Source organism: Girardinichthys multiradiatus, chromosome 19, assembly GCF_021462225.1.
Source record: "Girardinichthys multiradiatus isolate DD_20200921_A chromosome 19, DD_fGirMul_XY1, whole genome shotgun sequence".
In the NCBI taxonomy this organism is placed as follows: domain Eukaryota; kingdom Metazoa; phylum Chordata; class Actinopteri; order Cyprinodontiformes; family Goodeidae; genus Girardinichthys; species Girardinichthys multiradiatus.
Genome location: NC_061811.1, coordinates 4,289,735 through 4,361,823, shown reverse-complemented (window position 1 = coordinate 4,361,823; position 72,089 = coordinate 4,289,735). Strand labels below are relative to the sequence as shown.

Here is a 72,089-nt window from a genome sequence, read left to right as displayed (position 1 = left end):
CATATGCATGACTCCTCTTGCTGTGCCGCTTCATGTGGCTGCCAAGTGAGGTTTCACTGAGGCTTTTGCCAAGGGAATCAGACTACAATTCAAACCCCCCACCAACTGAATGCACATTAAAAAGACCCTGTACTTCCTCCGCACCCTCCCTTCACCTCCCTCCAAACCTGTACCAACCCTGAGCCCTTCCACTCTTCTCCCACCCCCCACGCCTTAACTCTCTACACTACACTCATTATTCATGATCTAAGGGACAGCTTTCATTTGATCTATTAGTCAGGACGGGACAACGGCTGCTGTGCTGCTGCATCCCCGCTGGATCTTTAATTATTTCATGGAGGGCTTTCCTCCTCACCGCCGCTCTTTCTCTGTTGTGCAGATGAAATATTGAAGTTGAGGAGTGTAGTGCAAAGTGGCATCATACAGGGTGAGTTTTTTTGTATGTGTACATGCACTTGCCTGCCCCTCTTGGTCCCCTACTTCTCTACTGTACACTGTATTTGCACATATACAGTAGAGAAAACAAAGGTTTGTTTGGCACTAAAACAAAAAATACCATAACCCCGGTGAAAAATAGTGGTGACAGCATGATGCTTTTCTCAGCTGGGAATGTTCTTTTTTTTACACAAAGTATGAAATTATTAACAGTGCCAAAATCTAGTCTGTTTTGGCCCAAAACCTTTAGGTATCTGCTAGAAAGCTTTTCATTTTTAAGCACCAAAGTTGAAGAATATGTCAAAATCAGTGAAAGCATGGCCTTACGAGTAAAAATTTGAGTTGTGGAAACATCTGTTGAGAGTTCTGATCTAAGTCTAACAGAAATCCCGTTGGGTCACATGAGGAGGGCTTTGGATAAGAGCTGCCCTTGTAGTCTTAAAGGTTTGGAGAATGTTTGGAAGGCAGAGTGGGAAAATATTACCCAATGAAGTTGTGGGATGTCAACAAACTTCAACCAAAGAAGAATAATTGCTGAAATGAATCAAAGTGCTTTAACAAACTATTTATGGGTGTGCACAGAATGTTTTTGTTGAATTGTACATGATATATGTCACCTAAATATTAGTAAAGTTTTGTAATAATTTATTTTGGCACTGTGTTTTACATCATTTTAACACAGGTGTGTACACATTTGAGATTCACTGCCTGCGGACATTTAGTGAATCTCATACATCTGTGCTTTTAGGATGTATCTCAGTTTTTTACCACATCTGGCTTGGACTTTTATCTTGCAACTTCAGTAGTGAAGTAACAGATTGGAAACAGATCTGTTAGTTATTAACTTTTCCCTTAAACCACAGCTCCACTTTAAAACAAACAGACTGTAGCATGCTTTGTGGTTCCTACAACCTCTGTGTTTATGTTGGCAATGCAAGAAAAGCTCCTCGAAAATATTCCCAACAAGAAAACTATTTTGAGAAACGTGAATTATTTCACTGTGTCTGATTATGGGTCATTTAGTGTCATATTACTGTTGTTTTAAGGCAGTCGTGGCACCGTTTCACCACTCACTGTTTGTTGCATAGAAAATCAGTGTTTAAGAACATCTGACAGGAAAATATAGCTGACACCACCGACGAACACAGGTTTGCAATAAAGTATGATCTCTGGCTCAAGGTGTAATTTCTTTTCTTATACACTCTAGGCGGCTGCAACATTATAAATACATTAAACTGTATTTAGATACCTTAAATAAAAAGATCCATACTCCATCAACATAATTACACTTAACTTTATGCGGCGACATGTGGTGGTAAGACGTTCACCCATAGCATTTAGAAAAAGATTGCTTTGCAGTAATGGGTGATACGAGAAGCCCTACACTCATGTGCAGGACCATAGGAATGACATTGATATACAGTGCTCCATTAATTGCCATATGAACGGGGTCTGCATTGGCTGGCCCGCCGCTGATGCATCGCCGTATAAGAGATGGGTCACTCCGTCTTCTCCGGCCCGCAGCTTTGCCAAGCTCATAATTACCAAAACCTCCAATTAATCTTCCCCTCACAAAGGCCAAATATATGCTTCCTGGTTGTATAAAAGAGTTACAACATATACTCTTAGCAAATGTGCATACTTGTGTGTATTTAGTGCCTACGTTTAAGAAGACATCAAGTATAAACAGTAATAATTATCCTTAGGGGGCGTAATACTTGCTATGAACCACGTTAGTTATCAAACATGTAGCATCAGTTAAGTCAATCTGTTCAGGATCTGGGGTTCCATGGGTGGTACCTGGGCTGCCTTTAGTGGTTCTCAGGGGAGATAATGGTGTCAGTTGTTTACAACGTGAATGTGACGCTTCCATCCATCCTAGGTCTTCTGCTTATCCAGGACCAGGTTGCCAGCATTAGCAGATCCAGGAGGGAAACCCGGATCTCCTCTCCCCAGTGATGCTCTCCAGCGCATTCAGAGGGACCCAACAGCGTTCCCAGGCCGAAAAAACCCTCCAATGTGTTCTGGGTCTGCCCTGGAGTTTCCAAACAGAGTGTCTATGAGGCATACCACTCAGAAGCCCACACCACCTCAGCGAACTGCTTTCCATACGAAGGAGCAGCGGCTACACTGCCAACAGATAATGGAGCTCCATTCCGACCACTAAAGCTGAGCCCTGCCACCTTACAATGGAAGTTCTTTTCAGCCACTTGCCTGGTATCTCATTCTTTTGGTCACAATTCATATCTCATGAATGTAAGTGACGGTTGAAATGCAAACTTTGATTTTTGACTCTGCTCAAAAAAAATGTGCAGACATGAATACATTTCACAACTAACTAGTGGTTGTACATGTATTTATGTATGGGAAAGATTTATTGAGATGTAAACTACCAGTAAACCGTTTGTTACCATATCAACCACCATGTTTAATAAAACAGAGCAACACACAGCAACAAGATTGGATTTTGAGGTCAAGGCTTCTGAGAAACCTATTTCTTTCCCTTTAGAAATTCTGTTTACTTTTCCAACCTGGAATTTGTCTGTTTTTTCCCAACCCCCAGTGGGAATAAATAAGCATCTTTATACTGTTTCTTTTTTGTGACAAATCTCAAACACAAAAAGTCCAACTCATATCTTTGTTAAAATGCCCAGACAGTATGGTGGTACTTGGAAAACCTGGTACTAAATGAGGTGGTCCTTGCTATAAAACATTTGATAAATGCTGGTCTAGGACCTGCAACATATAATACTCGTATTTAACTAGCAAAACAGTGAAAATGGTTCAGCTAACATCTTGTTGAAGCTCACTGTTGAGACGGGTTGAGAAAGTCTGCCGAACATAGAGTTGGAATTGAGTTTCTTTGACAGATAAGACTGACTGCTGGCATCATGCAGCTGTTAAAACTTTAATCCTCATTATTAAAACTCCATGTACAAAGTCAATGAAATGACATAATCGTTCTGCGTACATGTGATTTCACCATTCCAGCTGAGACCCTCAAGGTGCATTTCTTTATTTTTGTCTAATCAGAAAAAAAGACAACTTTGCCACAGATTTGTTTGGGAATGTAGGTGGAATTTTAACTTTATGTATTGTACAAAGTGTGCACATAGGTATTTACAAATATACAAAATCTGTAATGAAGCAATGGTTAAATGTTTTATTAGACTTGTTGCATGTGTTTCATGTTACGGCAAAGTTCTGCATTAAATAAAGTGAGATTAACTATCCATCCAAAGTTAGCAATGCACATTGTGAGTCTTTCTTTTTTAAACAAGATTTGTTCAAATTTGGAGTTTATTTTTCAAAACTTAAAAATATTTAACAAATTAATTTAGATAGCTGCATATATTATTAGAGCTTAAGTGTAATTATGAGGGCTGCACAACAGCCTATTTTAAAAAAGTGAAATACAGACTTGTTTGTAACAATCCTCCTGTGAGAGGATGTTTGTGTTCCACATTAATATGTATTTTTTGTCTGCAGTATGCCATTCTGGCTCCTGGCCACTCGACCTTTACTCATTGTGAGCAGAATCTCTTTTCCATACTCCAATCTGGCCACCTGCCCTCCTGCCGCCTTATTGACAACACCTTACTGGCACCCAGTGGCGACAGGAGGTACTGCATCAGTTGGCTTATCGGCTGTCAGCAGGGAGTGAGAGGGAGAACTGTTTACAAGTGGCATTTGGCCCTAATTAAAAGCAGCACTTGTTGGAGCACTAGGTCTGCAGAGGGGCTTGCATCCACGGTGATGCAGAGTGGGCCGATGATCCTCCGATAAGCTTCCTCAACTCTGCACAGGAAAACACAAACACATTGGCCAACAAGTGAGCAGTGTGAGAATATAAACAGAAAACGCACAGGATGGTTCTTTCTCTCGGTTTTGCTGCTAAATTTATTTCAAGCAAAAGAAACAACCCAGATGGCTCAGAATGCAGCTTTTTTTCTTTACTCGAATAAAAATCGTGCTTGTGTTAGCAAGTGGCAGTCTGCTGAATCTCCCCGTCTTCCTAACTCCTTCTGTTTTCTAATTCCGCTGGCCCAACATCTGGCCGTCCCATGTGGACAGGCCATTACGTCAGTGCAGAAGATGAATGAAAGTAGCTATCGACCTGTCTCAGTAGTGACTAACTCGGACGGCAACGGCTGCAAGTTTTGACCAGCTTAATGAAGCACAGCAGCTCGGCAACTAATCACCTGTTTTTTTCTCATCAGCTTCTTATCCCATGGGACAGTAATTGATTGTTAAGTGTTTCATGGATAAGACTAAGACTGAGCTGGTCTCACTGTGAAAGTGTGCAATTTGCACCCATCTGTGACTTCACTGTCAAACACAGCCTTTCACCAAAAGTAAGAAAAAACATTTATTCACATGTGACACAGGCCTGATGTGAGATTTTTATCCCTCTTTATCTAATATTTAAAACTTTGGGTACAGCATAGAACTCTCAGAAATTTTGTGCAGCATTTGTTTGTTGGTACAATTTCATTTGATTAAAAAACCTTTTCAATTAGGTTATTTGCAATAAATGTCTAGCAGACCTGTCAATTAAATCTGTATTAGAGCTAAAAATATGAACTATGCCTTGTAAGTATTCTTACTGCTTAAGCTTTCTTACCAGCTTTAAATCCCATATTCCACCAGGAATAACACGAAGTAGTGCACAATTGTGAAGTGGGTGGAAACTTATGTTTTTTTCTTATAAAATACAAATTAAAAGTAAGTGTTCCATAAATTCAGTCCCTGAATAAAATGCAGTCCAGTCAATTGCAATCAGCTGTGGCTGAATTAGTGAAGAGAGTCCACATGTGTGTAATTTAATCTTAGTATAAAGGCAGCTATTTTGTTTCTGGGATCAGAGATTTGTTAGAGAGCATCAGTGAACAAACAGCATCCTGAAGACCAAAGAACACAGCAAAAAAGAATCTCATGGTAGCTCTCACAGACGCTCTTCATCCAGTCTGACTGACGTTGAGCTTTTCTGCATGAATAAACAGGCAGCAACTTAACTAGACATGCAAAGCTGGTAGAATAATTACCCAAAAGACCTGCAGCTGTAACTGCAGTGAAAGGTGGTTCTACAAAAGGAATACGTACCTATCCCACACTTTTCAGATTTTTGTGTGTAAAAAATCTTGAAAATCATGCATTATTTCTGCTCTACTTCATAATTATGCAGTACTTTGTTTTGACTTTTGGCATAAAATCCCAAAAAATTATTATATTTATTACATTATTATAATACATTATATTTTAAACAAGAGCTTCTATTTACATGAATGTGTAATTCAAAGATTTATTGACTTGAAAACATTGATTCAACTGAGAGCTTTTCTGATGTTTTAGATGCCTTTCCCAAATATATGTGTATGTACAGTACCAAACATTCTTGACAAGTACTTCTAACCTGTCTCTGAAACGTTTGTTGTGATCCAGCTCCTGCTCCTCATCAGTCTTCATTAGACCTCTGTTCCTCAGCCTCCTCGTTCTCTCCTCTGGGTCCAGAGTGAGTAAGACCACCAGGCTGGGCTGGAGGAGGTCACCGGGCCAACAGTACACCTCGGAGCCGTCATATGGAAGGTTACTCACTGGGCCGGTTACTGCAGTGGCGATGGCGTAAGCGGCTGTACTATGCCAGAATCTGGGGACAGATAAAAGATGGCTGACTGAAGGCGAATGACAACTTCCTGTACCATGTGACAACTAGGCTGAAATATTAAGAGATCAGCAGGATCCACATCTTTTGGCAGGACAGTACTTCACCCACAACATCTTTTAGTTTTATACCTGTCAACAATAACAGGTGACTTGGCACTCTCTTGACATATTTGCTCAGCAGTGATGTAGTTGCCGACTGCATAGAAGGCCCTCCGAATTATAGGTGGTTCTCGATCAAAGCGGGCTCTCCAGGTGGACAAGCACTGGGGAGGAGACCGCAGAAGTGTGGCCCCCAGAGTGTCCCGTAGAGACTCTGTAAGAGTAGTCTTTCCTTTGTTGGCAATAAAATTACAGTAAAACAAAAACATAAGACACTGAAGCAAGGAGTGATTACGTTTTCTTAATTAAACAGAGTATTCCTAACATTCCCATATTATCTGCAAGGCAGTGTCTTAATGAGGTTTCAAAAGAGTATTAGATGAGCGGGTGATTCAATAAACCATTTTTCAAGTGATGTAACGTTTCTGAGGTCATGATACATGATATTCCATTAGGCAAAGCCCACTGACAGATAATGTTTTTAGCAGAGAACAGTCACCCATCATGTTACAAACATCTATGCATCAAGCTAAACCAATATTTATTAATGAGGTAATGGCATTAACCTGTGGCATCCAGGCCCTCTATGACAATAACAGGGAAGTCTGGTTTTCTTCTGGCATCCACTCTGCTGGGAAGCATCCTCAGAACAGACTGGGTCTCTGGGATGATGTCACCACACTGCAGAAGAAGTAAAACATCTCTTTGCTGTTGTTTGTGAAGGAGTTATAAAGGGTGCCCCACATTAACTGACCTGGTCCTGTTTGACTTACAGTGCCTTGCAAAAGTAGTCATATAAAGTTCTTTACAAGTAGTAATCTGGAAGGCATGGTGCGTATTTATATTCAGCCCCCTTATTTATCCCTTTGTAGAACCAACATTAACTGCAGATACAGCTGCAAATCTAGTGAGGTATGTCGCCACTAGCTTTTGACCATTCTTTTCAAAATATCCCAAACCCAGTCAGATTGGATGGAGAGCATCTGTGAACATCAATTTTAAAGTCTTGCAAAATATTCTCAATTGGATTCCGGTCTGGAATTTGACTGGGCCATTTTAGCTCTGCCATATGTTTAGGGTCATTGTCCTGCTGGAAGGTTAACCTCCATTCCAGTCTCAAGTCTTCTGCAGCCTCTAACAGGTTTTTTTTTTTCCAGGATTGTCCTGGATTTAGCTCCATCCATCTTCCCATCACCTCTGACCAGCTTCCCTTTCTCTGCATCTTCACAGCATGATACTGCCACCAGCATAGTGTGTTCAGGTCTCAGTGATCCTCCTCATGCAGTTTTTTTGTATATTAGACAAAAAGTTACACTTTGTTCTCTGACCAAAACCAAATGTTCAAACAGGACTTCTTATAGTTTTCATTCAACAATGTCTTTCTTCTAGCCCCTCCTCCAAAAGGGACACATTTGTGGAGTGCACAGCTAATGGTTGTCCTGTCAACAACTTTCCCCACATGAGCGGTGGATCTACACAGCTTCTCCAGAGTTACCACCGGTCTCTTGCCTGCTTCTATGATTAAAGCTCTTCCTACTCATTTTGTCAGTTTAGGTGGATGTCCATGTCTTCATAGGTTGGTCCATCCTCTATCCATGTACAGATTATGGACTGAAAAGAGCTCTGTGGTATGTTCAAAACTTGGGGTATTGTTTTAGAACCTAACCCTGCTTTTAACTTCTCCTAAAACTTTCTTCCTGACCTATCTGCTTTGTCACTTGGTCTTCATGATGTTGTTTGTTCTTTAATGTTCTCTACCAAACCTCTGAGGCCAGAAACAGAACAGCTGCCATTAGAACTGAGGGAGACTCTATACTCTAATCGTTGCTGGAGGCAATTGGTTTCTCTAGTTACCAATCAGAGGGCATTTAAAACTAGTGTGTCGCACTGAGTTTTATTTAATGGTATAAAAGTAAAGATGGCTAAATGCACTTTTAAGATTTGTATTTGTAAAAGAAATAGACCATGCATGTTTTTCCTCCCAGTTTACAATTATGCACTACTTTGTGTTGGTCAATCACATAAAACCCCAACAGAATACGTCCAACTTTGTGCTTGTACCGTAGGAAAAATATGAAAAAACACCAAAGGGTAGGGGTATTTTTGCAACGCAACATGAACTTCTAGAAGAAGCTGCAAAAATTGCAATACCCTTTTCCTCCACATGAGTGCGCCCTTTTGCCAATGTAGCAAATGAACTATTAAACTGTGTTAACGATAAAAAAAACAAAAAAAAACTTTCTTTCTAAACTGAGTCTGTACAAACCTTTTTCAACACGTCACAGGCCTCATCCGAGCTATAGAAAACATCAGAGTTGATCATGTTGAGTGCAGACGGGTGATGTTTTGGTGCTTCTGAAGGCACCACATAGAACTTCATCTGTTTTTTCTCTGCATGGGACCACAGACTCTGAGTCCACTGCTGACCATCTTCACTTTGAGAGTATGAACACACTAACACCGAATCAGTGTGCTCTAAATCGCTTAAAATTCCCTCTATCAGGGGGGAATTGTCAGCCCTGCTTTTGAAAAAGTAGCCTTTGACCAGAGAGCCCTTCTCGTCTGGGAGAAAGGAGGACATGGTGGCTACATCAGAGCTCGGAGGCAAGTCCTTCAGCAGTTTGTCTCTGAGCTCCCAGTGAAACCTGTCTCCTCTGATTCGGTCCCTGCTGCAGACAAGCAGAGAGTAGCACCTGTCCTCCTTCTGGAGCCTAGAGAAAACCGCAGGTAGGACGGTTGCTCCTCGGAGCTTTTCCCTGATTCCAAAATACAGCGGCGCTCCATCTAGCTCCACAGAAAAAACACGGGAGGACCACCGCTGAACGAGGGGCTTCAGGTGCCTGGCCATGTTTTGGTATCAGTACGTTTCTGGTCCGCTGCGCTGCTTCGATCAGCTGGAAGGAAAACGAAACTAACCGAGCAGAGGGCAAAAACGAAACTTACAGCCAGCGCCTTTAGGGTGCAGCAAAGATTCGATTTCCATGAACCGGAAAGTTAAACTTGAGTTTTGGAAATGTTTGTGGACCTTTGACACTGCAAAATATCACTGATCGAGTATCTTAAAGACAGCAAGGGCAAGTTGTGGTAAAAGAAAACCAAGACACAATATGTGTATAAACGTCAGTGTCAAACAATTAGATGCGTTTTAGGAAAGACTTCATAGAAATCTAAAATAAAAATGCAGCAGCATAAAATCCATACAACGTTTCAATAGATCATTCCATTCAAAAACACTGTAGACCATCTGTTTCATTTCAATCCAAGAAATGCATATATTAAATTGCACATGCCCTAATTCATGCAACGTCTGTTATGTTCATTATGCCAGAAACTGAGAAATATCTAAAGAAAAGTGAAAAACGCGAGAACAAGGCAGCTATCAAAACATTTTTTGGGGACACTGTCAAACCATTCAAACATAAATCCTTTCAGATCGTAGTTTCACAATGAACACACAACCACAAACCCCCTTTACTGATCACTTTCTCCTAAAACAGCTGCACCATATTAGGATTTGTGTTATTATGGCTTCCAGTTCTCTGTGATTTTTAGCATCTGGGCATAATCAAATGGGTTCAGGTGTGGCCATGTGATCCAGTCAGACTCCATCCAAAAGGGAGAACTTCTTATTAGCATGAATAGTGAGAATTCATAACAGCTGTAAATAAAAGCTAACAAATAGCATTCCAAACAGTCATCTCTTATAATACTCATCTGCACAATGATATTTACATGATTATATGTATAGTGTGCTGACCCTTTTTGGCAGTACACAAATTAATTATTACAGGATGTCTTAAGTGGCAGATGCAGCTTATCTGTGTGTCTGTAAACACCTGAATCCAAACACCTGTGGTTCTATGTGTGAGCATGCTTGTATATATATGTCATTGCTATAGACCAGGAGACTCTAGTGCAGGCAACAGCCAAAGAGGCAAAACTTAGGTTTAATGGCTTTATTGAGTCACAAGAGGTAAGAGTGTGGTCGTCTTGGGTTCGGGCTCGGGCAGGGCAGCTTATTTTCTGTAGGTCTGATGTTTCCAGGGGAACAAGTAAGTCACACCATGATGATGGAGTTTGACAGGAAAGGTTGTTGTTGTGTGGTGATTGGGGTTCTCTCTCTTGCTTTTCAGCCAACTGGATGGGATGTTGGAGGGTGGACAGGTGGGTGAAAGGCTGGTTCCAGACTTGACAATGAGGTGAGTAGTCTCCAGAAGCGCTTCTTTTCTGGAGGAGGAAGAGGTTCTTGGTCCGGCAAACACTGCAGGGTGCCTTGGGCAGAACCAGGATTTGGACCGGAATCCAGCCTAAGACAGGGAACAAAGGCTCAGGTAAGTAACCAAGACTTGACAACACAGAAAGACAGATTAGTGTCTGTTGGTCAGATTACCATTCTGGGCAGAATAACAATCTGACGCCCCAGTCTGCTTGATTACCTCTGATGGTTCTCAGCTGTGTGGAAACACCTGCCTATCACCCCCTAGAGGAGAGGTAAGAGAGAACAAAAAACTGCACACACACACAAACCAACCAGTGCTCAGGTCTAGTGGTATGACAATATAAGATTTCTTCATAATAACATTCAGTAGTGGACATGAAGAAACACACACCTGCCCTCCAGGCCCCAAAATGGACACAGAGGAGATTGGAGCCACAGACATCCCAAGGCCCCCAAGAGCCAGAGAGAACCACCGACGTGATAGGGGAGAAACGGGCCCCACATTTGATCCCAAATTGTAGCCCAAAATCCAAGCTGACTAAAAAACAGGCACACAGTCACAATCACACGTTCCCAGTGTCATGCAGATACATGCATTCACCCACACACGCAACAAAAAGACACACGAGAATGGACGCTTTACACTCACTTGCACTCCACATACAACAATATACTCCCAAGTCCAAGTACCGACACCCCCGAGAGGCAACCAGACCCAGGAGGTCATCCCCTTCATTCTGGGGTGGAGACAAGCAGAGTGCCCGAACCACCAGTCCAGACTAGAACAGCACAGCCCTAACCCGAATGACCCCGGCCCAGAGACCGAGCCCCCCACACTGACGGCTTCCCCCAGTGAACCCCATCCAGAGAGGGGGGACACAAAAATAACAACAAAGGAGAGGTCCAAACGAGCCAGCCAACCAAAGCCACACCCCCACAAGATGGCTCTGAAGACACATCTACACAGCGTGAGCTCTGCACACAGCTCCTGACACAGTGCCCTGCGACAGGAAGGCAGCAGCCCAGCACGACGGCACCTCAGCCACCACATGCGAGCGGAGCAGCACATGCCGAGCTCAACCAACACCAGCAGCCCCAGCCCACCCATCCATGAGAAACAAAAAAATAAAGTAAACATGCGCCTATACCAGCCAGGTATCAGCACTCGGGCCAACCAACTGCCCCCACCCAAACACCAACCACCAGCCGCCCCAGCACAGGCACAAGACGCACTCCACTGCGACCGCAGCCCAGTGCCAGGCCGGGGGCTACAGCTGCAGGAGGAAGCAGTGGAAAAAAGCCACCATAGCAAGCCAGTCACCTGCTCAAATGTGGTGTTGATGCATGTTGTTGTAGAGTGCACAACAGAATTTCAGGAAATTTGTATGGGTATGTTGTTATAATGAACAACATACTTGAAATTCAGATCCAATTATTTGTTTTTGGGGTTTTTTTGCATGTGTTTTTACAAAAATAAAAGGCCAAAGAGTCTTTATGTTCATGAAGCATGTTTTTTTTATGCTGATAGAGAGAGCTCCACCTCTAAAGATACATCCACAGTGGTCTTATCTGCATAATGTGTTTATGCAGGTAAGAATAAGGACCAGAATGGCTTCCAATAAACTGGGGTGGCCATTGCTTCCCCTACTCCCCTTAGTGGTGCCACTGGTTGTTATTCTAATAGTTCAGAACATTAATAACATCAAAAAAGAAACTGCTTAGTCAATCACTTAACCTGGATGGCATTAAATTGACCTCCGGTAATAATGTAAAAAACCTTGGTGTTATTTTTGACCAGGACATGTTATTTAAATCCTATATTAAACAGGTTTCTAGGATTTCCTTCTTTCATCTCCAGAACCTTGCCAAAATTAGAAATATCCTATCTAGGAGTGACGCTGAAAAACTAGTCCATGCATTTGTTACTTCAAAGCTGGACTATTGTAATTCATTACTATCAGGATGTCCTCAAAATGCAGTTAAAATCCTTCAGCTGATTCAAAATGCTGCAGCAAGAGTTCTGATGAAAATTAAAAAGAGAGATCATATTTCTCCTATTTTAGCTTCCCTTCATTGGCTCCCTGTTAAATCCAGAATATAATTTAAAATTCTCCTCCTCACATATAAAGCCCTTAATGATCTAGCTCCATCATACATCAGAGATCTGATTGTTCCATATGTTCCTAACAGAGCACTTCGTTCTCAGACTGCAGGTTTACTGGTGGTTCCTAGAGTCTCTAGAAGTAGAATGGGAGGCAGATCCTTTAGTTATCAGGCTCCTCTCCTGTGGAACCAGCTCCCAGATTTAGTCCGTGAGGCAGACACCCTGTCTACTTTTAAGGCTAGGCTTAAAACTTTCCTTTTTGATAAAGCTTATAGTTAGACTGGCTTAGGCTATGTTCCTTATTTTTTACCTCTGCCTTCCTCCCTCCCTGTTGGCTGGAGTAAGGGGGAGTCAGGTTTAGCCTAAACCGGCTCAGTTATGGTTGAGGTGCAAACACACCCTCCATTTCTGCTACCTGTATGACCCCTTCTCTTTTCCAATGGTTATAATCAGTCTGACAGAGAGAGGTATCGCAATCCTTGTGGTTTTTAGTATAACAATGACCATCAGTGGTCTCTAGATGGACAAACTTTATCAGTTTATTATTTTACTTAGTGCCCAAACATGTGGCCCGTTCTGGGGTGGCCGAGCTCTGGCACTCGGTGGTTTGGTCGCCATGGAGTGCCTTGAGACGACATCGTTGTAAATAAGCGCTATATAAATAAATAAACTGAAACTATCTGTGTAGTTATGCTGCTATAGGCTTAGGCTGCTGGAGGACATAATGACCACTTTCACCCACTTCGCTACATTCTCACACTACTCTCCAATTTTGCATTATTTGCTGTTATTTCAGTTTTTAACTTTATGTTCTCTCTATTCTCTTCCTAGAAGCTACACCTGGCCTGGCTCTGTGTCTACCTGTGACACCTTTCTGGAGAGGGGCATCGTCCGAGCTTCTGCTGGCAACAACTTAATGTTCACCCTCTACCAATGATCCACATAGCTCTGTCTTTCAGTGTTTAACCCTTTCTCTCTCCTAGACATGGCGATTGACTGAGCTTTTACTGTAACTAACTCTATATGCTCTCTTTCAGACTCTAACCTTGAAAACTGGCTCAGAGTTTATCTGTTCTTTCTTTCTAGATGAAACGACTAAAGGAGCTACATCCATTAACATCTACTTTTCCTTCCCATAGAAAGTACTCCTGGATCAGTGCTTCTTTGTTCTCTTTGTGTCTCTGCTCTGTTCTCTCTAACCTCCAGTCGGTCGTGGCAGATGGCCGCTCACACTGAGCCTGGTTCTGGTTCTGCTGGAGGTTTCTTCCTGTTAAAAGGGAGTTTTTCCTCTCCACTGTCGCTACATGCATGCTCAGTATGAGGGATTGCTGCAAAGTCAACGCCAGTGACTGTCCACTGTCTCTACATGCTCATCCAGGAGGAGTGAATGCTGCAAGTCACTGACTGGATGCAATCTGCTGGGTTTCCTTAGATAGAAAAACTTTTGTCCAATTTGAATAAATAACTGAATCTGACTGAACTGTTCAATGGTTAGTATTAATTGGAATGTATGAACCTGACTGTTGTGAAGAACCTTGAGACGACATGTGTTGTGAATTGGCGCTATATAGATAAACTGAATTGAATTTCTTCACAAGCCACTAAATATAAAATGTAACACATAAGCATGGACACATGCATATGTGTTAAAGTCTTTTGCTGTTGCTAGAATCATATTTATTGCCAAGTTCGTACATACAAACAAGGAATTTGACTCCGGTACACTTTCCTCTCTGGGTTTTTAAAAAAATGCGTTATGAGATATATTTATGCATATATCTTTATGTTCTTAAATATACATATATACAATGTATATTATTATCATTATTTGTATACAAATAATGGCTCCCAGTTCGTCCCCAGTTTACTCCACGGTTGTAAAACGACATAATTTGACGCTGTAAAACTCTGAACTGAACCTGCGCAATGGTTCATAATCTGGTTTCGTTTTCAATGTTTGTAAACTGAAACTTTGCAGCCGCTCAGCTGATCGCCTCTATTTGTCAGCCTATATAAAGTGACGCCCTGCAGGACCAGGCAGTCTGCATTCTGAGGTTAAACGATTCGATGACAACGTCTGATTTGAAGATGCTTCTCTCTTCTCTGATCGTCTCTCCCAGGTTCATCCTGGAGCTCTGCATTAGCACCATAAACTGCATTTTTTCGAGCGTATTTTCAAAAGTTTGCTCCTGGTCCAAAGGAGCCTGCAGGGCAACAAAGTCACTCGTTTCCGACGCGAACAGCCAGTCGGAGCAACGCACAGACGAGAATGTGACGACCCCAACCAGCGTCAACTATCATTTTACTCGCAAATGCAATTATAAATGCGGATTTTGTTTTCATACCGCAAAAACGTCCTTCGTTCTTCCTTTGGAGGAAGCCAAGAGAGGGCTCAAACTTCTTAAAGAAGCAGGTAACATTTACAAATTAGAAGCATAAAATACTGTTGTTTTTTTTTTTTTTTATTAATATTAAAATTCACTTAGAAGCATAAAATACTGTTTTGTTATGTTTTTGTTTTTTTTTACTGAAAGTTGGATTTATGTTTTTAAGGCATGGAAAAGATCAACTTTTCTGGAGGGGAGCCGTTTTTGCACGAAAAGGGAGATTTCCTGGGAAAAATGGTTCAGTACTGCAAAATTGACCTGCAGCTTCCCAGTGTCAGCATTGTCAGCAATGGAAGCATGATCAAAGAAACGTGGTTCCAGAAATATGGTAAGATCCAGGTTAGCAACAGTATATCAGAACATCATCGAACAGCTGATTTATTTCAGTGATTCAGTTTAAAAGGTGAAACTCATATGACACAGAGTGATGTATTTTCAGTGTTCTAGGCTTAGAGCTAATGAAGAAACAATTAACTACATAACAATTGTGTCAATGTTAGGGCTTAATTAATCGTGGGGGGAGCTGCTGACTTAATAGTTGTCCAGCAGACAGTTACCGATCCCCACAATATTGGTACAGGTGGTTGACAGAGAGCTCTATCAAAGTGTTCTGATGAAAAGTTTAGTGGAAGGAAAGAGTATCTTGGTCCAGCCCTTGCGCCAAAAGACCGGCCTATGGCCCATTCAGGTATGTGGACCCGCCCAAGACATTACAAACCCTGTGTAAATTGCAACTATGCAATGTATTCACCCTAGACAACCAGCAGAGGGCGCTGTATCCTTCGAAAGGTGCATTTTAGGACGATGACGTCATAGCGAGCTGCAACGCATGAGCTAAAGTTTATGCAAACCTGAGAATAATTACTTTTTTTGTGCTGACTGATGCACTCTTACGTGTCGCTGTTTAAGTCATTATTCTTTATTTTGTATTAATAAACAACATGGTTATTTCATTTAAATGGCTACATAAATAATTATTTAGATATTTATATTTAATAAAAATACTGTTTACTGAGCCCCCCCACCCCCAGGTGAATGCCTCTGGAGCCGTGTTTGCCTTGGTCCACTTTGTTTTACCAAGTCCAAACTCTGTGAAGCCAACTTACCAGCAGATTCTAGAGCACTCTGTAATTGTCTGTGCTGAAAAGCTTAATGGGGATTCTGATTTCAGTTTTCTGCAGAACATGGTACCAATACCTGCCATGGTATCACCAGCGAACTGGTATGACCTGAAGTCCTTTGGGAAACTATGGGCTGTTGTAAAGAGGAAGATGAGAGAAACTAGAAAGATGCAAATGATGCAGATGAGCTGAAGCGCTCTATTAAAGCTACCCAGGCTTCCTGAACACCTTAGCAGAACCACAGGCTGATCTCCTTCATGCCACACTGCATTGCTGCAGTAATTCATGCAAAAGGAGGCCTAACCAAGCACTGAGTCCAGAAACTGTACATGTAGACACTATTCAGTAGGACCATATACAGGTCCTTCTCAAAAAATTAGCATATTGTGATAAAGTTCATTATTTTCCATAATGTCATGATGAAAATTTAATATTCATATATTTTAGATTCATTGCACACTAACTGAAATATTTCAAGTCTTTTATTGTCTTAATACGGATGATTTTGGCATACAGCTCATGAAAACCCAAAATTCCTATCTCACAAAATTAGCATATCATTAAAAGGGTCTCTAAACGAGCTATGAACCTAATCATCTGAATCAACGAGTTAACTCTAAACACCTGCAAAAGATTCCTGAGGCCTTTAAAACTCCCAGCCTGGTTCATCACTCAAAACCCCAATCATGGGTAAGACTGCCGACCTGACTGCTGTCCAGAAGGCCACTATTGACACCCTCAAGCAAGAGGGTAAGACACACAAAGAAATTTCTGAACGAATAGGCTGTTCCCAGAGTGCTGTATCAAGGCACCTCAGTGGGAAGTCTGTGGGAAGGAAAAAGTGTGGCAGAAAACGCTGCACAACGAGAAGAGGTGACCGGACCCTGAGGAAGATTGTGGAGAAGGGCCGATTCCAGACCTTGGGGGACCTGCAGAAGCAGTGGACTGAGTCTGGAGTAGAAACATCCAGAGCCACCGTGCACAGGCGTGTGCAGAAAATGGGCTACAGGTGCCGCATTCCCCAGACCTGGGCTACAGAGAAGCAGCACTGGACTGTTGCTCAGTGGTCCAAAGTACTTTTTTCGGATGAAAGCAAATTCTGCATGTCATTCAGAAATCAAGGTGCCAGAGTCTGGAGGAAGACTGGGGAGAAGGAAATGCCAAAATGCCAGAAGTCCAGTGTCAAGTACCCACAGTCAGTGATGGTCTGGGGTGCCGTGTCAGCTGCTGGTGTTGGTCCACTGTGTTTTATCAAGGGCAGGGTCAATGCAGCTAGCTATCAGGAGATTTTGGAGCACTTCATGCTTCCATCTGCTGAAAAGCTTTATGGAGATGAAGATTTCATTTTTCAGCACAACCTGGCACCTGCTCACAGTGCCAAAACCACTGGTAAATGGTTTACTGACCATGGTATCACTGTGCTCAATTTGCCTGCCAACTCTCCTGACCTGAACCCCATAGAGAATCTGTGAGATATTGTGAAGAGAACGTTGAGAGACTCAAGACCCAACACTCTGGATGAGCTAAAGTCCGCTATCGAAGCATCCTGGGCCTCCATAAGACCTCAGCAGTGCCACAGGCTGATTGCCTCCATGCCACGCCGCATTGAAGCAGTCATTTCTGCAAAAGGATTCCCGACCAAGTATTGAGTGCATAACTGTACATGATTATTTGAAGGTTGACGTTTTTTGTATTAAAAACACTTTTCTTTTATTGGTCGGATGAAATATGCTAATTTTGTGAGATAGGAATTTTGGGTTTTCATGAGCTGTATGCCAAAATCATCCGTATTAAGACAATAACAGACCTGAAATATTTCAGTTAGTGTGCAATGAATCTAAAATATATGAATGTTAAATTTTAATCATGACATTATGGAAAATAATGAACTTCATCACAATATGCTAATTTTTTGAGAAGGACCTGTATCTGTATTACAAACCTGTTATAAACCTGAACTTGTGGTCTTTATTAGCTGTAATCCAAAATAATCAAAATTAACAGAAATATATTAAATATATCACCTTTGGTGAAATGAATCTACATATTATTTCACATTTATTTTCTGAACTTAATTATTGAAATTAATCAAGTTGTTATTGACATTCTACCTTACTGTATAGTGTCAATGCAGCATTCATTGTTTCTGTTTGAACTATTTTCAGGTTTTCTATATATCATGCAATGAATTTAAGGAGCTTACCTGGCTTGAAAATCACTCTCATCTTTTGTCTTGTGTAGGAGACTTTTTGGACATCCTGGCTATCTCTTGTGACAGTTTTGATGAAGAAACCAACCAGACGATTGGCAGATCTCAGGGCAGAAAAAGTCACATTGAGAACCTCTACAAGATTTGCAGCTGGTGCCAGCAATATAAAGTGGCCTTCAAAATCAATTCCGTTATCAACAGCTTCAATGTTCATGAAGACCTAACCGAACAGATCAACCAGCTCAATCCTGTGCGCTGGAAGGTAATAATAGACGTTGGAAATGTATATGTTTTATAATGCATCTGCAGCTAAAAAAAAAGATTCTGAATTTCTGATATTTCTTTTTGCTCAGGTTTTCCAGTGTCTGCTGATTGATGGAGAGAATGCTGGAGAGACAGCCCTGAGAGAGGCTGAGAAGTTTGTCATCAGTGACCTGCAGTTTCAGGAGTTTCTGGACAGGCACAGTGCCGTCTCCTGTCTTGTTCCAGAGTCTAACGAGAAGGTATGACACTGAAGCAGTGGTACATCATAGCCATGTTCTCTGAGATGCTTTAGGTCTAAGCTTGGATTTTCACAAACCTCTTGTAGTTGGCATTAAATGAGGAAACTAGCACTGTGACAGTTGTTTATCATGTTTATAGGGAAGTACCAGAATGGATCAGTTAATTCTACACTAAACAATAGAAAGCAAAAAACATTTTCTACTCATACATAAAATCCCACTTTTGTCAAGTATATTATGAGAGTTTCACAATTTGCTGGAAGATTATTTAATGGACCAACACAAATGAGTGCATTACTCTAAAGAGGAAAGCAATATATATATATATATATATATATATATATATATATATATATATATAGCAATGTGTATATATATATACGCACACACGTATATATATGTATATATATAAATGTGTGTGTGTGTGTATATATGTATATATATACACACACACATATATATATATATATACCTTCACACATTTTAAACATTACATGAAATGTGGTGCCTTTATTGGCAATATTCAGCCATAATTATCACAATGTGTGGCATACCTTTAACTATATTTACATTTCAATCAGTTTACAAAGTTTAATTTTCTGTGTATTGTAGTTTTGATTTTTTCACACCAGCATCAAAATAATGTGACATTTAATTTGATTATCTTTGTTTTAACAGATGAGGAACTCTTACCTGATCCTGGATGAGTATGTAAGTACTTTGCATTATAATAGCTGTTCATGTAATCAGACCGTGATGTTTGCTGCAGCTAACGTCATAGGTTTAGGTTCAAGCATTTCTACAAACTTACTCCATCCCTCCTGACTTTGCAGATGCGTTTCCTGGACTGTCGAGAGGGAAGAAAGGACCCATCCAGATCCATCCTTGATGTTGGCGTGAAGGACGCCATCAGCTTCAGTGGCTTTGATGAGAAGATGTTTCTGAAGAGAGGAGGGAAATATGTGTGGAGCAAAGCTGATATGAAGCTGGAGTGGTGAAATTCTGTGCTGACAATTATTTCTATGTAAGCTTTTTTCTGTTTGCTTTTTTTGACTTTGCTGATTGTGACTTTTAAAAGTGTTACAATGTTCAAATATGATTATTGTAATTATTTTAGTGTTAAAATAAGCTTTGTATATATTGCAATTTTATTTTATTGTATATTATAAAGTTTTTACCAAAATACAAATTTTATTTTTTCCAACTGGATCCCATCATTCTGCTTTTTCTATGACATTTAAGAATATTGTTCTGTATTATTCTAGATTTTATTATTATGTTTACTATCTAGGGTCCCAACTTTAGCGATTTTATAAAATTCATTTCTTTTATCCTTCTCCATATACAATATACATATAAATCCAGTGTTTCCTACCTAATCTGCACAATTGAGTTTCACAGTTTCTCATTCTTTATAATTTATTGATTTCTCTCCCTTTTAAGTCCTCATTTTTTTATTACCAATAATTATTGGTTTTATCTGTTTGTGTGGTTTAATGTCTGTCTTTCTGTTTTTAACTTCTAAAAAGAACTTTGTATTACACTTTACCATGCAAGTGTTCTGTAAATATAGGTTGATTGATGAAGTTCAGTTCAATTTATTTATGTGGCACCAATTACTACAGATGTCATCTTAAGGTACTTCACACGTTAGAACAAATGTGGTTAGACTGATTCTAACGTCCAGATTCACTTCATATTAATTCAGTTATAAGAAATCCAAGCCAATGAAAAAGTCATTTAGATCAAAATAGATAAAAGACAGTTCAGCTCTACATATAAAGCATTACAGTCCAAGTCAGCTGATATCATAATGCAAGTTGGTAAAACGTTTTGTATTAAAGGAAGGTCAGCAGCAATCCCTCCTCGTGAGCAAAGCTAACTCTGATTGGTTCATCATCCCTTTAGTTCACGATGCTGATGTTTTGGAAGTCATTTTCTTTTTAGAGTTTAATTAATGCTCGAAGTTATGGTGTAAGATGTCTTTGTGAAATATTGTTCTGTGCAAACATCCAGATTCATCCCTCATGTCTTTGTATTTTGCTTCCTAAGAGCCAGACATTCTTGTAATCTTTAGCTGTCTTGAGCAACATTTCCCCAGAGTTGCTGAAGATTTTGCTTGAACACAAAGGGTTATGTTTAGGATCAGCAACATGAACTTGGAGAGAACATGAGAGAAAAATCTTTGGAACTTGTTCAGAAATCCCTGAGAACTGTTATCAAGATAAGTGTAAATATTAACATAATGTTTCAGTTTTTGGAAGAGTTTAAAGAAAGTAGAACAACTTGCATTACTTTTCCAGCTGCAGGCAATCATGCAGTAGTATGATGTAATCCATCTGCTCTTACAAGCTGTACACTCAGAGATAACAAGTTCTGCACATCTTACTATGAGGTGAATATGCTAATGCATTAATACAGACTATGTTATTAAGACTGGCTTCCTATTACAAATAATGCTCATAATCAGAACTGAAAATGTATTATTGGATTTTTTTTTAGTACTTTGTGACTTTGTTCTATATTTAATTTATGATGAACATAGAACTGAAAAACGTCTGCCATACTGTTGCAACAGGTAGTTTCTGTGCAGTAACTTTAATTGCACAGTTTCAAGTATAATTACATATATGAGCAGGTATTAATCCATTACCCTGAGGGTTAGGTTTAGGGTAGGTTGGGTCCAATGGATCAGATATTCACTTACAATGTTTTACACAACTCAGTCTCATATACTGGACATGAAAACAAGCAGAAAATGTAGCAAAACTGCAATTTTTTTGTAGGGGAGCATGGATGCCACCCCATTACTGGGGTGTTCTGGGTAAAAAGCCAAACTGCCCATATGGGGAAAGGATGCTCCTTGCAAATCAACTGGATACTGTCTCTACAGTTCAACGCTGAACTCATCTCCTAGGGTTTACCACTCCTCGTAGCTCTCCCTTATGCTTAACCCTTGGCACTTAATTCAGCTAATGGTTAAAATAAATCACTCCTTTTAGAAGCTGATTCATCATCGGTTCTTCCTGATTCCTTGCAAGTCAACATGTGACCTAATTCACCCAAATGTCATTGTTATTAATCCTGCTGCAGATATCATTATAAATTATGTTTTATGCGTATTGACGAACCAAACCAGTGCCAAATGTACATCACTTTTACTTTATTTAAAATGTGATTTGATTTTTGATAATAAAATGTGTTTTGCTAACATATAATAATGTATTTGCCTTTATGGTGGATAGTATTTCCACAATAGGTACCTTTAAGTACACAAATCTTTAAACATAGATTAAGTTCACTGATGATTATTCTGACCACATGTATACTTAAGTGTGTAAAGATTTTCTAAACTTACATTACTGTACAGTTATTTTTCATTATATCAACATTCATCACTGCTTTTATTCGTGTAATTATATATTTTAACAGATTAATGTAAGCCACTTTTTCCTTTTTTGACTTATCAAGGAAACTGAACGACATGTCAGATGAAATAATTAGCATAAATAAACCACACAAAAAATATTTAAAAAAATTTTTTTTTATTGCCTTGCTTCTTAACAATAATCAACATCAGCACCAAATGTGATATGCATGTAATATACATTTCAAACTAAATATTACACTATTAGGAATATGTTAACTGAGGAAAAGAGTAAAGAAAAAAGAGCAACAGTTGCTGGATTTGCAAGCAGAGGTCCGGGGCCGTTGTTTCCTGGTGTGCCTCTGAAAAACCTCAGGCATAGGTTAAAATGATAAAATTCATATATGTAAAACTCAGAATTTAAATAAATGTTTCCCAGCAGTCCGTACAGTTACAGTCCATCGTGAATTAATTTTAACTGTCAATATTGTTCATCAAACATTCACCAGACCAGTAGACCAATAGAGATAATACTACACCCTTTAATCAAAACGTTTTATGTTTTGTGAGACCTCCCAAAAGGTCTCACAATAAGGTCAAAGTTAACATCCATCAGTTTCATCATTTCTTGTCTAACATCTTTTTTCCTAAACAACAAGTCAACAACACTTTTATACTAACTTCCTTTAGAGTTGATGACACCACATATTGTTTATGTCCATCAGTTGTTTCCTGTATTAGGATGAAAAGGTGGTTAAATAGTTTAGGTGAAAGGTTGATTTAGTAGATTAATTATTTGTAAAAGTGAAAGGCATGACTTTTGTTAAATTCAACCTGTTAATAACCACAGAAAACTCTCTAATTCTAAAACTTAAATCTTAAAGTTTGCTTAGGTGCAATAAAACATGTTTTATTAGACCTACAACCAAAGATGTACTTACAACCAAATCCTACCCACTTTTTGGAACTTAACCTGTGAAGAAAAACACAAATGTTTCCCTACCTGCAACCTGAACTTGTATGATACCTTATAAATCCAAAGGATGCCATTAAGAAAGTTTCTGTTAAAGACAAGAGTTCAGCAGAGACAAAGTCTTATCTCCGTTGCTTTTTTCATATACTAGTACTATAACTGAAAAGCTACATTTTAAAATAGCTCCCATTCTTTGTTACTAATTTAGTTTGGGAAACCCATATTTCTAGTCTTTTACAGACATCTACATTTATTCTCCAGTCGTCTTTCATTCCAAAGACTCACAAAAGTTTTTCCTTAGATAAAAGCGGTTCTCAGTAGGACAGTACTATTACAAATCTAACAGTTTACCAGAGAAATAAAGTCATCCAAGGGAATGAATAAGGTGGGTTTTAACAACATCGGTTTACCATGTAGATAAGGTAGCCATTATAATAAACATTTTTTACCAATCACTTTTTAAAAGCAGTACAGATTTCATTTTCTGCATGAGACATTTTGTGATAAAAGTACAGAATGATATAGTCAAGACAAACATGTTGTGCTCAGTGTGTAAAAAGAAAAAAAAAATGAAGGATAACATAAGTTTCAAATTTGACTCAGGAAGTTCAGGTTGTGAATCAGTAATCTAACTTTCAATCAGTCTATGATATTTTTGTTGCTTTATTAATCTTAAGAATTTTGTCAAATGCATTCTTGTTTTGAGTTTTTTTTTTTCCTGGGTGGTCATTTCCCTTCAACCCACAGGACAGTTTGTTTTGGGGGTGCTTAGTAATACATATAAATTATGTTCTTTATAGACCAAAGGCCGTGTTACAATTATTCAATTTGACGTGACTCAGAGCCCACACGATTTTTTAGAAGTTCTTGGATCACGACCAATCTTAACTTGTCTGACCAGGACTCGGACCTTTACAAATATTTCCACCCACCCCCATCACAGAATTTTCTCCCTGCTGCCTTCTGGTAAAACGTTCAGCAGCAACACATGCAGAACAACCAGATTCAGCAATAGCTTCATCCCAGACATCATAAGACTGATAAATTCCCAATAATCCCTCCTCCCATTCATACATCAGTCACTTTACGTGGTCACTGTGAACTCTGTTACAACTCATCCAGCTGCTACAGATACTTGCAGTATTCATGTTGTCCTACATATACTTTTCTCTCAGTGACTTAATTTTCTAATATATTTCATTATCTGCTACATCCCTTCCTGTTGTTGCATATGCTCATATTTATACAGCTGTTGTCAAAATAAGGTGAGATCTTTCCATGTAATCCATGCAACATTCATTAACTGCTCACAGTTAAATCCATAAAAATTACAATAAATATCCTTATGTGTAATCCATGCAACAATTATTACAACACACAGTTGAAGCAGTAGAGAGTGAAACAAGGATATTCTCATATTCTGGGACTGAGAGACTGGAGAGGCCTGTGTGGAGCCACATATTATCTGTCTTATCTTTTACAGAAGTATAAACTACAAGTGTATCCAAAGAAATGATGTATGATGATTTTCCATTTTCTACAAGTATTAAATGAAATGAGTAATCTTTGATTATCAAGTTAAAAGATGTATGATTGAAATATGGTTAAGAACTGATCATTCAAATTAATTAAAAACATTAAAATTTAGAAATTCTCAATCAGCTATATACGAAAGAGATATAATGTTGATCATTTGTGATGTATGAATAAAAATAAGGAAGTGGTGGTTTTATAACTGTGTCTAAAAGTAAATGCAGAAAGCTGAGAGTGGAATGTGTAATACTGTGTAATGTTTAAGACTGAGCAGATTAGGGAGAGAACTGGAGGATGACTAGGAGTGACGAGAGCCGGCTAGGGGCTGACAGCGAACCTTTTGAAGACCAACAAACAACACAAAGAAGGGAGGACCAGAGACACAGCCCAGCTGATCGACTGCATTAAAAAAAAAAAGGATCAAACCGTGGGCCCTGGAAGGACTGTGGCTCAAAATTAAGAATCTGATTTCATCTACGGCCTTTTTATCCATACAACAGAAGTGAACTTGATCAGTGAACAGCTGATTGCTCTAAGGGTCAGGCCTCTGGAAGTCCTGAATCAACCTCATTTATATCTGAAATGCAGAAGAGGCCCAATTACCGAATTACATGTTCATTTAGGTGTTTTCTTGCGGATTGTCCAAGATTCCTAAAGGATTGCACTGAAGGTGTACATAACTCACTTAGCTCTGACATAGGAAGCTGTCTGTATAACATTCCCTATATCCCAAAACAACAATTTCATTTTAGAAGCATGTAATACTGGTGAGAAACCAGTGACCTTTGACATACACCAGACCCTCACACACACACACGCACACACATACACATACACACACACACACACACACACACACACACACACACACACACACACACACACACACACACACACACACACACACACACACACACACACACACACACACACACACACACAGAAGGATGAGGTTGAATGTTGAGGTTTGTTTTTGTTTTTTTCTCTAAAACCCTTGATAACTTTTGCTCTAAGTTGAAAAAAAAATGTTTTAGGAAAGATAAAGGTAACTAAAATTATCATTCCTTTCCCAAAATGGAGTCTTGCATGATTCCAAGCAAACACATCTTCGCTAGAGTCAGTTTATAACTTGAAAACAGTATACTGAGGTTTCTTTTAAAGTTTATAACTTGGAAACAGGGTTAGGGTTAGGATTTGTAAGGTTTCTTTTAATTACATATTTTGTGTTACCTCTTTTCTCCTGCTTTTTCCCCAGCTCTTTACAAGTGTTTGGTGCAGATTGTAAGTCAGTCAGTCAGTCAGTCTGTTGATGCAGAAGTGGAAGGTTTGCTCATTCTATCGCGGTAGGGAAGCAAAATCTTTATTTACTTTATTTACTTTTAGGTCTTTCTATTTTGAAGTGATTTAAACTGGCTCATATATTCAGCAAATAGGTCCTGCTGGAAAAGCAAAATGAACTTACAATTCTGTCAGGTTACACAGTTCATTTTATTAGGATTTCATGTGACAGGCCTGCATTAAGTTCAGTATACCTTTAAAGTATAAAGGCTGCATGTATTTTGTTTTTGATGTATTAACACCCTTAAACACACCCTCTGTTTTAATTGGTTTCATTCATGGGTTCACCCATAACGCCCCTTAAACACACCCCTCTATTTTAACTGGTGCTGACGCAATAAGATTTCAGATATTTCCATATTTGGGCTTGTTCTATTCATATCATCCCACACCTGTTGCCACCTGTTCTTAGTCCCCCATGACCCCCCCATTAAGGTCAAAGGTCACCTGTCAAAACGTTTTGATTAATGGGTGTAGTATTATCTCTACCAATCATGACTACTGAACTCCTTCAAAAGTGATTAAAATATTTGGCCAGCAGAGGGAGCTCTCGTTTCTGCAAAGAGCTTCAGGTGCTACCCCATAACTTCACCACTGCGGGGCAGTGTTGCGCAGCTCCCTGGAAGCCTTTCCTTGCAGACAAATGGCGTCTCTTCTGCGAGCACCAGCTGGTTCCCCGCCTAGCGAGGCAGCAGGGACGGAGGAGAGGTAAACACACCGCCCCCGGATTTCCTTGCAGCAGAATAGTTTGTTGTTTTCAGCGGGATCTGCGTCGCATCCTGACGGCTGGACGTTGTTTCCTCCCCGGAAATCGAGAGCTAGAGCCCCGCTGTTCCGATGTTAAAACAACCCCCTCCCTGCTAAAGAGGAGAGGATCAGCTGCACCCTGGGCTCCCCGCTGCTTCTGCTTGTTTTCGGACGTTGTTGGTGTCCTTGCGTCGCTTCAGGGCCCGGACTCAGGCGTTATTTAGCCTCAATAGTGGGTCAAATGTTTCCACCCCGACATCTCTGGGATACATGAAGATGGGCATCACTCCTCCACAGATGCCCTCCCCCTGCCTGCCTGCCTGTCTGTCTGACTGACTGACTGTCTGTCTGTCTGACTGACTGAATGACTGCTCGGCAGCGTTAATCCAATTCAGGAGATCATCTTTTCAACCCTCCTGAGGTCACACCATTGAGACGGCGTTATCCCAGCAAGCCAGGTAAGGCTTTTACCATTGAAACGGGTCGAGCTGCTCATGAGGTGTTATTTATAGAGCCCTGTTTATTCACCATCCTCCACTTTTCACTAAAATAATCCTCTGCTGGTGGCAGCTGTTCCGTGGTATGATTGTGAGGCTATGAACATACTTCGTGCAGGTTGCTGCTTTATAATAACCCCAGAAACGATGATTTCTGAGGGTTTAGGAGCATCCAGAGACATCCAGATTGGCTCCTGAGCTCAGAAAGGTCATTCAGGTTCCTGACATTTCCGTTTCAAAGAGCATGTCCATGGCATCAATGACATCTATGAAACTAGATACTGTTATTCCCCCTCATATATTAAGTGCTTTGCAAAGTTATTCATGTCTCCTGAACTGTTTCTCATTTTGTCACTTCATAGCTTCAACCTTTATTGTCTGTTACAGGGAATTATGTGAAGACCAACAAGTTGAGCAAATTATGAAGCATAAGACATTTTACAAGTAAAAATCTGACTCATGTGGAATGTGTTTCCTGTTCAGTCCCCTTTACTGTGATACCTGTAAATAAAATTGAATTGTGTTCGGAAAGAGCCTACTAAGTAAACAGAGTCCATCATTCATTAACGTATAAATGAAGCTGTTCTGTTTCTGGCCTCAGGGGTTTGTTGGTGAATATTAGTGAACAAACAGCATCATGGAGACCAAGGAACCCAGCAGGTAGGTCAGGGGGAAGGTTGTGGAGAAGTTTAAAGCAGGGTTAGGTTATAAAACAACATCCCAACCTTTAAACATCTCATAGACCTTTATTCAATCCATCATCTGAACATGGAGGGAGGATGGAAAAACTGCTGACCTACAAAGACGTGGAGGTTCACCTACACTGACACACTGAGGAAGGAGAGAGGCCCATGGTAGCTCTGGAGAAGCTTCTGAGATCCGAAGCTCTGTTGATGGGAAACAATTAGCTTTTGCACATCACATATCTGGTCACAAATCAGAGCAGTAATTAGAAAGACGTTTTTGCAAGTCATAAGAAATCCTGTGTAGGGAACACACAAAACATGTAGAACAAGGTGCTCTGGTTAGATAAGCCCACATTTAAAATTTTGCCTACATGGAAAATGCTTGTGGCAAAAAACTAACGATATGAGCACAATTTCCACCATAAACAAGGTAGTGGCAGCATCATGCTGTGGGGAAGCCTTTTTTTCAGCAGTGACAAGGAAGCTGGTCAGAGTTGATGAGAAGATGGATGCACACCACTTTTTTCAGATCTTTTTCTGGAACATTTTGAAAACCAAAAATAATTACATACCTTCTATATAAGCTAGGTCTGTCCGGACCCTTCAGATCTTGCTATTGATTCATCAGTAGATGCATTTGTTGAAAAACTTTCTTTTACTCTAATAAACACATATTTAGGGAGGAATGCAGTAAAAGCCTCCCTCCATCAGGTGACAGATTGCTTCATGCTGCTCCTCCCTTCCACTCACTGCTCATGATTGTCCAAAACAACAGATACTTAGTTTTGCTCCGGTTTTATTGCTGGAACATTATCTAACCCTGACAGATGTAGAAAAATCCAAACTTTCACTATATTTATTCACCGGGGGAACAAATCTCTAGGATACTGTCTCTAAAACTGCTTTGGTTAACTCCAAAATCTATTTTAATTTAAAAACACCACCACTCAGGTGAATTACTCCCAGACTGATAACTTGGTATCATGGTTATTATGCACACTTCATCCCTGCCCCATAAAAGTTAGTTTACTCAGCTGGAGGAATGTGTCTGAGTAGAGCGTTGAAGTGCGACGCATAGAATGTGCCTTATAGACCATCCCACACCTTTCATCATGATTTTCTAATATTTTCTGACCTAATAATCATACTTTCCTCTAAAAGTACTAAAAGTATTTCTAGGGAATAACAAGTTTAAGCCTCAGTTTTTCAGACCAATCTCCTCTGACGCTCTGTAGGTCAGAAAGTAGTGCCCAACATTAAGGAGATTAGAAATCTGGTCCCACGTCACTTTGAATATGGCTAAGCAGTCATTGAGACCTAATTACTCTTAGTTCATGGCCTGTAAAGGTAAAGTGATAGAAATGAGCTGATGCAGATCTCCGAGGACCAGGCAGGTCTAAATGTGAAGCGCTCCTGGTTAGGTAACTGTGCTAACACCTCCTCTCTTATATATAAAGCACATTCACACATTGTTCAATCGCTCCTTTATTTCACTAACCTTTCCGTGTGATTTGGGTGTAATCTGTCTTCAGGGGTCTGTCTGTCTGCTGTCAGCACCAAGCTTATGCAACAGCTTGAATGCCATTTCAGTGTGTAGTTGTAAGGAAATGTTCCAAGGGCAGTGCCAGTTTCCAGGTGAACAGGGTGTGTGTTTGGGGCAGGGTGGGATCGAGGGTCCAGAACACTCAGCTCTGTCATCAGTCGAGTCCCTAATAGCTGCTGAAAGAGACACTGGGTTGTTATGGGACAGTTATGGGATGCTTGCTTGCTTTTTCCTCACAAAAGCTTGGCATTTTGAGCCCCTCTCACAGGCTCCATTCTCTCAGACAGGTATGGCGTGTAAAGTGAGACACCCGTTATGCAACGCTCCTTGGAATCTGCTGACCAGCTGACACTTTCCAAGATTTAGCATTTCAGTAATGCGTGCATTGCTGAGAGCCTGCAGGGTTCAATGAGTCACACACAAACAAGCAGCAATAACAAATCAACCTATAAGCTGATGCCCTTTAGCTGCCTGATATAATTGTAAGGGACTTAAAAGAAAGATCTGGAGGACTTGCAGAGTTAGGTTATTAATATGATAGACAAACAGAAACATTTAAAATGACTTAATGAACTGAATGAGTCATGAGTTAGTGATCCAAAGCCAACGCAGACCGATACTTCATTTACAATCAGCCTAACTGCCTCGTGCAAAAATACCCATGCCTCTTATCCATATTTTTTATTACAGCCACAAGCTTAAATGTATTTTACCAGGATTTTATGTATTAGACAAATGTAAAGTGGAGCATAATTATTATAAAAGATAAATGATACATGGTTTAATTTATTTTTTTCAAATAAAAATCTGAAATGTGTGGTGTGTTCTTGTATTCAGCCGGCCCCAGAGTCAATACTTTGGCTCTTTGCAGGCTTGTCTTTTGGATTAATCTCTTCCAGCTTTGTACATATATGTGAACTGATTGTCCTGCTGAAAGCTGAGCCTCTGCCCCAGTCTCAAGTCTATTCTCTGCTGGGTTTTCTTCCTGTAAAGCTGCATCTAGGGCTACACAATATATCGTGAACATACTGTCATCACAATATCAGTGTGCTCAATATTACAAAAGACTGTTTGGAATGCACTAATTGTTGCCTAAAATCTTTAAAGTGTTGTGAAGTAGCATTTTTTTATGCTAATGCAACATTTGGCCAGCTGGACAGAGTCTAATGGCAGATGATGCTCACACTGGACCTAAACGACGGGGTCCAAAATGCTAAAGGTCACAGTGTGATGGAAGCACAGACGAGAAAGTGAGGAAAGAATAACAGCATAAATCTAAATATCACAATCCGGGATGCAATGATGTCAAACTATGGGCTAATACAGATATTAATATTGTTATTATGGCCGACAGCCGATGTTTATTAAATATATATTCGTTCCCTCTCTACACCGTCAACAAATGGCAACACTGCTGAGACTGCTAACCGTGCTGCGCTACCTCACTGTCACATGACCAAACAAAAACCACACGATCACGCCCCTGGCCCATGTTAAAAAATGACAAAGATCGGACAACATCGATGTTAATACTGACGTATTGGTAATTCTTAATTACAACTATCGTCTTCGCAGTTCTGACATCGGAGGTTGTGTTTTTGTCAGCGTTGGTTTGTCCATCTGTTTGCAAAGTTTCTCAAAAAGTTTTGAATGTATTCTGATGGAATCAGACAACATGCTTATTAGGACAAGGAACAGAGGAATAGATTTTGGTGGTGATGTGGAGCACCATCTGGACCCAGGACCTTTTTGAAGCACTCTTAATCTTTGCCAGACCATGGTGCGACAACTTGGAGTTTGCTCATGGTTTGCCTCCATCAGGAGCTGACATGCAGTGGCCTTGGCTGGAGGTCTGTGCTCTCTAAGTGCTTTTCTAGTTATTATAGTATTCCTATTGCAAGACTTTTTTTTTTGTATCATGCAGCCCAGGCTCCATCGATCCATCTTCCCGTCAACTCTTATCAACTTTCCTGTCCCTGCTGAAAAAAAACATCCCCACAGCATAATGCTGCTACCACCATGTTTCACTGTTGGAATGCTGTGTTTTGCTTGATGTTCAGCGGCCGTTTTCTGGCACATACCATTTTGAATGTAGGGCAGAAGTTCATTTTTGGTCTGGTCTGAGCAGAGCATCTTCTTCCACATGTTAATGGTGTCAATACATGGCTCTTAGCAGACTGCAAACTGAATTTTCTTGTGATTCTTCCATAAAGGCCTGACCACACAATTCACTGTTGTCCTATCTGTCCATTCTCATACTCGAGCTGTGGATCTCCACAGCTCCTCCAGAGTTACCATGTTATTGACTGCTTCTAGACTTGATGCTCTCCTTGCAGAGCTTGTCAGTTCAGGTGGAAAAGATCTGTGTGAGATGTTCAAAGCTTGGGATATTGTTTTAGAACCTAACCCTGCTTAAAATCCTCTCCACAACTTCCTCCCTGACCTGTCTGCTGTGTTCCTTGGTCTCCATGATGGTGGTTGTTCTTGAATATTCTCTTACAAACCTCTGAGACCTGAGCTGAATTTAGACTGAGGTTAAATTACACACAGGTGGACACCATGATAGTCTTATTAAGGAAAATAGCTGCACTGGATTTTCTTTTGTTAGTAGTATTACAGTAAAATGGGCTGAACAGAGACATTTTTCAGATCTTTCACCTGTGTCAAACATGTCACATACAAGTCCAATGAAGTATGTGTGAAGTCCAATGAGAAAATGTGGAAAAGTTCAGGGGTATGAAAACTTTTACACAACACTGTATGCAAGACTTGAAGCATATTCCAAAAGGCTGTTGGCCTATTCAGCTTGGTACCTGCAGGGATCACCATGTTAGTAACCTATGGTTTCACATCACATGGAACCCATGTTACTCCAAAACACAAATAAATCATTGTGTGGATAGAGCCTCTATAGATGTACATTAGTCATCCCATGTGCACTAATGTATCTTGGCATCACCATGGATGAAAAAGCCACTTTGCGCCTCCCCTTTCCGAAAACTTAGATTTTTTTGAAAGAAAATTAAATAATTTTAATGAAATTACACATTTTCACTTTGCGTTTGTGTTTAGTTTTTATGAGCCCATCACATAACTTCAGCCTCAAAGGTGTAGTTCTTAATTAAAAAAAACTCAATCATTCAGTGTTGGCTTTCACCCAGGTTTCAAGTGATCTTCTTTTTACACCCACTAAACTTTCTGATCAGTCATGTTTTCTCTATTCATGGATTCTCTGTTTCTTGATCTGTGTAGCAGGGCATTAACCACTGGGCCGACACTCAGTGGAGTATGTGATATAGCACTGTCCTGTATAAAAATAAAGGTCTTTAAACATACAGATATTTTCCTGAACCATTGCTTGAAGAAAGTGTCTTCTCAAAACAGAGAGAGTAGGTTGAGGTTGGGGAGTTGATTATTAATCGATTCTCAACACGTAAAGGCCCATACCAGGACCCCACCTGGTGTCTGAGTCACTATTTTAACTTATGTATTTGTAACTGGCCGTGGTAAAACCAGGACCAAGTCTACCCAGGGTCGTTTTGAGTTATTTACAGATCCTGAAAGAGTGGAGTCTAAGCTTTCCAATGATGTCAAACTTGTGGAAATCGAAACAGAATTGTAGAATATATGACCATCTGAATGTCTGCACTCTCCAGACTACTTTTATGAGAAATCAGCCCTGAAAGTTTCCTTGTTTTCTCTCCCTGAAAGCAGGGCGGTGACAAAAGCTGCTAATTTGAATAACACCTCCCCCAACTGTTTGTCAACAGAAGCTCCAACTGACTGCAACAGACTTATGTCACTTAACTCATAGTATTTTTCTATGTAAAGATAATTTACAGCACTGCATTACAATTTATTATTTATATTATTTATGTTTGCAAATTGCATCATGACTGCAACCTAATGTCTGCATCCTGTTGATTGGTTTGCTTTCCTCTTGTTTTTAGATAAATCTCACTTAAAGTTCCAGACTATTAAATGTTCTGCCTCAGGCTGAGTTTGAAATCCTATCTCACAGCAATTAGCAAAATATCAGGGTAATATGGAAAAGCATCCCCAAAGAATGATGTTTCCACCTCCATGCTTCACAGTAAGGATGGTGTTCTTGGGGTTGTACTCATCCTTCATCTTCCTCCAAACACGGCGAGTGGAGTTTAGACCAAGAAGCTCTATTTTTGTCTCATGCGACCACATGACCTTCTCCCATTCCTTCTCTGGATCATCCAGATGGTTATTGGCAAACTTTGGACAGGCCTGGACATGTGCTGGCTTGAGCAGGGGAACCTTGCGTGTGCTGCAGGATTTTAGTCCATGGCAACGTGTGTTACTAATAATATTCTTTGAGACTGTGCTCCCAGCTCTCTTCAGGTCATTGACTCGGACCAGCCATGTAGTTCTGGGCTGGTCTCTCACCTTCCTTGTGATCATTGACGCCCCACGAAGTGAGACCTTGCATGGAGCCCCAGACCAAGGGAGATTGACCGTGTTCTTCCATTTTGTTATAAATGCAACAACACTTATTGCCTTCTCACCAAGCTGCTTGGCTATTTTCCTGTAGCCCATCCCAGCCTTGTGCAGGTCTACTATTTTATCCTGATGTCCTCACACAGCTCTTTGGTCTTGGCCATTGTGGAGAGGTTGGAGTTTGATTGAGTTTGCGGACAGGTGTCTTTTATACAAATAACAAGTTCAAACAGGTTCAGTTAATACAGGTAATAAGTTGAGAACAGGAGGGCTTCTTATCGAAGAACTAACATGCCTATGAGAGCCGGGATTCTTACTGGTTGTTAGGTGATCAAATATTATGCCATGTAATAAAATGCAAGTTAATTACACAATGTGATTTTTCTAGATTTTTGTTTTAAATTCCGCCACTCAAAGTTGACGAGTACCCATGATAAAAATTAAAGACTTTTGCAACAAAATTACGTAAAAATCATCAATGGAAATCAGGTTTATTAACCAATGGAGGCCTGGATTTGGAGTCACACACAAAATTAAAGCGGAAAAATACACTCCAGGCGGATCCAACTTTGATGTAATGTCCTTAAAACAAGTCAAAATGAGGCTCAGTATTGTGTGTGGCCTCCAGGTGCCTGTATGACCTCCCTACAATGCCTGGGCATGCTCCTGATGAGACAGCGGATTGTCTCCTGAGGGATCTCCTCCCAGATCTGGACTAAAGCATCCGCCAACTCCTGGACAGTGTGTGGTGCAACACTGTCAATGGAGCGAGACATGATGTCTCAGATGTGCTCAATCGGATTCAGGTCTGGGGAACGGGCTTGAAGGCTTGATATCCCACTTATTCACACCTGTGAAGTGAAAACCATTTCAGGTAACTACCTCTTGAAGCTCATCAACAGAATGCCAAGATTGTGCGGAGCAGTAATCAAAGAAAAAGGTGGCTACTTTGAAGAACCAAGAATATAAGACATATTTTCAGTTGTTTCACTGTTTTGTTCAGTATATAATTCCACATGTGTTAATTCATAGTTTTGATGCCCTCAGTGTGAAGCTACAATATTCAAAGTCATGAAAATAAAGAAAACTCTTTGAATGAGAAGGTGTGTCCAAACCTTTGGTCTGTACTGTAGATATATACTCACCAGCCACTTTATTAGGTACACCTGTCAAACTGCTCGTTAATGGAAATTTCTAATCAGCCAATCACATGGCAGCAACTCTATGCATGTAGACATGGTCAAGACGATCTGCTGCAGTTCAAACCGAGCATCAGAACGGGGAAGAAAGGTGATTTAAGTGACTGTGAATGTGGCATGGTTGTCGGTGCCAGATGGGCTGGTCAGAGTATTTCAGAAACTGCTGATCTACTGGGATTTTCACGCACTATCATCTCTAGGATTTACAGAGAATGGTCCAAAAAAGAGAAAATAATGCCAGAGGTCAGAGGAGAATGGCCAGACTGGTTCGAGCTGATAGAAAGGCAACAGTAACTCAAATAACCACTTGTTACAACCACGGCATGCAGAAGAGCATCTCTGAACGCACAACACGTCGAACCTTGAGGCACGTGGGCTACAGCAGCAGAAAACCACACTGGGTGCCACTCCTGTCAGCTAAGAACAGGAAACGGAGGCTACAATTTGCACAGGTTCACCAAAAATTGGGCAATAGAAGATTGGAAAAACGTTGCCTGGTCTGATGAGTCTCAATTTCTGCTGCGACATTCGGATGGTAGGGTCACAATTTGGCGTCAACAAAATGAAAGCATGGATCCATCCTGTCTTGTATCAATGGTTCAGGCTGGTGGTGGTGTAATGGTGTGGGGGATATTTTCTTGGCACACTTTGGGCCCCTTAGTACCAACTGAGCATCGTGTCAACGCCACAGCCTACCTGAGTATTGTTGCTGACCATATCCATCCCTTTATGACCACAGTGTACCCATCTTCTGATGGTTACTTCCAGCAGGATAATCCACCATGTCATAAAGCACAAATCATCTCAAACTGGTTTCTTGAACATGACAATGAGTTCACTGGACTCAAATGGCCTCCACAGTCACTAGATCTCAATCCAATAGAGCACCTTTTGGATGTGGTGGAACGGGAGATTCGCATCATGGATGTGCAGCCGACAAATCTGCAGCATGTGTGATGTTATCATGTCAATATGGACCAAACTCTCTGAGGAATGTTTCCAGTACCTTGTTGAATCTATGCCACGAAAGATTAAGGCAGTTCTCAAGGCAAAAGGGGGTCCAACCCGGTACTAGCAAGGTGTACCTAATAAAGTGGCCGTTGAGTATGTGTATATGGAAATATTTCCAAACAGGTAAATTTATCTTTTTTGTAAGCAATTGGAAAGTGGAGAGACCTTCTTTTAGCCAGCTGAACAGTAGTGACAGGTCCAATAAGGGTAGGGTTTATGTACCCCCTTACTGAAATAATTGTAAAACCTTGGTTTACCTGAACACCAGTAACCCTGTCAGTGAGCGCATCAACTCGGACAAAACATGTACGCTTGTTGTTTGTGCACTTCTGAATGACCGTAGTAATTTGGAACAACGGCTACAAAGCACTTCATGGGTTCTTGCAGCAGACAATTACTGCTCACTGCTCTTATTTCAATGTTTGATGACGGTTTTCAGTTCCTTGTATGACTTGATTTTACACTGGAGACGTCTACCTTTCAAGGAGTTTCCTTTCCTTTCCTTTGGTGGACTCACATCCTTTGTGTGTCTGCTGCAAACCTAACAACAGGATGTCAAACCATTTCCTACATTACGTTTAGGGCTTCCTCCTCATTCTGTTTCGCTGAGACTGAGAGAATGGGTTTATGAAAAAAACAGGGAATATGAAACCTGAAGGGAGGAGTGACCAGTCCAAATGTGCCTTTTTGGTTAGGTGTACATCTCACTATGCTCCTTGTGTGCATGAGATTCTGGGATAAAACTTACTCTGTGTACTTTTGTTTTGTCTGCAAGTTTCCAATCAGCAATCACAGGAATAGTTTAGCTCAATGTGGGTGAGCGTGTGACTGTATGCCACAGATTAGACTCTGAGTGCCTCTCTGTTGGAGTGGCGCTCTACCCTCCTCTTACCATGAAGACACTATTGTCCAGCAGAATGACAACACTGCCGGCTGTGCAATTGTTTTGTTTTTTATTATTAAAGTGATTTGATTAAATGAATAAATGACTCCATTTAAATGTCTCTGTAGGTACTTTCCCTGGTGCTTTGAATACAGGTGACGTGGTTTTAGCTGTTGACCATAGATCTGTGGCAGTTTTCACCAAGACACTTTTGCAAACATAGAAATGAGTAATCAGCTGTTTCACCAAACTCCTGATTGGCTCTGTGTGCAGAGGTTGTGTGAATAAAAACACATGAAAACATGAAAAGTTAAAAATGTCTGAGCTTCACTATTTACACAACACATTTCTACATTTATTTACAATAATTATGGATGCATAATATATTAGCATCAACATATAAATAAGATGAATTTAATTAAACTGAACATGTCAGTATTGGTCCCATAACTAAAACTGGGCCGTATGTTTTTCTGTTGGGGGAGGGGGTTGGTCATGTGGTATTTGTTTGGTGATGTGATGGTGATGCAGTGAGGGATTATGGGATGTTTAACTGAAGCAGAGATGCAATGTGAGTTGTGGGGTTGTTGTTTTTATCACTGTGTCAAAAGGGTAGGGCAATACATTGGGGAAAATAAGTATTTATAAGACTTTGCAAGTTCTCCCACTTAGAAATCATGGAGGGGTCTGAAATTTTCATCTTAGGTGCATGTCCACTGTTAGAGACATAATCTTAAAAAAAAAAATCCGGAAATCACAATGTATGATTTTTTTAATAGTCTATTTGTGTGTTACTGCTGCAAATAAGTATTTGAACACCTGTGAAAATTAATGTTAATATTTGGTACAGTAGCCTTTGTTTGCAATTACAGAGGTCAAACGTTTCCTGTACTTTTTCACCAGGTTTGCACAAACTGCAGCAGGGATTTTGGCCCATTCCTCCACACAGATCTTCTTCAGATCAGCCAGGTTTCTGAGCTGTCACTGAGAAACACAGAGTTTGAGCTCCCTCCAAAGATTTCCTATAGGGTTTAGGTCTGGAGACTGGGTAGGCCATGGTCATGGGCAAACTTAAGACGTGCCTGGACGTGTTCTGATTTAAGAAGGGGAACTTTCCGTGCCATGCATGACTTTAAACTATGTCTTAGTGTATTACCTACAGTAACCTTGGAAACAGTGGTGCCAGCTCTCTTCAGGCCATTGACCAGCTCATCCCGTGTAGTTCTGGGCTGATTCCTCACCGTTCTTAGGATCATTGATACGCCACGAGGTGAAATCGTGCATGGAGCACCAGTCCAAGGGGGATTGATAGTCATGTTTAGCTTCTTCCATTTTCTAATAATTGCTCCAAGAGTTGATTTTTTTTCACCAAGCTACTTGCAATTGCTCCGTAGCCCTTTCCAGCCTTGTGGAGGTCTACAATTTTGTCTCTGGTGTCTTTGAACAGCTCTTTGGTCTTAGCCATGTTAGTAGTTAGGGTCTTACTGATTGTGTGGGGTGGACAGGTGTCTTTATATAGCTAACGACCTCAAACAGGTGCTTCTAATTTAGAATAATAAGTGGAGTGGAGGTGGACGTTTTAGAGGCGGACTAACAGGTCTTTGAGGACCTGAATTTTTGCTGACTGGCAGGTGTTCAAATACTTATTTGCAGCAGTAGCACACAAATAAATTTATTAATAAAATCATACATTGTGATTTCCGGATTTTCTTTTACATTATGTCTCTCACAGTGGACATGCACCTAAGATGAAAATTTCAGGCCCCTCCATGATTTCTAAGTGGGAGAACTTGCAAAGTCGCAGGCTGTTCAAATACTTATTTTCCTTACTGTAAATATAATATCGGTCATCGGCCATATCAGCAAAATTAATATAGGATATTGACATTGGCCCAAATTTTGTAACATGTAACCGTTTTTCCTTTTTACACCTTCTTGGTAGTTTGTCCTTTGATCTTTATATTTAAGTCATGTTCTTGTACTGTTAATAAGAGATTGGATCCCAGAGGAAAAGGACACCAACACACTTGTTCACAATTAACATGAGACATGACTTATCAAACTGTGCAACAGACTCCAAATACATAGACAGTTTTGTTGAAATGCAATGTCCTTATTGGCTATATATAAACAGTGTCATCCAAGTACATCGGGAAACCTGTACGAGGACAGAAATATGGCAAATTGTTTATATACTCTTTAAACTAAAAAGACGACAAAGAATTGAGCCCTGCGGTACATCTGTTTGTGTTTTCCTTTTCCAAATGATGTTGCCCAAACCAAAACTTTTGTTTCTTCGTGTGTTTTCATGACTGAAGCGTACGGCTTGTTTTAGTTAAGACTCTCAATCCAAGTATGTGATTGCCCTTGAAGTTTTATATGTGAGTAGTTCTGGACCTAATTTGCTTGTTTTGTGGGGAAAAAAAGCAGTTTTAGAATCAAACCTTGTGTACCTCATGCTCCAGACAATGGGCTTCAAGCCTTTGTTGCATATTGCTATAGTGTATCCTGGAGCAAGATGAGCTAGCTCACTCCACTGATTAAAATCAGATTCCACAGAAGAAACTTTCTGAGCATATCTCATTTCCTCGTGCTGTGCTTGTGCAAATAATCCCATATATTATGTCTCACTACAGGAACTAAATATCAGGGTTAGAAACAAAGACACAAAATCTTACAGATACAAATTACATACAGATTAGAACCATGCTTTTATGAAGATAAATTGATTGCATCTCTAGTTTTGTTTCCTCCATCCAACCAAGCAGTTTAGTTTTGTGTCTGCAGTTTCCTATGAAAGAATAAGAGAGAAGTTGTGTTTGAAACCGTTTACATCCATTTGGTCAGCATCGTTATGTAACTTCTATAAAATCAGATATCAGTTATATTCAGCATTGTCAGACTATGCAGACGTGACCCATGAAGCAAGTCAGAATGTCTGTTGTAATTCAGCTTCAGTGTGTGAACACAACAACTGAAGCTGTAAAGCACTGAGTGACAACAGGCTGCCAGCAAAGTCGACCCTTTGCCAAGGCTCTCTGCATCTGTCAAAAGAAATGGGCTAAGTGCGGAATGCTTGTCATCTTTACTTAGCTTAGGAGTCAATTACATGAGCCTTTTTCAGGGTGGAGTAAGCTTGTTCTTAACTTCCTGCTGAGTTGCTTTGAAGCTCCTGTTGAACCAGGTTGATAGACGTTTAACAGTGTTTTTGAGACGGACATCCATTAATTCAGTTTATTTTTTAGTTTTTGTTCACAGTTACTTCTCTAGCTATATCAAGGTTTTAAAAATTTACAATTTAAAAATCTCAAAAATAAAACTGTTCCTGTGGTTAAAAGCCCCTCCCCTACCTGTTGCTGAACTAATGGTCGGCGGGCTGAAATAAGGATGCTACACATTTCCCTTTCTTCAAGAAGGACAGATTAATCTTTTTGAAAATACTTCTGGTCATGAAAAACACAGGTAGTCATGCCAGGAAGACTAATACCCCCATCAGGCTGTTATGTGTTTACCTTTCGTTTTATTGGTGTAGAAAGGCACGATGCTGTAGGAAGAAAGCACTTCACAATTTCATCACCAGATAAGCTTATGGACACGTGATAAAATTCTGCCACACGAGCACTGCAACTCGATGTGTGCAGCACTGCTACAGAATTAACACAACTGCGACTTGAATATTATAGCAACAGTGCAATAATAACATAGTTCCTGCTACGGTATGCTGCATACACTGATGTATGCACTCAAGAATCTTTTACCTCAGCATGCTGGACGCTAAAACTGGCATATAAACTGATTGCTTGCTCTGCTTTTTGATTGACATGGGTATTATATTGTCTGATTACCTGGCCAAATAGCATTGAAAAGGAACGTATCCCACCCTGACACAGTTAGAAATTGTGAATTCCACACTCTTGATCCCAACACACATGCACTATTCAGACCAGGAGAGCTTACAATGTGACACACGAACATTAAAGGCATCACAGGACCTGATGTTCCAGAAATTCCCCTTAACACTAGAACTCCCAGGGCCATCAATTTGATGGTTTTGAAAGTCTGACATGCCATAACTCTGGTTTATTAAAACTCTTATCTTCCTGGCATCCTGACGTTTTCTGAACCTTTGTCTTGTGTGTTCCTGTCTCTATTTTTTAAAAATAAAATAAATAAAAGATCTAAGTATTTCTACCTCTAACTACCACAGCCGCTATTTTGACGGCCCTATTATTTACATTGATATTTTTTTCCTGCGGCTGAGTATACGCACGAGCGTTGCCTAGCAACCGCCACTCTAGAACGCAGTCTGAGAAGGAGATTGTTGACGTCCTACAAATGGCTTCTAGAAGGATATTTTCTGCTCAAGAGGCATTGGAAATGCTTCAAAAATTACATGATTGTGATTTTGGTGTCGAGAGGGATTCTGACGGCTCTTGGTCAGCATTCAGTTCCAGTGACAGCAGGTCAGAGAGTGAGCCATGCCCGCCTAAAAAACACGAGTCGTTTGTTAGCAGGAGGTTGTGGCGCATTATTTCAAAGTAGTAAAAGACTAGCCTATGTAACAATTTTATCATTTTAGGATATAGTTTATAGATTAGCAAACTAATATAAACTATAGCAACAGTGCCACAATCAGCGCAGGTTCAGAGACAGGGAGATGAGCCAGGCGCTCAGTGTCCAGCTTTAATTTCCTCACTTTCAGTGCACTCTCGACTTTTGACACACAGTGAGGCAGAAGCAGGAACCAGGTAGACCAGAAGGTGTTTTTGTTGTGCAAAACAATCCAAACTGATCCCTGTATTGGGTCTGTTTGGTTTAAAATTGCCAAACTGTTTTTGAGATGCTGAAGCACTGATTCACACACATAGCTTCTGCACCCCACACACAATGCTAAAAGATATTTAGATGATTGTATAACTTCTCAATGGATGGAACAATTAGGCCCTATACCATTCTTAGCTGCCCTTCCAATGCCACTATGGGACGGACAAACTGTGTCTGCATTTAGACACTGTCCATCATTAAAGCTATGCCACTGTACAATTAGAGCCTCTGAACTGTCCAGAAGTAAAGATTCCTTTTTGTTATTATTTTGTTTTTTATGAGAACAACAAACACATCTAACCTGACTTTGTGAAATCAGAATGGAACAGATCATGATTGGGGCTGCATGATATCACTGATGTACCCTTGTGGCTTTTAGCCTTAAGCTAGCAGATGCTAAGTATAGTAACAAAGCACATATAACTTGACCTGTAATATATCGCAATGTGTGGATAAAGCATAAACAAAAAGACGTCCACACCGATACTGAATATAAACATGGCTAAACATGCTGCTAACGTTACAGAAGCCAGCAATGAAGCAAACAAAGAGACTAATTTATTTTTTTGCTGTGCATATAGCTTATTTTTGGTTTTTGGCCTCAATTTACATGATTGAAGCGGAAAGATTTTTGTTGAGTATATTTCATTATTCTGTTCTTGTTTAACTGCAGTAAAACAGTCATTGGATTAACATTTATTGAATCATACAGTGCATCACAGTGGTGGGAGCAGGCATTAATGGTCAGAAATTCAGCGGGAGCAGGATTAAATAATCAGTCCTGCACAGGGGTCTAGTTCAGGGCACACCATAAGGTACTAGCTCCCTACTGGGGCCGTGTTCTGGGGTGGATTTCTAACTTGGACCTCTGATTTGGCTCAGGTTCCGACTGCGGTAATGAGCTAAATAAAAACAATGGCCCCAGAATACTTCTCTGGTTCTATATTAGTGGCTATGAATGGTACGTTCTCTAAATCAGGACCTGAGTATTTCATGTACTTTAATAAAGTTAAGTTTTAAACGGTGCATAAAAACATTGGGTTCTTCACTAATAAAAGCCAAGAGCTTTTATAATGAACTAACAAGAACTTATCACGTCTTGAGGTGAGCCAACAGTCTTAACAACAGGCCTAACTGGCAGTTAGTCTATTTTTCTCTTTTTAATCTTCATATTTGGTTTTTCCTCGTGAAATCTTGTCAGCAGCAGGACTCGAGGGGGATACGATGTAGATGAAATGTAGCATTCCCACTTACTTGTTCCAAGAAGAATGTTTGGACTTTAGCAGGAAGGAAGTGGGGAGGGAGGAGCAGCCTGCAGGAGCACTTATTACAGGCTGATGATATTCCTCACTGAGCGGACAGACCATTTTGGGTTTCATTTACGTTATATAACCAGGAATTACCACAGCTGCTTTCAGGTGCTTCACTGTGTGTGATGCATCATCTGATTTTATTACACATATTCATTCTAGTTTAAAATGGATTTTGCTGCTGGCCAGACAGAAGAAAGCTTGATTGTTTATTATATAATGGATCTCATTACATCAGATAATGTTTAGCTTGTCTGTAGACTTGATATAGATTATTGACAGGAATTTTTCTTCATCGGAGGCTGCTGACATGCTGCTGAGCCCTCATCAAGCTCTCTCTGACCATCCCAACAAGGCCAGAGTTGATTCCTTAAAACCAGAGCTGATTGACATCTGTTGTGTGCAGGACGGAAATATGTAGACTGATGCCAGCTTGCCTCCATATCCACTGGAGGGGAGGTATATAAACAGGCTCTTACACAATACTGTGATTTGACATTATATGACATGCTGGAAACTGTCAACCCAATTGAGATTTTTGTTATTTGAATGTTTTTAGTCTCTCACATTGTTTTTTCCACAACAGCAAATGACACAACAGAAATAATATTTTATATTCTATATAAGGTCTGCTTTGGTTTACAGGCAGGACTTTATCATGTGAAAATGACCTCTTACCTTCACCTTGTATATGAGGGTATTAAGGTGGACATTTAATAAAATTCATATGAACCAATGGGAAGTCTGCAGTCCATATTTGAGGGGTTTGTCCTCTAGGGCCCGGTTCCCTGCAGGTTCTAGTTTTACCGTTGGCTGATTCAAATGTCTGAACCAGCTTCTCAGCATGTCACCTAGCTCTGCAGATGTCTGCTAAACTTTTATATGATTCAGATGTGTTGAATATGGGCAGCATCTAAAACATGCAGGACACTGGTCTATGATCACTGACCTTTGACACTACTTGTCCAAATGAGCTTTAGAAACACAACTGATAAAATGTTCAGTAAATAATATATCTAATATAAAATTATTAATAAGATTTCATCATTGTGATGATTATCTTCTTAATTCCTTAAAATACTTAATTAAATCAAATAAGTGGTTTTAGGCGTAATGCTAACGACTACTTCTCTATTAGTTTAATGACATTGTTTCATTAATCAGTTAATCTAATTTACTTATTTTGCTCCAGAACCCAAAAGAGTTCATTTTATTTTTGTCAGCCAAAATGGGCAAAATTGAAATAATGTTGAATTGTTGAAATGCAGCTAAAATCAGTTTGAACAGAAGTGCATCAGCAAGATCTCAGCTGCAAGCAAGTAGGGCTGCACAATAAATATCTCACATTTATTGTTATTGTAAGATCACTGAAAACAATATGCATGTCACATCACTGCCTGGCCTTCAATAAATGTTAGCTATGTATTATGGGAGCATTCTATGCTTGGAATAGATTTGGGCACACTAGTTATTAAATGCTGCATAAAATGTTCTAGGAGGGAAAGAGGTGGTGAAGTCGTTACAAAGCAAAGAGCAGACTTTGCCCAAAAGTAACTTCTTCAATAAAACCATAAAATAATGAATTTATGTGTCCAGTGGCCTTGTATCTGAGGTCTATGTTTGCTATGTCACCAAAGCTGAAAGTTATTAATACTGTTTACTTATTTGTCTTTATTTATTGTTATTAACCTTAGCACCTTGTTGACATTTTTATTTTAATACATACATTTTAAGGCACTGCATTTATTTAATGTAATTTTCTTTATCACTGTTCCTTTAGGTTCCTGTAAAACACTTTGAATTGGTTGTAAATAAACTTGCCTTCCTTTCATAAAAACTATATTTTGGTTCAATTTTCTACAGGTTGAAAGAAAAAAGCAGTAATTATTTTAGTGCCATTATTAAATAAATACATTTTTTAGAACAACAGATTTAAAATTTTTTTTTTCTATTTTTTAAAAAACAAGACAAATTGCTAATAACAAAAAAACTGCATCATACCTATTTTTACCAATCCTGATTTTCCAATCATGCCCCCCAGAGATGCCAGCCCCTCCCTACACAACCATTTCCAGCCTCCCTGTTAATGCATGTTTGTGGGTTTCTCTCTGGACCATAAAGTCAGAACGCCATGAATAATGCTGCAGCCTGTTAATATAAGAGCAGCTCTTTCAGAGTGATGGCTGACACATGGGGACCACCACTTAGGATTGTATTTGACTCCTGACTCCTACCCTATTAGCTTTTACCCCGACCTGCCCATTCATAGACACTGTTGCAGGCTGATTTTACACAGAGGCCCACAAACCTGGTCAATGGGGTTGAAACAAGTGAGTGAGCATCTTTTCTGTTTTCTTACAAAATTACTTCCAAACGTGTTTGAATTTCCTGTCTTCATGCACCAAGACTGTTAAATAAATCTGTGAATCCAGACTGAGCAGAGGAATAGTTTAACTGCGGTCCAAGTTACATGCTGTGACTCTGACACAGCTGATATGGTTTTTTTTAATCGGTCATTCCTCTTTACAGTGGTTTAATATGAATAATTTTACCAATGTCTTTAACTGCTAATCTCATGTATTGTCTCTTCTCATGAGCTGAATGCATTATTACACTGTTACTAGCTGATGTAATAACTCTACACCTCAGCTCTGGTCAGGTTTCATCACCATGGATAAAAACACAAGAAAGCCAAGAGCCTATTTTTGCTGTGGTCCGTTAGACATCCTATCCCAACAGAAACAAACAAGTATAAAACCAGCAATATAGATAAAAAAAAATGCAGAATATAACCGAAGAAGCTGACATAGCAATTATTTACCAATTTAACAATCTAAAAGAATTTTTTTTTAAATGACACATTAGTACTCTTTGCTACAAAGACATGCTTAAGTGTCAAAGCTGGGTCCCTACAACTACATTTATATACAGTTCTGAAACAATGTAAGTTTTTTTTTTCTTTTTCAAAAATAATTTATTGTTTTTATTTCTTTTTTCAGTTTTTTCCACTTCTCATAATGTGTCAATCTGCTAAGTAGGTCCTTTACTATGTTTTGTCTTTGGAGTGAAGTAATCTAGCAGTAAAGACTTTCATATGTCAGATTTTTTTCTAAATGTCAAACAACACCCTCATCTTCCCACCTTGATTCGTGGCTCCTTGCTGAATGTCATTAAGCTTTAATAAACAACCCCAGGACCCTCATAACGGAGCACCCTCACTGCTCGTTGCTTTCTGGTGATCATCACGAAGTCTTGAAACGAATACATTAATAGAAGAGGATTTGAATGAGTCAGAGCCGAGGTGTAGAGTTATCTTTCCTTTTCTCCGCATTCCTCCCACTGAGAACATGATGAGGAGACATGAAGGAGGAAGAGTTCGTTGTTTAATGAGATATTTTGCTAGTCAAGTTTACCAAGATCTGACTCACTGCTTAGAGTGACAGCTGAAAATTAAGTTTCCTAACAGAGAAGCATTGCATCTGTACTTTCAGGTTTTAAACATTAAAAATCTTTATTTTTTTTTCAGTAAACATATTTCTGATGGACCCGTTGTCATAAAGTTCACCCAGATGTCAGTAACAACACAAAAATCCACATGTACAAAGAAATCACCACAAAGAAGTCCATAAATGAAGTTATGTTTAATAAAGTGGAATGACAAAGTAGAGCTGGTTTAGTCCTAATTGATGGCCTATAAAAGGTTTCTTACAGCAAAGGGATAACACTAAAACCTCCTATGACAGGTGAGCACAACCATATTGTTACAAAACCTATTCATGGCATTGGTTACCTTTAAAATGCTTAATATTCCTTTGAGCACAATTTGGGCCCATAATTCAGAAATGAAAAGAGCATCTCACCATAAAACTACCCAAAGCATTTGCTCCTCTCAAGGTTCCTGTCAGAGGAGTCAAAAGACTAATCCGAACAGTTTTCCAAGAACCAAGGAGCACTCCTTTTTGGAAAGAGCCTGAATTAGCAGGTACAGCTTTGCCATGAAAACATTTAACGATCCACAGTGTGCAGTCAGTGTGCCTATGTGCATGCTCACTGCACAATACTCCACTGTTGAAGATAAACCGAGAATATCTGGACAGGCCAGATGAGACAGAAAATGACCTTGAATAGCATAATGTTTGGAGCAGGAAGCAAAGCACTTCAGAAACACCATCCCAACAGTGAAGTTTGCAGGCTTGAACATCATGGTGTGGGATTGTTTTTCTGGATTTGGTACTGGCAGACTTCATATAATTGAACCAAGAATGTAGACGTTTACTGAAACATTCTTTTATAGGAGTCTAAAAACAAAAAGTCGGTGGATTGTTCCGCAAGACATTTTTTCCAGACACACAGCCAAGGAAACTGTCAACTGGGTTTAGAGAAAGAAATAAACACTACTAGAATGGCCCAGTCAATTCGAAACCTATGGAAAAAGGACCTGCAACCTTCCTGATTTGAAGACAGTTTTGTATGGAAGAACAGGGCAAAATCACACCTGAGCAATGTTTAAACTAGTTTCTCCACACAGGAGAAATCTCCATACAGTTGTCATTAAAAGTACTGAATACATTTCTATAACTGTCCTTAAAACTTCAGGCCATTTATTTCATTTTATCACTTCATTTATGGACTTATGTGTCTTTAGTTCTTTGTATGTGTGCCATTGTTGTTTCTTATTGACATCTAATGTGAATTATATGTCAACAGACTCATTAGATAGTTATTTACTGAGGGAACATGTTCACTTATTTTCTCTGCTATATTTTGTCCTGAAATGTTTTAATGAAAAATCATGAATGTGGTGAAGTAGTTTCTTCAGGCACAAATTTACAGTGAAACTATTCACATTAATGGATATGTCTGTCAACTGGTTCTGTTTTAAGGTTTGGATGGAGCAGCTTCATGTAGTGGATCGGTGCTAGATGCAACATCCTGCAGATTTCCTCCAGCTTAAAAGCCTAGGGGAGGTGGGAAAATGGGATATAAAGTTAAATCTCATAGCAACTCTCATTCTCTCCTCCCTCCATAAGCACATGAACTCTGCATGAGTCCACCGAGCCGTCACATGAACTCTTGAACCCAATTCTCTTCCCATTCCTTGTCCTCTTCTGCCAACAAGCAGCCCCAAACTGAAGCAGACTGATCAGTGATTTCAGACTGTTTTTTCTTCACTGCTCCCTCTGTCTCTAAAAGCCTCCTCCAGCTGGTTGCTAAGCAGCAAGGGGAGAGGTTCATGGTCCTGACGCTGTGAGTGCAGGACCACTTCCTGTAAACAGCGGAGTGGGAGCTATTTGCGCTCAGCTGCAGGGTGAGATGAGACGGCCTAAAATAACCTGTTCCAGCTCTCAGAAAGAGACAGAAAGGTGTGCGTGGTTTTTGTCCTCGAAAAAAACATGCTGCTTAATGCAGAGGGAATTTTCACAGGGGGCTTAGATAGCTGATGTAGATGACCAAAGGATTTTCCAAAGCCTTTGAGCTATTTTCTTCTTTAATGCCACAAAGCATGCTGCTAAAAATGAAGCTGATCATGGCTGACGTTGGGTGTTAACACAGGAAAACTGGTGCCATTCTGCAGATAACAGGCCAGTTTGTGTGTGCTCCCTCACTCGACACAATCAGAGTACATTTATTAGTCTTAGCCTAAACAGTCAAGCTTATTTTGCCAGAGCATATCTTTAACTCATGAAATAAGTAGCCAAACATAAATAAGCTGTCTCTGTGCCCTTTCCCCCTTATTTTCTTAAGATGGGTTGGAATTAACTTTGGCTTTCCTCTTTCCTTTTTTGTCTCAGCTCTGTGGTCGTAAAGATGACCACAGCGCGGTACCGCCCCACGTGGGAGTTGGCCGTGGACCCCCTGGTGTCCTGTAAGCTGTGCCTTGGAGAGTTCCCCCTGGAGCAGATGACCACCATCACGCAGTGCCAATGTGTCTTCTGCACACTGGTGAGTTTTACAGGTTCTTACAGCTGTTCAATGTGCAGTTGCTTGCAAAAACCTGTAGAACCTTTTCACAATTTGTCACATTTAAACCACAATCTTGAATGTATTTTATTGGGATTTTATGTGACAGACCAACACAGGATGGTGGATAATTATGAAAGGAAAAGGATCCCTGATTTTCTCAACTGTATGAATAAAAATCTGGGAATGATGGGTATTTGTTTTCGACTCCCCGAGTTGACACTTAATAGAACCATCTTCCATCTTAAAAGTCTTTTAGCTCCATCCATCTTCCCATCAACCCCAACCAGCTTACCTGTCTCTGCTGAAGAAAGGCCTTCCCGCAGCATGATGCTGCCACCTCTTTGCTTCATTGTAGAGGTTGTGTAATAAAAGTGATTTGCAGTGTAATTTTTATCTCCACACAAAACATTTTGCATCTTGGGCAAAAGGTTTAGATTTGCTCCTATCTGACCAGAACATCTTCTCCAACATGTTTCCTCTGTATGGTGTGGAGCACATATGACTTCTTATGGTTTTCCTTCATTAATGTCTTTTTCCTTTTCCACGTCTTTTATAAAAACCAGATGTGTGGAGATTTAGGTCAATAGCTGTCCTGTTAACAGAATGAGTTGTGGATCTCTATGGGACAAAATGTAAAAACTTTCTTGGTGAATGAATACTTCTGTAGGTCTTATCCAGACCTATAACTGTAAGTTCAAAAACATTTAAAGCCTGCAGCTTTCTGAGAAGGAGGGTGACATTTTAACACAATGAAAACCACAGAGGAGTGTCACTAAACTCTGGTTTATCATCCTTGACTGAGTCAGTGAAAGAAAGGGACATCCATTGGTTTTTAGAGTCTAACCAAGAATGAGCTCTAAATATAGCTGCCATTTCCTCAACACAGGCTGGCTGGCGGCAGTGGTTACCAAAGTTCAGTCACCACCGCTCATTTCAGGGGGCAGCGATGGTGTAAACACAAGTCTCAATTGAGTTTTGCTATCAGCTGTTTGACATCTTATATTTACTTAGCAAATATTTTCGGGCTTAAAAGCAGCCAGATAAATGAACATGTAGTTACTGATGTATGGGTTTATGTATGTTTTCTCTGCCTTTTTTAAGCTTTATTACTCAGCTACACGAGAGGATGTGGTGGTAATAATAAAAGTTAGATGAGTTATAGAAGAGAGACTTCTTTCCATCCGTTGTCTATAACCGCTTATCCTTTCAGAGTCCCAGAGAGGCTGATGCCTACCTCCAGGGGTCTGTATGAGAGAGACTTTATAAAAAGATAAAAAGATAAATTTAAATGTCATTAATGTTCTGTCCTCACAGTAACCCAGAAACAGTCAGCAAAATAAATCGCAGTCCAAATTTCAGCGATTTTCTACCTGTTCCTTGTGTACACGCTGTGAATCTTGTGATTTAGTTGTTTCAAAGCGTTTAATGACACCAGAACTAAAGATGGCACTGTACATTTTGGCAGCTCAGGTTTTCCTCCTACCATTACGAATTTACAGGAACACTTAAAAAGTCCAAACAGTTGTGTGTATAAGACCCCAGATGTTGTTTTATTAACCAATTACTGGAAGCTATCCTTAATTTTTAACTGTATTTTTCATTTGTAAGGTATAATAAAATGATTTTAGAGCTTTGTTTTCTGTTTAGCTGACTGGATACTGATTACCATTGATTAGCACAGTGCCTTGCAAAGGTATTGACATTTTCACATTAACACTTAATTTATTTTATTGGGATTTTATGTAATAAACTAAAATAATTGTGAAGACGGAAGAAGAAGTCATTTTCACAATGTTTATGTTTTGACAAATGAAAATTTGAAGTGTCATATGTATTTGTATTCACTCTGATAACCCTAAATGAAAATTGATACCAATTGCTTTCAGAAGTCACCAAATTATTAAATGTTGTCCACTTGTGAGTGTGATTTGCTTTCAGTTTACATGCAAACATGTGGAAGAAGCTTCTGGTCAGGTTAGACCAAAACTGAAAATGTTGGCCTACATGCAGAGAACACTGTGTGGAGGAAAAACTAACCCTGCACATCACCATTACCACATCATCCCCACTGTGAAACATGGTGGTGGCAGAATCATGTTGTGGAGAGTTGAGAGCTGGTCAGAGTTGATGGGAAGATGATTAGACCTAAATCCAGGAAAATCCTGCGAGAAAACCTGTTAGATGCTGCAGAAGACTTGAGACAGGGGTGGAGGTTCATCTTCTAGTAGGAGAATTACCCTAAACATGCAGCCAGATATACAATGAGATGGTTTAGATCAAAACAGACTTTTTGATATTGAAAGTCCTAGTCAAGGTTTAGACCTAAATCTAGTTGAGAATCTGTGGTGAGACTTAAAAATGTGGTTCACAGATCCTCTCCACTCACTCTGACAGGGTTTGGGTTATGTTTCAAAGAAGACTGTGCAGATATTTCAGTCTGTAGATGTGCAAAGCTGGTAGAGACATACCTCAGATGACCTGCTGCTGGAACTGCAGCAAAACTTGGTTCTAATGTTTTCTCAGGGCCACTGCATATGTGCCCATATATGCATATGCAAATGGTAAAGTGTTTTGAAAACCGTTTTTTTTCCACGTCACAGCCACGTCCTACTTTGTGTTTGTGTCACATATAATCTCAACAAATTACAGTAAAGTGTGTGGTCGTAACATTATTGAAAGTGACAAATTTTGAGGGGTGTGAATACTTTTGCACATCCCTGACCTGTGGTTATGTATTCTCTTTTCAGTGCCTGAAGCAGTATGTGGAGCTTCTGATTAAAGAAGGCCTTGAAACTGCAATTAGCTGTCCTGACTCTGCCTGTCCTAAAAGAGGACATTTGCAGGAAAATGAGGTAAAGATCAAAGCTGTGCAGTTTTTACTTTTGCAAATGAAATCGTCCTTTTCCTGTTCCATTTGGTACTGTTGTCATTTCCTTGCATTTAAGTGGTTTTCATCACCGAAAGCCAATTTTATTTTAGTGCTTGTAAAGTCTCTTCCCAGAATGTCTTTCATAGCAGCTACAGAAACAGAGATCTGAACATTGCAAGACTCCTCGCACCGTTTAAAGGAACATTTAGACTGTTGCAGTCTAATGGTACCACAACATCAAAAGAGGAACCACCAGACTGCTGTGCAGATTTCCTCCTTAGGCTGTAATATTCATCATTATTTAAGACGGAATTAGTTTATATCAATAAAAAAAGCCCAAGGAAACATCAACCTTCAAGCAGATGAAACTATCAAAACAGAGAGACTCTAGTTCAAGCGTTAATAGAAGCTGGACATATATACATGTGCGAAACATTCAAAGCTCTTGCTATTAACCCATTTATACGGCACATACATTGATACATGAAGTTCCTCAGTAAGGCATGAAAAGTTGGGACGTTACTCATGACAAACGTTTGACTTGCAGACGTCCATCTTGGAAGCCTGTGGAAGACTAAGGGCCTGTTTTCTGATTAAAATGGAAAAGTTTTGTTACGTTTTTACTGTTTGTTTACACGACAACAGCGTGAAAATGGCACAATTTAAGATTTGAAAAGTTCCAGAGTGTAAGTGTTGGAAAACGTCCTGGTCTCTGTTGTGTAGATGGAAAAAAAAGATAATCTTTCTTACGGGGAAGCCCTGGCAGTATGACTAAAATCGGTAGAAATTAATGCTCAGGCGCACAACATAACAGCAGCCGACCAGTTTAAAAACCATAGAAGAAGAAGATATTAACAATAACAATGGCGGATTGGAGAGTACTTGCTGGTGCCGCTGACCCTTTTAATTCTAACGATGGTTCTTCTACAAAGTGCTCATTTTCTCCCCCGTTTTGTAAACAGGAAGTGTTTGCACATGTTGTAGTTGAAGCCATCAACTTTATCATTTTCTTCCCACTAAGCATTTCTTCTATTTTTGGTTTTTGTCACACCCAACTGTTTCAGATCATTAAACTAGTTTTAATATCAGACAAAGAAAACCTGATTAAAAACAAAATGCTGTTTTTATTTCTATCCAAAGCAAACTTCCTTCTCCCTTCCCTATGTCCTTCCTTCCTCCTTTTTTTGTGTCCCTCCTTCGTTTCCGAGCTGATCTATCAGCTGTTGTCCAAGAACACTGGAGCCTGATTGAATAAGAAAATTGTTATTTTCATTAGTGAAGTCCACGAGTCAAAGAAATCATTTCTGGATCCTGTTACATCATTTTAAAGCTCCTGTGCTGCTCAGGTCCATCACTCCCCTCCTCCTGCCTGTGTGGGATGGGCCTCACTCACTCCTTTACTGAGCTTCAGCGGCTCATCGTGGTTCTGTTCATTGCAGCGTTATGTTTCCAAACAATTTAGCATCACTTGCTGCTGATGAAACCCCAGCTACTCCTGCAAGTCTTGCTGTTCTCTCAGCAGGTCTTTCGCTGTGTAATTAATTGTTCTTTACAAATCCTGAATGTTAGATGTATTGATCATTAAATGAGTACACCCACCCCTGGCTTTGTTTGCTCCACCAGGACATTATTTCTCCTCATTTTTTACCCACAGAATAAGAATCAGATCCTTAAAAGCAAGAAAATGACCAGACTGGATCTTACTGAAACTGGAACTGGACGTTATTATTCAGAAATGTTACATAATAAATGTATTTTTGCTTATTTCATTGATTTTGTCTAAACGTGTGTAGTAGCTGCCTTATTTCCTCCGTCTCTTCCATGTCTGCAGATTGAGTGCATGGTGGCCGCAGAGATGATGCAGAGGTACAAGAAGCTGCAGTTTGAGCGTGGTGAGTCAATGTCAAAGCAGCTGTGGTGCGTCAGTGACGGCTCCAGATTTCTCGAGTGGGTGATTCGTGGGCAGTGACTGTCACACGAAGACTCTGCTCAAGAGACGTGGTGTTTTACTATAACACATGAAAGGGATGATGGAAATTGGATCTTTCTGGAGTGTTTGCACCTGTGAATGTAGCTCTGTTGGATTGTTGGTGGAATGTGGTGGACGCTAACAGGTTGGACCAACTGCAGACCTACCAAAACATAGAGGTCCAGGTAAACAGACAGGCTGGATAAGGAGAGCATTAATCAGAGACCAGCTAAGGGGTCTGTGGTAACAGCTCAGGTTGGATAATCTGACAGGGTGACCATTGGTCATGCAGAAGAGTGGCAACAATGAAGCCATTAATAAAAAGAAAGCTAAATAAGGGACACTGCAAAAATGTGGAAGAAGGTGGTCTGGTCAGATGAAACCAAAATGTACATTTTCAGACTACATGCAGAGCGCTGTGTGGCAGAAAAGCTAACACTATCCATCACCCTAAACAGATCATTCCCATGGTGACACATGGCGGTGGCAGCATTGTGCTGTGTTAATGCTTTCTTTCTCTGCTGCCATGTAGACCTGCTCACCAATAATGTTGGTGGCCCCATTAAGGCAGCCAGAACAGTTTGCTGCAGTCGTTTCTCATACTGAGCCAGATGTGCTTGCAGTACTTGACAGAGAACCCAGGGAAAGAAGGAATAAGATGGAAGGGGAACATGCATGTACTTTGACCAAGTAGGAAAAGAAAATGTGTGTTTGAAGATGGATAATGTTTGAAATAGTTCATTGAAGGAATGAAGGTAGATTTACTTAAAAATCAGCAGAACAAACAAATATTTCAGCAGCTTTTTCCCCTCGTTTGTCGGCTAACCTCCTGGTTTAAATCAGGGCAGCTAAGCTACAGTCATGAAAAAATTAAGACACCCTAGTATACCTGTGTGCTTTCCTGACATATTTGGACATTTAGATATTTAATATCAGTTTTTACAGTAATGAAAAAAATAAGTAATTTAAATGAACAATAAGAAGTGATAAAAGTTTTTGGTTAAATACAAAAACAAATGCTATTTATTCTGAGAAAAAAAGGTCACCTCCGTATTTATTCCCACCATCAGTTTATCAAAGGAGGTTCACATGGTGAGAACATCATTACTCAGCATTTTTAAGGAGGTTTACCCTGTTTAAACCTCAGACATTCAGTTGGTGCTCCTGCTGAAGTGAAAGTGAACACCATGATGAGTTTCAAAGAGCTGTCTGAGGCCTTCAGATAGCAGCTCATCAGTCTGGTGAGGGTTTTAAAGAAATCTAAAAACAAATCATAACACTATCTGGAAAATGTTCTACAAGTTGAGAACATTCAGAACAACAGCCAACATGCCCAGGTCCGACTGACGCACTGAAAACAGGCAACAAGATACTAAAAAATGCCATCATGTGACCTACAGCGGCCCCACTGCTGTTGGTATGAAAGTGCACATCTGTACAATCAGAAAGAGACTGCACAACACACCGAACTGGTTCCTGCAAACATATCAGAAAAGTTCTGGGCCTAGTCAAAACCCAGATCCTGTTCTCACTAAGATGCTGTGGAGTAACTTTAAAGAGTCTTTACATGCAAGACACCCCTCAGAAATGTCACAGCTGACAGTGAGGAGTGTGACAAAGTTTTCTCTGAGTGATGTCAGAGATGGTATAGGAGGTAATACTGTTAGTGGGCAGGGTGTACTAAGTTTTTCCTTCACTAGAAAGCACATTTTTGTTTCTATTTTTTTGTAATAATTCAAACAAGTTTAATTTTTGTTGTATAGGTGCAAATAAATCACTTTGTTTTCCATAGATCCATAAAAAGTAAGATTAGACCTAAACATTTGGACATTTTGTAATAAAGAGCAAAATATTTGATGGAGTATCCTATTTTTTCATATGTATGATGACCTGCAGATTTTGAGACATCCACCTTGTGAGAAATAAGAAACACGACTGAAATAAACAGCGTGACTCATCTGCTATAATCCTGTGGTTTCAGAGGTTCTACTGGACCCGTGCAGAACGTGGTGCCCGTCATCGACCTGCCAGGCCGTATGCCAGCTTAAGGAAACAGATTCTCCAGCTTTGCCCCAGTTGGTTCAGTGTGCTGTTTGTACCCTGGAGTTCTGCTCAGCCTGCAAGGCCAACTGGCACCCTGGGCAGGCCTGTCAGGAGAGCAACCTGCCCATTGCCTCCTTCCTCCCAGGAGAAAACAGGTACTGCTTCATGCTTCTGGGAAGTCAGGGAGCCTAAGTAACATGTCTGGTAATCCTTCGAAAAATTCATTAGTTGAGTAATTTCTATGAATTTGTGGATAAAAGATTCTGAAACTTTTAATAACTATCAGGTCAAATCTTGGAGTCCGGTCCGGTAAAGTAGGTACTTGTAGACAAATGTTCAGGCGGGGCCAAGTTTTAGCAGCATCAGCAAAATGTCCTGTAATTTCCTCAAACCACCATTAGTTCCCCAAGAACCAGCTGGGATTGGTCCGGATAATTCCCAGAACGGGACCAGCTCACCTTCCTGCTTTAAAGTGAGCTCTTAACAGAAATCTGAAAAATATGACCTGATGAAACATCTAACCTGTGTCCTGGTTTCCAGCTCTTTCTATAAGAATGAAGAGGACGATGCCCCCATCAAACGCTGTCCTAAGTGTAAAGTTTACATCGAGAGAGATGAAGGCTGCGCACAGATGATGTGCAAGAACTGTAAACATGCCTTCTGCTGGTACTGTCTGGAGTCCTTGGATGTGAGTTGGCCGCATTTTATCTTACAAACGCTCACTAAAAAATCCCTGTAGAAAACTGTTAAACCTGGAGAGATGATCAGGAAGGATTTAGATTTGTTTTTGGGTTCATTAGAAAGAGATGAAACTGACAGCTTGTTGGATGACAGAGACTCTCTAACTCGGCGGTTGACATCATCCTAACTGCATGAGAGGAGACATCCAGAGCACACTAGTCATTTAAAAAGCTATTTGGTCTGAGCAGCCACCCACGTCTCTAAGGCTGCTAATGGTCACTTTTTAACTCTGAGTCTGTATGTGTGTGTCCCAGGATGACTTCCTACTGATCCACTACGACAAAGGACCGTGTCGGAACAAACTGGGCCACTCCAGGGCGTCTGTTATCTGGCACAGAACGCAGGTGAGAACACGGAGTCCTTCCCTGAGACGTGTGGGACACCTCCGTCTTTTCTTAGCCACGCTGCAGCATGTGGAGATGCACATGCCCTATTGTTCTGCTTCGTTCCGTCCTTTGGGCCCAGTACTCTGCTTTTGCGACAGGCTTGTAAAGGTGAAGCAGAATTTTAGCCACGTGCAGCAGCAACCTGACTGTTTCCATACAAACCTTTTATATAGAAACATCACTTTAAGATGTTTATGTAACCAATGTTGTTCAGTAGCTTTAGATAAAAAAAATCTATTTAAATATTTTATATATATGACTCTCCAGTTGGCTGTGATGTGCAGGTTTACATATTGAAAATAATGCGTTACATGAGCTGGACTTTGAATAGGACCCATCACGGTTTTCTGTGGTCATTTATCCTCTTTGGTTTCCATGTAGTTTACCAGAATAAAACCAGATTATCAGGGTAGAAATATTCCCAGAAAAAGGCCCTGTTAAGGAGATTGTACCTCTTTTATTTATTGTTGGGTGGAGTTTTGTGGAGGGACAGTTTGGATTGCTTGAACATTATAATTCCATCATACCACTTTAAACTCCTGCGCAGCTTTTAAATGGAATATAGTAAGGCTTCATACCTGTCAAAATGCCTGGTGTTTATGATGTAACAAATAAAACCATGGTAAATCATTTCAGAACCTTTTCAACATTCAGTCATGTGAAAAACTTTGGACACCCCATCAAATATTTGGTTTTTAACTAAGAAATGTTCATGTATTGATGCCTAATCTGATTTTTTTTTAATCTCTCCTCAAACAAAATATTACAACAACGTATTTTCCTAAATAAGAGAAATGTTAGGACACTATACCATCACAACTGTTGTTTTTGAGTTGTTTCAAGTCACCCCACATCATCTGAATTAGATCAAGATCTGGGCTTTGACTAGGCCCAGGACATTCCATTTCTTAACTCTCAGCCAGTACCCAGTGGACTTACTGGTTTGTTTTGAGTCAGTGTCATGTTGTAGGCTCCAGCTCAGTTGAGTTGTTTTTTTACAGAGTGTCTGACCTTTTCCTGGGTTTAATTAAATATCTATGCATTTTCCAAACTTTCTTTGACTTTAAAGTCATATAAATTCAGTTTGAGAGCGTAGAATAAAGTAAATTCAGATGTGACATTCATGATATGTGTTTAACTCTCCCACAGAGGGTATTATTTATGAAGTTTAACCCTCTGAGCTCAGCAAAGTAGTTTATTCATGTTTATTCACTGTGTCCAACGGACTTGCCATTTTCCCAACATTAGCATACACATTGGCATCTGTTCTGAGTGGGGCAGGCTGTGTCATGTGATTACAGTTCATCTGGTTGAAGCCTACTAAAGCTTCCCTGCTCTGTCTCCATCTCTCGTTCTCCTTATTTCACCCTCTGTTGGCTGTGTTAAACCCCAGACGGCCTCCCTTCCTCTCCTTCAGTTACGCAAAATGTTCCAGGATGAATATGTTTCCACCCGTCTGTCTGTGGACAGCAGAACGTCATTTTCTAAACCAGAGAGGGCCATTAAAATCAGTTGATAGAACCCAGCTGTGCTTCCAACAAAGTATTCTCCTGTGCAGCACAGCCTGTTCACCAGAACCACAAATAACAGCAAGAAAAGAGATGAAAAATCCAAAATATGTTCTCTTCTCCCCAAACGAGGAGGAAAAACATTTTTTAGTTATAAGTCATCCTTCCAAGTTGTCCATTTTGTGGGCCTTGTGTTTGCAGGTGTCTGGCTCCCCCTTGTGGTGAATTAAACAAACTACATTGTTTTAAAATGGTTACATTAAAATCTTTCGAATCTCTGAGGCTTTATTTTAGCAAAAGTCTGGAAATTGATTTTAGTATTTTTCAGGTCTGGATAAGTCTTTTTTTTTTTGTTTGTTTGTTTGTTTGTTTCTCTGTTGTTTTCTTTCTTTCTTTCATCAAGAAATAAAGTATTACCATTTAGAGATTATATTTAAAGGGGTAATCTATTTTATGTCATATTTTTTGGTTTTGAGGTGTTTGCTGCCCTCTGCTGTCCAATGTTAGCAACTGTATTTGCTTTGCTGCATGTCAATAAATGTGAATATAATTTAAAGGTTTATTTATTTCTATGATTTAATTCAAAAAGTGAATCTCATAGATTATATAGGCTCCTTCCACTCAGTGTAATATATTTCAGGTATAATGTTGATGATTCTGAGCCAAAGCCAAAATTCAGCTTCTCAGTACTTGGTCTGGGCTCCTTTTCCATGAATTACTGCATCAGTGCAGCGTTGCATGGTGGTGATCAGCCTGTGGTTCTGCTGAGGTGTTGAGGAAGCCCAGGTTGCTTTGATAGTGTTCTTCATCTTGTTGCCTCTGGTAACTCTCACCTTCCTCTTCAGGTACTTAAGGGTAAGATGTTTTCTCTGGTTCAGGAGTAGCTAAACATAAGGAATTCAACTGTTGTAGCTCATGTCCTGAAACATATGTTATCCCTGTTGCCTGTACATCTGGCTTTCTTCCTCTTAACTTTCCATTAATATGCTTGCACACAGCACCCTGAAAAGCCAGCTTATCTAGCAATGACCTTTTTGGCTTACCCAGCATGTGGAGCGTGTCAATACTGGACCATTGTCAAGTCAGCAGTCTTCCCCACATTAGTGTAGAGTTCAGGCTCCAGTCCTAGAGAGCTGATATCCTGCATCATTTAGATGCATCCCTTCAACACCCCTGAATCAAATGAATGTCTCTTTGCCAGGGCTCTGTAGAGCTGAATGCTGATGAGGACATTTAGGTGTTTGATTTAGGTGTGTTGGAGAACAGTAGCTGTCGAGGACTGGAGTTGGACACCCCTGGACAGACCATAACATAGCATTTCTTTGTTAAAACCCTTTTTTATTGCTCTAATGTAATGTTTTAATTATTACTGAATTATTGGGATTTCATTAGCTGTAAGGAAAACTCCCCAAAATTAACAAAGTGATCAATCTATATCATTACTTTCACTTTTTGGATTTATTAACTGAAATAAATCAATTTTTCCATGATGGTTTTAATTGACTGATATAGTCAGCTCAGAACTGATCATCATATCCATTGAATTATAGCTTATAGAATTCTCATTTATTGGTTTTCAGGTCGTGGGGATCTTCGCTGGCTTTGGCCTGCTCCTGCTGGTCGCCTCCCCCTTCCTCCTGCTGGCCACTCCCATCGTCCTCTGCTGCAAGTGCAAGTGCAGCAAAGGCGACGACGACCCGCTGCCGACCTAAGGGCCTCAGCGGATTTGGCGTCGACAAGGACGGGTCACATCTTATTTCTGTCAAGTTTCACCACTTTCCATTCTTTTTCCTCCCACCAGTTTGAGGGAGCTTCATTTTTCTGAGCTGGGTGTGAAGCTGCTCCGGCCGCTTTGGGATCCATAGCTCTGCATGAGGAGGCCAGAAAAGACAGTCTAGGTGATCCTTCAAAGAGAGGTGCAGGGTGAAATCTGAGGGACAGTGAGACCACTGCAGTTGGGACTTTGGAGGTCTGGAAATAAGAAGAAAGTCTGCTCTTATTTTTGATCTTGTAATAATTGTGGGTAATCCTAAACGCAGAAAACATTTCTGCTGAATGGACGCTGTTGCCACCTACAAAAGGACATCTGCTTTATTTCTCTGTTTGTTGGTTTGTTGTAAACACGCAAAAGCTTTTCCTTACCACCACACCCAATGTAGCTCCATAGATTCAGCCGGTAGCAGAGGAGAGGTGCGCCACGCATGCTTGGTGTCCACTGAGCATGGTTCCTTAGTCATGGTTGTGACTGAGCAAGAGATGGGAGGCTCTCAGCTCTCTGTACAGAACGTCTTCTTGATGATGTCAATGTTTTATAACCTTGTGCTTTTAGTAGAACTGTGCTGAGAGTCGTGTGTGTCTTGTATATTACAGTTCTTTTGCAGTTGTTAGGTAGACGTATTAAAGAGGATTGCCACTCAAGTCTAAGAAAAATATTATTTCTTTTTGTGGATAAAATAAAATGATGCCTCGGCTTTTTTAATTATTGATGCTTTCTTGTTTAGGTCATCACCTGGAATTCCTCAAGACATCTAATTGGTACCAAACTGAGTGGCGCTCCCCTTTATGTCTAGCAGTGACTTTCTTTTTTAGAGGATTTTGTATCCACGTTATTGTGGAAAGATTTTAGGACCTTATTCAAAGTGTTCAGGCCTAAGATGAAAGTTTAGCCAAATAGAATTTGAAAGCCTTAAATGGCCTAAATCAGGCGGTTCCCCCTGTGCATTGAGAGTAAAACCTCAGTTCCTAGTGAAACCGATTCTATGATGTCATCAGTGTGCCACTATGTTGATAGTCATTGTGTAAAAGAATAAAAGTTTTTATGACCCCAGGTTTTTAATTGCTAAAGGTATTTTAGGCAGAGGGGCTCATCAACATGCATTCAACCATCAATGTTTCTGAAACTCTGCAAGTTTATGAGTTCAGGATCAGAGTTCAAGGTTCAGAGTTCATAAGCAGCAGTTCTGTGCTCAGGTGTTGGAAAACCTTGATGAGCAAATATTACAGAATGTTACATTATTTAGGCTCACCAGTTTTAAGGCTGATCATTACTGTAATACTTCATCTATGCAAGACTGTACATCATGGTCACATTTTAACAGTGTATTATTACAGATTTGTTAAATAAGGTAATAATAATAAGGTAATACGAAATTCTCCCCGCATTAGTGAAAAAAAAGGTTATTCAGCAACTCAATTAAAAATGTTTGTCATTTCCCACAGAATGATATATCTGAGGTGTAGGTGTGTTTATTGATAATAAAAAATTCTGTCTGTCTGAAAATAGATTATTCCATAGGAGTAATAAAAATATATTTAATGCAGAAATGTTACTGCCTTTACAACCATGGGGAAGACTGCCAACTTCACAGTTGTCCAATAGATAATTATTGACTTCTTCCACAAGGAAGGTAAGCCATGAAAGGTCGTTGCCAAAGAAGCTGGCTGTTCCCAGAGAGATGTGTCGAAGCATAGTAAAGGAAAGTTTTGTGGAAGGACAAAGTGTGTATGTGTCATCCGTGTGTAATAAATCCATATAATATGATATTCCCTTTTAGAAATTAATTACTGAAATAAATATATTATGATCTCATCATGATACTGATATTCTAAATTACTGTACCATTAAGGGAATTTAACAAATATTTTTAAAATACATTCATTTTAAAGGCAGCTGAGGAGTTTACTGTGAAGCAAGATTTTCGCAATAGGGATGTTTGCAGAAATGTCAGTATGGTTTAGATTTAACCTGGCTAGATTACCATGGTAATATAATGCATCATCCAGAGAGGAGGAAACTGCTTATTGGTTATTTATAATACTAGCAGTTAATTTTAACATAAACCATTAAAGTATATCTGAATTCAGCTCAGATGGGCAAAGATCATGATTTTTACAACTTTTCCTTTTCAGTTGTTCAGGCTTTAGGCTCATGACATTTTTTTATTCATTTTCATGTATGAAAGTGAAAAATATGTAAAAGCTGAAAGTCGCTGATAGTGATGCCATTCATTCTGGGATGCAAAACAATCGCATCAATCTTTGGTATTATGGCCACCAAAGAAGAAAGAAGTGATGGGAAGATGTCCAGGTTGATTGTGAGTTTATGCAGAAGAGATGTGTTTAGGAATTTATCCAGCAAGGAGGAAGAGGAGATCAGAACTGTCGTCTTTGTGCATTAGCTTGGAGACCTAACATACTGGCACTCTGATTAGAAGTGCTCTGGGGTGAGCCTAGTCTGCCTGTAATTCACATTTGTGACAAACGCTGTAATTCAAAAAATATATGTTTCAGCAGCATTTAGTTAATGTAATTTCTGCTCCAGCTCAGGCATCGGCACTCCCATTTATCCAAAGTACTGTCTGACCAATTTTTCTATACATCGTGAGGGTCGTGCTTCATGTCATTATGCTAATTAAACTCTAGAAATCTGTCTACCATTAGTTTTTCCACAATAACCAGGTAATGGTAGACATTTAGTGGTTGGAAGAGAAGTAAAAATATTGCTCATTGGACCAGACACAGAGGGGAAAAATGTATTTCTGCTGCAGGTAATTATTTTTGATATGAATATTGAGAGTTGAGAGGGAAAGCTATTGATTTCATTTAAAAACTCCATCCGTGGTCAAAGGTCACATAAAAAGCAAAGCCACGATAGACGTTTTGTTACCAGTGAAACTTTAGGCTCACAAACAACACCTACAGTTGCCTCTGCGGTGCTCATCCTTCAGCTTTGGATTGTTCCTTCCTTTGAAACCAAGTTTTCAAAGTTTTATAACTCTTGCAAAAAGGGTGGGGAGAGGAAATCCATTTCTTTCACCCTATTAGCGTTCACAGAAAACAGGAAGAACTTCACTCTTTCACCAGTAACTAAAGTATTTTACCTGATATAAAAGCTGGATTCTGTATATGCTTTAATCAAGGACTTAAAAGCAACACTTGCTCCTTGAGCTTCTTGTTTTGAATCGAGATAGGAAATATGCTGCCATTTTATGAGAAATACCCAGAAAGCAAGGAGAAAACAAGTAGTTATGGTTTAAAAACATTTTATGAAAACATTTTTTTACCCTTATTTGCATGAACAGTGTTGTATTTAGCCTTTATTCATGCTTCCTTGTTTTCTTCATCTTCATTGTTTGTGGCATAAAGAATTTGGGCTTTATCACTCCTTTAATCTGGGACCTGTATAACAAATATTTGCAATTTAAAATTTGCACAGTTTTCATTAGTTCTGTTTTCATATGCTTCTCAACCACAGTTTATCCATATCAAATCTGAAACGTTATGAGTTAAACCATCATTTCAAAAATATTTTTCTTATGAATCAACTTTTTATGTGTAGTACTTTATCCGTTTGTATCCTCTGGTGTTATTCAGTGTTCATATAGCATTTTTTGACAGCTTTAGCTACAGTTATGTATGCCAGTTTTTAAATGCATGTTAAACATCTCCAGCTCCTGTTTATTTAACCTAATCAGAAAGAGGAGCCTTAAATTTAACTGCAGCGTCTTTAGTTTTCATGGATCTGTCCTACTGAATAATTAAGACCTCAAACCCAGTTCAGATTGCACCTCCAGAATCTTTTCACCTCAGGTTCTTCCCTACAAATGTTTTAGTACAGGAACTTTGATCAAGTTGTCTGACAACTGTACCAAGCAGACTTCCTGGTGATGGAAAATACAGTTTTCTTTCCGTATGCGAGTTGTTTCAACTCCTTGATATAATGTGTGTGTGTGTGTGTGTGTGTGTGTGTGGTTTCTGCTGTGTTTAATTGAGGCAGAAGCTGTTGGTAAAAAGAACACGTTCATTCATAAACATGCAGCCATACATTACAGAAGTGTTTCACCAGGATATAAATACTGCTAGATTTTCATTATTCAAGCATTAAGCGGACACAGACTATCTTCCATCTCTTATAATGTTCTTCTTTACCCTTGTTTGCTCACAGTGAAGCTAATAGATTCTGTATTATGCAACAGATTTAAAAGCCAAGCAGCAGGTACTACAATCACCATTGTGTCACATAATGACTTATTTAGCAGGGCTTGGCTCTAAGGCCTGCCAGGTATAAGCATTTCACACCGATGAATCCTGTTCTGAAGTGTTAGCAACAGAATGGTTTAGGGTGTTGCATTTGAATGGGAACAGAGGTAAGAAATATTTTACAAAGGCTTAAGGTCTACTCTTTAAAGAAAAGATTTGGCAGGGCCCTCTTACAATTGGCTAAGACTGACCTATGTCCTCCAGGACCTCCATGACTTCAAACAATCATGGGAAATGTGCAAAATATAATTTTGGTGTGAAGGCATACATGACCCTACTACACTCCTGGTACATGCCAAATTTCTCATGCTCCTTTTCTGGCCATCCTACAACACTACAACCATGGGTTTTACGACCCTTTCTGTTTGAAAGCGTCACAAATCATTTTGCTTTTAAACTGCAGCCTGAAAAATACAACTTCCCTCAGTCACCCAGCATATTTGTACGGTTTCTCCAGAAGGAGTTCAGTATGAGCGTAGAACCGGAGCAGTGGCAGGACGCCATGTATATGGTAGCACAGGTGCTTAAAGCGTTGCAAAAATTTACTTGGAGCACTTACCCCTATTTCTCACTGACTGCATTAAGTGTCTGCTCCGTCGTAAATTTTGCTGTGCAGTAATTCACAATGGATGCGTTTCAGGATCCATTCATGCATCCGAAGCACAGCTCCACCATAAGTGAATTTTAGACCCTATTGAAATTCACTCGTTTGTGCTCCATCATCAATCAAAAATAGACTCAATCCATATCTGATGGACGACAGAGGAGGGCTCTCCGTCATGTCGCAGCGCCATGAAGCTGGTGTGAATAACTGCTATGACTAGAATGGCTATTATTAGCAACAGACAGATGACTGAGTCGGTGTGAGTGTGGTTAGATGGCATGTGGGTCTTCTGTGATGATCTGACCCTGATAAGCTGCCACTGCACGGTTTGGGCTTGATTTTTCCTTTAAGGCGAACAAACCATGCAAAGCACCGCATGGTTTGTTCACCTTAACTCTTGATGCGTCTCAATCCTCTGCAAAGACCATCCGTGTTCTGGATGATTTTTTTTTTTTACATCATTGTGCGGTCTTGATCCAGTGTCAAGAGGGTCTTAAGAGCAACAATTTGTATTTTACAGTCAAAATATGAAGCTGCATGACTTGTTGCTCTGACCTCCTCATGTTGAATATTACAGTAATGTAGCTTCTGAATGATGTTTGGAATAGTAGCATCAGTCAACCTTCCACTGTTGTTTTCACTTTGTTTATCGGATGTACTTTCATGTTGCACCCATACGGTGAAAAACGATGAGCGTGATGTTGGCTTTACGTGTCTGTATTACATCATCATCAGGACATTTTTATATATATCAAATTAGATGAATTAGACCCAGGATATTTGCTCTCAAACTCTGCTCAGAAATAGAAATGGATTATTAAAAGAGATGTAAGTACAAAACACATCTAGCAAACAAGTTGGCACTTTCACAGCAGCTCTTAAAAGTGTAAAGGGTGTGCATAAATTTGCACCCCTGTTAAACTAAACATTTGAAACAAACTGCTTTAATTCTAGCATTTACACTTTTTGAGTTCCCACCTGCTGCCAGTTATAGAAAATCTGATGAACCTGAAATAAATTCAGCTGTTAAGTTTTGTGACAGTTGCTCATGTGCATCCTTTATCCTTTAGCTGAAGTCATAGTTTGTAGAGGATCAAAATAATCTCTATACAAAGGTATCAAGAGAAAAAAACAAGGGTTCATCAATGTTGAAGAAAACATGGGACCACAGTGATGCATAATTGAATATTTTTACAAATTTGATGAAAGGCTGAGGCAGAAAGTAGTCAGTGAGCTGCCAAGAGGGTTTGACAGTCCTGCTGAAGGAACAGTCCCACACTGAAACCTTTCGACCACAATTACGAAAGGTATGTTTGGTACAGAAACAGCACTGCAGACCACCATACCCAAAGGGAAACATGGTATTATTCTATGGTGTTACTTTAGATGGAACTTGTTTTTTGTTGAGGTGGATGAGTCTGAAAAAGACAAGAAATGTCCTCACAATTTCAGGGATTTTGAGAACTTTACAAAGTAGAGCGGGCAAACATTACCTTGTTAAGTTGCTCAAATTGTGTTTCCGCAAAGCTTTTTTTTAACACTGAAACCAGCTTGTTGCATGTTTTCTCTTCAACAAATTAAAGATTTTCAGTTGAATTGTTCAGGATAAATGTCACGATAGGGTTGGAACACCACTTATCATGGTTTAAGATTCCTTAAAAATCTGGACTTGTGGCAGGAGCATCTCGACTTTTGAGAGCAACTGAGTAACACTGTGACACCAGATATTACAGGATTTTATTTTCACTTTCTCCAACATGCACCATTAGATTTTGAAAGGGCTCCCTCTTGTGTTAAAAGTGTTTATTTTCTTTCCAAAGACTTCCAAATCTGTGGGTCTCTACAATATCGCAGGGGTCATATTCTTTAGCATGAGTTTAAAACATAAACCTAAAGTAGAAAGGTTTTAAACATGGAAGAAAATACAATTGTTTTGCCTTTGTAAACTAAAGATGACATAATTTTCTGTATAAATGTTACATTTTAATCAATAAAGAGCTGCAACATCTGAAATTAGAAATATTTTTATATTCTTTTTAACGTACATTTGCAATTTCTTGTACTTTCATTGTGGTTTCTGAGTTATCTTCTCTGCTTAATGACCTTTTGTAGACAACATTCACATCCTCTCATCAGCTCTTTAACTTGCATCAGACGTCTTTTCTTCATCCTGGGCAGCTCTGTCTGTTCCACTGCCGCTCTTTGTGCTCATCAGACATGTGTCAGCCTTTTGTTGAGGTCTGCCAAAGAACAGGTTGTTCTCTCCCTCTCCTCTCTGCCTTTGTGTCTATTTCCTGCCAGATGCTGGATTGGGAGCATTAACAAGACAACCCTGAAAATGAAAGTGCAAACGCTGGGCGATACATCATCCCCTCGCCAGCTGCTCTCCGCTTGGAAGTCTCCCCACCAATCGCTGGGCGAGACCACAGGAAGTTACCATCTGTGGGCACCATAGTGACAGAGTTTGTGGATGTGCAGTGGAGCTGATGTGTTATCTGAAGAAACAAAATGGATTGCAGCATGGAGAGAGTGCCAGGAGGTGCAGGGATTGATATGGAAAACTGGATGGACACACAGCGAGGTGTGAATCACCTGATAGAAAAGAGATAAAAGCTCAGAGTATGCAGTAACAGAAAGCCAAGCTGCTACACTGAAGGAGTGATGGCTGAAAAGAATCAAGGCCTCTGCACCTGCTCTGTATAGAAAAGGAGACTATCACATGTGTGCTGGCTGGTGGCCCACCAGGCTCTGGCTTTACCTTCCAACACCCTACTGCCAAATGGTCCTCCAGCTCCCCATCAGAATCTGATGCTCTGTGCTTACAAACTTCAGACCTTTCAGTCTTTATATTATAGCCGCTCTGCAGGACAGTTGCATATTGCACTCTCAAGTCATTATTTGGCCTTTTATAGAGCACATCTTGTGTAAAGACTCTTGTTTCTGGTTTTATGAAGTCATTAAGGACATAGACTCAATATGTGGTTTACATGGCAGTGTTTTATAACCTGTAATAGAAGAATGCAGATCCTTTAACCCCAGGCAGACTCGAAACAACTAATTCATGTGAAATCTTAAATAACACCATTAATGGAAAGCCATGTATGATCACTGGACACTGTCTGCAATGTTGCAACACAAAATTAATAAGTCTCCTTTTTTTATTCGTTAATTTTAACTCCTGTTCTCGTTAAGGAAGTTAAAATGACAACTTCACCAGATTTGCAGCTTCAAAACTCATATTTTGTCCATCTTCAATGCTCAGAACTACAAATGGGTTACAAGAACTTTAAGAACTTTAACTCAAGGATAACAAGAACGTTAATAATCATTCAAAGTTCACATTAATATTTACATGTTGTTCTTATTGACCAATATGCTTGCCAGAAGAGGGAACTAGAGTGCTGTGAGAGCACAGCTTATTGTCAACAGCATGCACCTTTCCTGAAAAAATGAAGGTTCAATCTCTAAGAAGCTCACACAGCTCAACGTCCCAGCCAGCCTCCACCTGTCAGTGGATCAACAGCTTCCTGACGGACCGACAGCAGCAGGTGAGACTGGGGAGCATCTTCTCCCGATCCAGATCAATAAGTACTGGTGCCCCCCAGGGATGTGTTCTATCCCCACTCCTCTTCTCCCTGTTCACAAATGACTGCACCTCATCAGACTCGTCCGTGAAACTCCTTAAGTTTGCAGATGACACCACTGTCATTGGACTGATCCAGGACGGTGATGAGTCTGCATACAGACAGCAGGTGGATCGGCTGGTACAATGGTGCGGTCAGAACTACCTTGAACTGAACCCACTTAAGACTGTGGAAATGGTGGTTGACTTTCGGAGAACACCACACCCATACACCCCCCTCACCATCCTCAACAACACTGTATCGGCCGTGGACCACTTCAGGTTCTTAGGAACCACCATCTCTGAGGACCTGAGATGGTCTTCACACATAGACACTGTTCGAAAGAAGGCCCAGCAGAGACTGTACTTCCTGAGACAACTCAAGAAGTTCAACCTTCTACAGGAGCTGTTGGTCATCTTCTACACTGCCATCATTCAATCTGTCCTGTCTTCATCCATCTCAGTGTGGTTTGGTTCATCCACAAAACAGGACAGGTCCAGACTGCAACAAATAATCAGGACTGCAGAGAGAATAATCAGGGCTGACCTTCCCTCCATCCAGGACTTATACAGGTCTAGGGTCAAGAAAAGAGCTGCTAAAATCTCTGCAGACCCCACACACCCTGCACATAAACTGTTTAGAGTTTTACCTTCAGGCCGCCGCTACAGAGCACTGTTTACTAAAACCAGCCGACACAGAGACAGTTTCTTCCCCTAGGCTGTTTCTTTGATGAACATTCAATAGAGTACAGAACAACAGCATACAGATGTTGCAAATGCACCTTTTTTATTATATATGTGTATATTGTACATTGTAAATATGTTTATTCTGTAATGCAAAAACAGAACAAAAGAGCAAAGTGTACCGGAGTCAAATTCCTTGTTTGTTTGTACAAACTTGGCAATAAAGCTGATTCTGATTCTATAGAGATTATTAATCTCTTTTACAAGGATGTCCTGAACTAAATAAAAAGCAGCACCATGTGTAAATTGCAAACAAGCCATTACATAATTTGACCACAGCACCTTCTTCCATGGGTTTGCTGTATCCCCTACATGGCTTGAGGCAAACTGCAAACTAAACTTATAGTTTTCTTCTTCTCAATATTCCATGAAGATTTGTGGACAGCAGGAGTAATAGTTGTCCTGTGGACAGATTCTCCCACCTGAGCTGTGTATCTCTACAACTCCTCCTAAGTTACAATAGGCCTCTCAGTTGCTTCTCTGCAAAAGAATCTCCTTGCTCAGTGTGTGAGTTTAGGTCAATGCCCATGTCCTGGTAGGTCTGTGGTTGGTCCATCCTCTCTCCATGTTCAGATGATGGATTGAACAGAGCTCTGAGAGATGTTTAAAGCATAGAAGATTGTTTAGAACCTAACTCTTTGGTCTTCATGAGGCTGTTTGTTCTCTAATGTTCTCTAACCAACCTCTGAGGTCTTCACAGAGCAGCTGGATTTATACTGAAAACAATTGGTTGCATAGGATTTCTTACAGGGGTGTCTGAGTACAGGGGGCTAAAAATAAATGCCTGTCACTTTTTTAAAGATTTTAATTTGTCCAAGGCCTGACAGTGACCACTTAGATGATGCAAGCTTCCTTGACAGGTCTCAGGTAGAATAGCTCTTAATTGGCTCTTATTGGACATATACATTTGCTCATACAGAGCGGGTCGTACAGGACTGTCTGTAACCAGGAGCCACGGGACATCAGCCAATGACCGACATTAACTGACAGCATTTAGCATCTGATCTAATTCATTTCAGTGTGTAGTTGCACTAATCTCTGTCCTTTAAAGAGACGATTCAGGGTTTTTGAACTGAACTTCAGTTAAAATTAGACTTTGCAGTTAATGATGCACTTGGTGTCTTCACCATTGTTGATAATCTGTTCTGCACACATTCTGTCTGAAAAGGAAGTCCAAATCTGGTAACACAACATTTCTTCCCCCTTCAACTCATTATATTTACGGTAAAATCTTTCCCCAATTCCACATTCCTTGGTTCCTCTGCTTGCCTCAGAAACACATTGTTTGATGTCAACCCATAGGTTTTCTGTTGGATTTAAGGCCCAAAGATTGGGCTGGCCACTTCAGAACAATAATCTGGTTGGTGTGGGACCAAGATGGTGCTTGCATACTGTTGTGTTTAAAACATGTCAGGGCATTTCCTCTTCACCGTAACAATGACCTCAACAATGTATTCAAACTGATCCATATCTCTGATATGTGATAAAATTCCCCAACAGCACAACAGCATAGTATGAGAAACATCTTATCATGATGCCTGCACCACCATGCTTTACAACTTGCCGTGACTACAGTATTTGGGGGTTGTCTTACAAAATGTTACTCCGTTTCTCTTTACCCCAGTCACTGTTCTTTGGCCAACTGTACTGTCTTCAAGCCATGTTGTTTTTTTCAACAATGGGTAGTGGTAATATGATCACTTTGGAGCTGATTACTAGTCCTGTTTTAAACCATTGAAATAGTAATTTTCTGATTTTCTTCACATTTATCTAGTTTTGGTGTCCTTTGAGCAATATTTAAGCAGTTCATTACTTTCTCCACTTAGTATTTCTGGGGTCCCCTCTGTAATTAACCTTTTGATCAAAGTACTCTGTTCTTCTGGGCACTTTTTTGGAACAACCCATTTTATTCAAATTTTCTGAGAAGAATACACTGTAACCACTACAACCTTTGCTGCCTTTGTCCCTGAATAACCTGTTTAATCACAGAATGAATGGCCTCAATGACTGAACTATTATTACTGTGAACACAGCCCTTTCAATTCTTGATTCAGGAGCACTTATGTTGTGACCGTTGGACCTGTCAGTTTTCTATTATTCTACTCCTACTAGTAAATGATTGATCTGGTTAGAGATGCTGGATTTAATTAGATTTAAACATTTACTGTCCTTAGGAGATAGTTAAATTGCACACTAAGCTTCAACATGGTAAAACTGTCATAAGAGTATTGCTCTCTTTATTGCTCTCTTGTTTTTTGATTTGGTCTCTTACTGCATTTGCACCCAATATCATCTACCAGGTTGTATTTCTTTCACTGATAAAGCTTTTGCTTTTCCTGCTCCCTTGTCTCCTGACTCCCTGCTCTCCCTCCTTTCTCCCATTTTTATCTGGGAGTAGTTTGCCTGGAGTCATTCACCTGAGCCTCCCTTCCTTTCCTTCTAAAGGCCTGATGGGAGATCATGTCGACCTTTTGGGAGTAA

General features: G+C 39.9%; 3 protein-coding genes and 1 long non-coding RNA gene across 4 annotated transcripts; 2 read left to right on the top strand and 2 right to left on the bottom strand.

Annotated features, from left to right (window-relative positions):
- Positions 1-3,324: 3,324 nt before the first annotated feature.
- On the bottom strand, positions 3,325-9,131 carry cmpk2 (cytidine monophosphate (UMP-CMP) kinase 2, mitochondrial). Its single transcript, XM_047345370.1, has 5 exons — positions 8,465-9,131; positions 6,765-6,879; positions 6,229-6,430; positions 5,849-6,082; positions 3,325-4,233 (listed from the first exon to the last, which is right to left on the bottom strand). The coding sequence occupies exons 1-5, from the start codon at positions 9,044-9,046 to the stop codon at positions 4,113-4,115; spliced, it is 1,254 nt and encodes a 417-aa protein (XP_047201326.1). The 5' UTR covers positions 9,047-9,131; the 3' UTR covers positions 3,325-4,112.
- Positions 9,132-10,139: 1,008 nt separating this feature from the next.
- LOC124855471 lies at positions 10,140-12,229 on the bottom strand. Its single transcript, XR_007035091.1, has 2 exons — positions 10,589-12,229; positions 10,140-10,505 (listed from the first exon to the last, which is right to left on the bottom strand). It is a non-coding gene; the product is annotated as an uncharacterized LOC124855471 (long non-coding RNA).
- Positions 12,230-14,543: 2,314 nt separating this feature from the next.
- Positions 14,544-20,327, top strand: rsad2 (radical S-adenosyl methionine domain containing 2). The gene is made up of 6 exons (XM_047345371.1): positions 14,544-14,934; positions 15,075-15,236; positions 18,271-18,500; positions 18,592-18,741; positions 19,420-19,452; positions 19,575-20,327. The coding sequence occupies exons 1-6, from the start codon at positions 14,589-14,591 to the stop codon at positions 19,737-19,739; spliced, it is 1,086 nt and encodes a 361-aa protein (XP_047201327.1). The 5' UTR covers positions 14,544-14,588; the 3' UTR covers positions 19,740-20,327.
- Positions 20,328-26,552: 6,225 nt separating this feature from the next.
- Positions 26,553-62,188, top strand: rnf144aa (ring finger protein 144aa). Its single transcript, XM_047345125.1, has 8 exons — positions 26,553-27,157; positions 48,912-49,062; positions 51,831-51,935; positions 53,784-53,844; positions 55,903-56,119; positions 56,505-56,652; positions 56,960-57,049; positions 60,180-62,188. Exons 2-8 carry the CDS (start codon positions 48,928-48,930, stop codon positions 60,309-60,311), a joined length of 888 nt encoding a protein of 295 aa, XP_047201081.1. The 5' UTR covers positions 26,553-27,157; positions 48,912-48,927; the 3' UTR covers positions 60,312-62,188.
- The last annotated feature ends 9,901 nt before the right edge of the window (positions 62,189-72,089 follow it).

Coding starts and splice junctions, on each gene's coding strand:
- rnf144aa (XM_047345125.1), top strand. CDS start 48,928: ATGACCACAGCGCGGTACCGCCCCACGTGGGAGTTGGCCGTGGACCCC. Junction 51,936..53,783: donor GACATTTGCAGGAAAATGAG/GTAAAGATCAAA, acceptor CCATGTCTGCAG/ATTGAGTGCATGGTGGCCGC. Junction 56,653..56,959: donor ACTGTCTGGAGTCCTTGGAT/GTGAGTTGGCCG, acceptor TGTGTGTCCCAG/GATGACTTCCTACTGATCCA.
- cmpk2 (XM_047345370.1), bottom strand. CDS start 9,046: ATGGCCAGGCACCTGAAGCCCCTCGTTCAGCGGTGGTCCTCCCGTGTT. Junction 6,431..6,764: donor AGAGGGCCTGGATGCCACAG/GTTAATGCCATT, acceptor TTGCCAACAAAG/GAAAGACTACTCTTACAGAG. Junction 4,234..5,848: donor AACAAACGTTTCAGAGACAG/GTTAGAAGTACT, acceptor TTTCCTGTGCAG/AGTTGAGGAAGCTTATCGGA.
- rsad2 (XM_047345371.1), top strand. CDS start 14,589: ATGACAACGTCTGATTTGAAGATGCTTCTCTCTTCTCTGATCGTCTCT. Junction 15,237..18,270: donor AACGTGGTTCCAGAAATATG/GTAAGATCCAGG, acceptor TGTCTTGTGTAG/GAGACTTTTTGGACATCCTG. Junction 18,742..19,419: donor TTCCAGAGTCTAACGAGAAG/GTATGACACTGA, acceptor TTGTTTTAACAG/ATGAGGAACTCTTACCTGAT.